At 35.7% G+C, this 72,089-nt stretch overlaps 1 protein-coding gene across 1 annotated transcript; it reads right to left on the bottom strand.

Moving 5' to 3' along the window:
* Nucleotides 1–4,129: 4,129 nt before the first annotated feature.
* Nucleotides 4,130–55,221, bottom strand: CB3H14orf39 (chromosome B3 C14orf39 homolog). Its single transcript, XM_030320342.1, has 17 exons — nt 55,161–55,221; nt 55,010–55,066; nt 52,311–52,437; nt 47,892–47,981; nt 39,136–39,323; nt 39,008–39,050; nt 36,903–37,023; nt 35,886–35,977; nt 33,074–33,204; nt 32,296–32,372; nt 26,359–26,444; nt 25,993–26,051; nt 20,021–20,082; nt 18,496–18,674; nt 16,685–16,820; nt 10,612–10,669; nt 4,130–4,492 (listed from the first exon to the last, which is right to left on the bottom strand). The coding sequence occupies exons 1-17, from the start codon at nt 55,207–55,209 to the stop codon at nt 4,293–4,295; spliced, it is 1,755 nt and encodes a 584-aa protein (XP_030176202.1). The 5' UTR covers nt 55,210–55,221; the 3' UTR covers nt 4,130–4,292.
* Nucleotides 55,222–72,089: the final 16,868 nt, after the last annotated feature.

A 72,089-nucleotide genomic window follows, 5' to 3' on the forward strand; every position in this document is an offset into this window, starting at 1 on the left:
GTCCAACTTGGGCTCAGGTCATGATCGGGTCATGACAGAGGGCTCAATCCCACAAACCATGAGATCATGACCTGAGCCGAATCAACAGTCAGAGGCTTAACTGACAGAGCCACCCAGGTGCCCTGAGAACATTTTAAATATTTATGCAAGTTTTGTATACTGCCTATCATTCCCACCTGGTAGGCCTTAACAAGTATTTCTTAATTATTATTAGGTTAGGCACATCTTTACTTTTGAGATCTTTTTATTTTTATACCCATTAAGTACAGAAGGTAAGAAAGTGAAAGACTAATTCAACAGATGTGGAATATTACTAGTTACAAAAAAACCTCAATGTATAATTCAAATATTTTTATATGATCAGAAGGCATCAATTAATCATAAAGTTGGGCAAAAGAATAAAAATGAGACTAATGAGTAATATTTTAACATATTTTAATGTTTCCCCTTCAAGATGCATTGGAAGACAAAATTATTTCTTCCTTGGCTAGAAAAAACAGGCATAACTTTTGCAAGTGGTCATTTTTCAGACCAATTTGAACCATGGTATAACTGAATTAATATAAAATGCCTTCCTACTGAATACTTGCTTTACCATTGAAAAGACTTTAAAAGTTACTTTAAAATATCTTTTGTCTCAGGGCACATGGGTGGCTCAGTTGGTTGAGCATCTGACTTTGGTTCAGGTCATGATCTCGCAGTTTGTGAGTACAAGCCCGGCATCGGACTCTGTACTGGCAGCTCGGAGCCTGGAGCCTGCTTCAGATTGTGTTCGTGTGTCTGTCTCTCTGCCCCTCTCCCGCTCACGCTCTCTCTCAAAAATAAATAAAGATTAAAAAAACTTCTGTCCCTATCATTTGATATATGTAGCATATCTTAATAAATTTTTAAAAATCTGAACATTAAATTACCTTATGCTTTGCATGAAAATCTCTATCATCTGTCTCTAAAACAAGTAAGACCACCATTCATCAAGCACTCACCATGAGCTAAGTGCCAGGTCAAACACTTTAATACTCCCAAAGATCCTCTTTAATAGGTAGGGTGATCAACCCCAATTTTAAAATGAGGAAACTGAAGCAAAGAGGAAAAATAACTGGAAGAGTCAAACTTCAGCATCAATCTTTCAATGTTTAAACCCAGACAGTAACACCAGGGCCCACACTCTTTACTATTCAATACTCTATCCATCATCCTTCTGCTGTTACACTCTCTTGTGATTCATCAATCTGGAGCTACAAATACTCATGAAAAAAAATACGTCCTAAAACACACCAAAAAAAAAAAATTATAAGGTGAGCTGATACTTTGGAAAAATTACTTTCTAAAAAGTAGGGTAGTTTAAAGTTCTAAAAAGAATATCATATTCACCTCAAATCAAAAAAAGGTATACTATTAAAGAAATGATGTTTTAAGAGACAAATTCTCAGCAAGATGTTAGTATTAGAATACAAAGTGATGTATTTAGAAGCAGAACTGCTGAGCTGCAAACAACCTGGGTGTGAGTCAGAGAATATTAGGACAGGCCTGTCCACCAGGGATGTAGATTTGATTGTATGTGACTTGTGTCAGCTTTGGAGAAATCAAGAGCAAACTATAAAAGCAAGCAATGGGAATGTTTCTAAATGAGCCATTCAGCCTCTAAGGCAAGTTATATGGAGCAATTGAAATTCAAAGGGAAAGCATCAACATGCCAGCCAGGTTTATACATTGCTTGTTCATTCATTCCTTCAAAAGATCAGAAAAACTTTATTTAAAAAATTGTAATTTTTGGGGACACCTGGGTGTCTCAGTTGGTTCAACCTATGACTTCAGCTCAGGTCATGATCTCTTGGTTCATGAGTTCCAGCCCTGCATTGGGCTCTCTACTGTCAGCGCAGAGCCCACTTCAGATCTTCAGTCTCCCTCTCTCTCTGCCCCTCATGTGTGTGCACCCGCTCGCACTCTTTTTTTTTAATTATTAAATTTATTGTCAAATTGGTTTCCATACAACACCCAATGCTCATCCCAACAGGTGCCCTCCTCAATGCCCATCACTTAAAGCTTGTGCCCTCCTCAATGCCCATCACTTTCCCCTCCCTCCCACCCCCCGTCAACCCTGTTTATTCTCAGTTTTTAAGAGTCTCTTATGATTGGGCTCCCTCCCTAACTTTTTTTTTCCTTCCCCTCCCCCATGGTCTTCTGTTAAGTTTCTCAGGATCTACATAAGAGTGAAAACATATGGTATCTGTCTTTCTCTGTATGACTTATTTCACTTAGCATAACACTCTCCAGTTCCATCCACGTTGCTACAAGTGGACATATTTCATTCTTTCTCATTGCCACGTAGTATTCCATACAGCACTTTCAACAATAGGCAAATTATGGAAAGAGCCTCAATGTCCATCAACTGATGAATGGATAAAGAAATTGTGGTTTATATACACAATGGAATACTACGTGGCAATGAGAAAGAATGAAATATGGCCTTTTGTAGCAACGTGGATGGAACTGGAGAGTATGATGCTAAGTGAAATAAGCCATACAGAGAAAGACAGATACCATATGGTTTCACTCTTATGTGGATCCTGAGAAACTTAACAGAAACCCATGGGGGAGGGGAAGGAAAAAAAAAAAAAGAGGTTAGAGTGGGAGAGAGCCAAAGCATAAGAGACTCTTAAAAACTGAGAACAAACTGAGGGCTGATGGGGGGTGGGAGGGAGGGGAGGGTGGGTGATGGGTATTGAGGAGGGCACCTTTTGGGATGAGCACTGGGTGTTGTATGGAAACCAATTTGACAATAAATTTCATATATTGAAAAAATATATATAAATAAATAAATATCAAAACCTTTAAAAAAATAAATGTACCACTGACCTATTATCATACTTTAAATAAATAAATAAATAAATAAATGAATTTTAAAAACACACAGTCCAAAGTTTTCTTAAATTCTTTCTGTCATTAGCTAAATCATTTCTCTGACTTCTAAAAGTCTTTGGGAAAGCTTAATTTCATACAATTGTCATGTGTTGTGGACACCCTGAAGAAACAAGAAAGACTCTCACTCCAAATATGCTTTGTATATTGAGACTGATGATATCACACACACCCCAGTAGGGTATGAAAAGGTTTATTACTCACATAATGATGTTTTCTGGAGAAAGCAGGCCAGGCCTATCTAGTTCTCTGAAAATGGCTTGAGAGATCAGACACTGACTGTGGGTTTTTAAGGTGGTGCGTGATGGGGCCAAAACAAGAGCTCCTATACATGGTTTGAACTTCCCACTAGTGCCAAAGGTGGGAACCTGGGCTTTCTTACCAGATTGATCAGATATGGGGCAGAAGGGGAAGAAAGTGCGGTAAAGCTTAAAGCTTGTGAGCATTCACACACCAAAATATGGAGTCAGACTTTTTATTACTCAATAACTCTATATAACTAATTTACAAAATACAAAGACATTGAACGTTATGCTTATATAATTTCATCAAATTTTAAATATCTTCATTTATCTATATAATTGACAAGCAAATACTGCATATAAAACATAAAGGTGAGTTTTTTTGTTAGAGACAGAAAACAAAATTTTAAATGTTTTTCAAAAAAGTTTAAGCAAAAATATAACAGTATCATCATTAATACAACAATCTAATTCTCAGAAATTACTCTAGCCCTTCACATTAATTTCTTTCCATTAAAGATATTAGAATAACTGATAAAATTAGAATTTTATTATTTGTTGTATTCAAAAAAATAACAGATTTAATTCACTATCAATAAAATAAATTATGTGAGATTATCACTGATGTACCACACTTTTTTTTGAAGTACCACCACTCTTTATAGTGAAGCACAGTAATTTTAAGAGCATTTTTTAGTAGCTAAGGTACAAAGTATACCTCAGCATTAATTCTGCATAGTTACTGCCATCTTCTGATGGCCTGAAGTTTTCATTCTTATCAAAGCACCTAAATTACTACAAGAATGAAACTTAGGTTCTGGGGAGAAGCAGGTTTAATATTTATAGTAAATATTAATGGAAAAGTATCAAATTCTATTAATTCTGCCTAAATATGGCTTGCAAAATCAAAACCAAAATAATGATAGCAAATGCTGCAAATAAAATAAAATTAGATGACATAGGCTTAATTTCCATCAATATTTAAATATATAATCAAATAATGTAACTATGCTAACCTATTATTGCTTTAACCAAAAAAATAAAGTAGTCTTCATTTTTAAAGTAATAATGTAAATTTATGCCCTAGATGGTTACAGAGCAGTTAAATAATTCAAGAAATTAGTAATTAGTTCAAAAAAAGGTAAATTGCGTTGTATTTTGTGAGGAAGATGAAAAACCTTTTACAGAAGAAGGTGTTGAGTTTTGATCCTGTTCAAATGAAAATGGAAAACTAAAATCATCTTTTCCAGTTCCAAATGTATGAGTTGAAGAGTCTGATGAAAAAGAAAATGTAAAGGCATCTTCTCCTTCTGGTTTCCCAAATAAGTTTCCTGAGGAAGGTAAATATTATAATATCATGCTATTCATGCTATATAATTTGCATAACCTACTAAGTTACAGTATGCTGCAGACAATGAGTAGGGTAACATCTTATTGCTTATTAAGCAGATACTTAACTATATTCCTCCTATGGGCAAAGAGTTGTCCTTTGTACTATGAAAAAACAAATAGATTCAAACTTAAACTCTATTTTCGAGTAATTTGAACACAAGTATAAAAAGGGCCAGTATATATGGTAGAAAAAAGGGTAAAGCACCTCAAATGGAGAGAATACCACAGAGGCACAGAAACAGGCATGCATAAGAAGTATAAGGATAACAGAAATCAATTCAGCTCATCAGGAGAACTAAGAAATAAGTCATTAAAAGGGTATTAATGAAGATGAGCTTGGAAAGACTGCTGAATGTCCAACTACAGAATCTGGACTTTATTTGATATGTAAGAGGAAGCCATTAAAAGTTTTCAAGTGGAGCTATGACAGGATTTGAACTGCTTTATAAGGATTACTAAGGAAAGAATGTGTAGAAAGGTTGAAATAGTAGAGCATTTAGAAGTCAGAATAACAGGAAAGGGATGATGAAAGCTTGGTCTTACAGTCATAGCAAAGGGAATGGAGAAAGAAATGCTGGGTCTGAGAGATAACTGCAGAAGTCAAATTTACTCAACTATTATTGATGAGTTACTACAATGTATTGTTTGTAGTACCGAAGGAAATGGACAGAACAGTGAAATGGACAGAACAGTGAAAAAGCTTCTATAGTTTCGAAAGGAATTTTTGTATATGTGCTGCCGAAGCAAGCACTTCAAAAGGAATTTTTGAAATCAACTTTACATAAATAATTTTAATGACTCTAAGAATTGCCCCTAAGGAAAAATATTGTTTCTCATTCATTATATTATGTAAGACTATAAAAATAAAAATATTTTAAATATCTTAATTAGAATTCTTAATTATTACTAAACAACATAAAATGCACAGTAATCTAAAACCTTATTTGAAGCAAGTCTTTTAAAGCACCTGTATTTCTTCCATAGAGAAACAATTCAATTAGTACATTAAGCAAAATAATTTATTTTGTGGCACTTTGAAGTTTCATATATCTTTAAACATCTCAATTATTTCATTCTAAATAAAGGTGAACCAACCAGAAGTAGAAGAGATAGATGGAGGGATGGTTAGATAGACAGATGGACTGACTGATTACCATATACTTGAGTTCTTCCTCTCTCCATTTTTCCACTGACTTCAGTGTACATCCATAATACTAAAATAAAGTAGCTCTAATATAGCTATAGATTCAGAAAGAACTAAAAGCTTAAATCTGCCTTTGAATAAATGAATTTGATGTTTACATTTAATTTCAGAAGAAAAGAAGTTCATATGAAGTCTTCATAAAACTCCCATGTTCATTATAAATAAAATAGTAGATTACTGTGCAAGGTGCTGTGGACAATTCAAAGGTGAGTAAAACAGAACCCCTGTCCTCAAAGACCTGTGATTAGGAGAGATTTTATATATATTCATAAATAATAACAGAGAGTAGAATATTCAAAAAGTAAATAAAAAAGAAACATTCAGAAAAGTGAAGGAGACGTTTTTTTGGAATGAAAGGCTGAAGACAAAAGGATTTATGGAACTTGGTTTTTAACAGATAGTTAGAAAGAATTAGAAATTGAGGATTTCAGGAAGAAAAAAATGGGTAAGAAAGTACAGGCATATTTGGGATGCAGTGAATTCTTTAGTTTGGCCAAAAGCATACATTATTCTTATAAAAGAAAAGGCTTAAAAGGTATGTTGGAGCAAGGTTAGAAAAACAGGAGCATAATTTGATACTCCATGGGGAGCCACTAAAGATATTAACTAGGGAAAATAATGTGATTTTATATGTAGAAAATCCTAGAGACTCTACCAAAAAAACTGTTAGATCTAATCAATGAATTCAGCAAAGTTGCAGGATACAAAATTAATACACAAAAATCAGTAACATTTCTACACGCTAACAATAATCTGAAAAAGAAATTTTAAAAAATAATCCTCTTTACAATAGAGTAATGCAAATATTGTACAGAATAAAATATTAGGAATAAACTTAACCAAGAATGGTGAAAGATCTCTACTCTGAAAACTACAAGACACTGATGAAAGAAATTATAGAAGATACAAATATACAGAAAAGTACCCTGTGTTCATAGATTGGAAGAATTAATATTGTTAAAATATCAATACCACTGAAAGCCATCTATAGATTCAATGCAATCCCTACCAAGATTCCAATGGCATTTTTTATAGAATTAGAAAAAACCCTCCCCAAATTTATACACAACCACAAAAAACTCCCAAAAGCCAAACAATCCTGCAAAAGAAGAACAAAATGGGAGGCATTATACTTCCTGGTTTCAATTAAACTACAAAGCTAATATTAATCAAAACAATATGGCACTGGCACAAAAACAAGCAGATCAACAGAACAGGGCTTGCATATACAGTCAACTAATATTTGACAAGGGAGTTAAGGACAGAGAAAAGACAGTCTCTTCAATAAATAGTGCTGAGAAAATTGGGATACTAACATGTAAAGAGGATGAAACTAGATCCCTATACCACTCACAAAAATTAACGTGAAATGGATTAAAGACTTAAATGTAAGACCTAAAACCATGAATGTCCTAAAAGAAAACATAGGAACAAAGCTCCTTGCCACTGTCTTGACTTTTTGGGTATGATACCTACAGCATAACCAATAAAATAAAAAACAGACAAGTGTAACTACATCAAATTAAAAAGCTTCTGCACAGCAAAAGAAACAACAAAGTGAAAGTTAAAAGACAACCTATGGAATAGGAAAAATATTTGCAAATCATGTATGTGATAAGGGGGATTAATATCCAAAATACATAAAGACCCCATACAAATCAGTAGCAAAAAAACAAATAATCCAATTAAAAATAGGCAAATGACCTGGATAGACATTTTTCCAAAAGGCCAACAGGTACTATGGTGGCCAACGGGCATATGAAAGGATGCTCAACATCACTAGTCATTAGTGAAATGCAAATCAAAACCACAATGAGAATTCATCTCATACCTGTTAGAATGCTCATCATCAAAAAGACAAGAGATAACAAATACTGGCAAGGATGTACAGAAAAGGGAACACTTGTACACCATTGGTAGGATTGTAAACTGATATAGCCACTACGGAAAACAGTATGGAGGATTCTTAAAAAGTTAAAAATAGAACAACCATATAACCCAGCAATTCTACTCTGGGAATATATCCAAAGGAAATGAAAACATTGACTCAAAAAGATTAGTGTACCTCCATGTTCATAGCAGCATAATTTATAATAGCTAAGACATAGAAACAACTTAAGTGTCCATCAGCTAATGAATGGATAAAACAGTTGTGAGGTGTATATCTATCTATGTATAGATAGATAGACAGATACACACACACACACACACACACACACACACACAATGGAATATTAAGCCATAAAAAAACAAGGACATCTTGCCATTTAAAACAACACTGATGGACCTTAAGGGCATTATACTAATTGAAGTAAGTCAGACAGAGAAAGACAAATGATGTATGATTTCACTTACATGTGGAACTGAAGGAAAGGGAAGGGAAACCCATAGAAAAAAAATTCAGATTTGTGATTACCAGAGGTGGGAGGAGGGGGAGGGGAATTTGGAGGAAGGTGGTCAAAAGATACAAACTTCCAGTTCTAAGATAAGTAAGTACTATGGAAGTAACTAAAACATGATGACTATAGTTAACACTGCTGTATGATATATAGGAAATATATTAAGAGAGTAAATCCTAAGAGTTCTCATCACAAAGAAAAAATTTTTTGCTTTTTCTTTTTATTATATCTATATGGGATGCTGGATACTCACTAAACTTATTACAGTAATAATTTTAAAACGTCTGTAAGTCAAACCATTATGCAGTACATCTTAAATTTGTACAGTGATGTATGTCAATTATATTAACAAACTGGGGGAAAAAAAAGACTAAAAACATAAGGTCCTAAAGTTTAGGAGAAGTCAGGGAGGGAACATAGAAATTTGGTCATCACCTGTATTATAATATTTGAAAGTGCTGAAGTGAATGAGTGTCAAATGAATAAGAATGTCAAAGGAGAGAATATTAACATTCTAATTTTATTAAATAAGGTTTAATTAAAAGAATGTCTACAATTGGTATATTCATTCTGGTCTCATAGCATTAAATGTCATTTATGACAATTTCAAAATTTATGTCTTCACCTTGCTGAATTCCAAATTCATATATACAATTTCTTACTTTACTTTTACTTAGCTATCTAACAGAGGCTTTTCAGTTGATAACACTTCCAAAACTAAACTCCCAGCTCCTGTTGGTCTCTAACATATGGCCTTCCATATTTCAATAAGTGGCAGTTCCATTCTTATTCATCAAAATCTTCTTTGTATCATCCTTATTTCTATCTCTTAATCCTTACGTCCTGTCCATTAGCAAATCCTTACAACTCTACCTTCAGAAAGCTTAATGACCAAATCCAACCTCTTCTCACCACTTCCACTACCACTATCCTTGCCACCATTAATTTTCACCTGTAGTATTTTAATTACTTCCTAATAAATCTCCCTGGTTTCACCCTTGTTTCCATATAGTCCATTCTCCATACAGTAGCCAAATAATGCTCTTAAAACCTATTAAATCATTTCAGTCCTTTGCTCAAAACTTTCCAATAAACTGCTCACCTCATTAGGAAAAAAACCCAAAGTCCTTAATTGTCTTAGGGCCCCATATGGTTTGCTCTCCCTCCAACCTCTCTGATTTAATTTCCTACCAGTTTCTCACGCCTTATTTGATTCCAATCATACCAATTTACCCACTATTCAACACACATACTGAGTATGCTCTCATCTCAAGACCTTTGCACCCTCTGCCTAGAACACTCAACCACATAGCTTGTACCTGGCACCTCCTTCAGGTTTTTGCTCAATGGCTGCCTTTTAGTGATGCCTTCCCTGACTCCCTTGTAACAGAGTAACCAACCGCCCAATCCAAATACTCCCTATTTCCCTTATTCCGTTTACTTTTCTTCATAATACTGATCATCCACAGTAAGTAAAAAGCAAACATCAAGCCTGCATTGATCCAAGCCCACCTGGAAGAATGACCTTGAAGTTGGAATTCTCATAGGTCTATTTTCTTAAAAAATATGGAATTAAAGTAAATGCTGTGTCTTCCTTGTTTAGTGTGAGACTGCACCTGAATTAGGTGAGCTGTGAGTTAGGATGCAGTCCTTGGACCTTATGATTAGAATGATATTAAAAGACTGGTGGGAAACTGAGGTTGCAGATTTTCTGTTATGCACCATGCCTTTTGTCCATAGTAGCTTTACATGTGAGTGATGTGGCAAATGAAACCTTATTATTTGGGCAGCTGGTGGGCCTCTCAATGAGATAAAGACACTGTACATGCTGTTATTTCCTATCCTGTATCTTTCTATAAAGCTAAGTAAATCTAAGATTAAAAGTTGTAACGTGTGAGTCTACCAATATCTACTGTTGTTTAGTGCACTACCTGACATATAATCGTTTGTCTACTTTCAGTTTCTCCCACTAGAACAAAAACCCTATGAGAACTTTGCATTCTTGTCCACTATCCTATCACCAGAGCCAAAGCAGTACTGCATATGAAATATACTATATGTATACACATATATGTTTATATTTATATGTTGAATGAATCCATTAATCATAGGATGAAAGAAGATCCAATAAAAAGTAAGCACCAGAGAGAGAGGATGAAACCCAAAAACTTCAGAAGGATGAGAAGAGTCAACTATATCACATGCTGCAAAGATACTGAGTATGATAATAAATACAAAATACCCATAATGTTTGATAATTGTTAACTCACCAGTAATATTAGAGAATTTGGTAGAGTAGTGACAGAAGAAGCTAAATTACTACAAAAAATGATTAGTGAGTGATGCAGAAGTAATAGAATTTTAAAAGAATAAGCTGAGAAAAATCAGAGACAAACTAAATACAAAGTGGAGAAAGTAACATGTTTTTATATGTAGCAAACTTCAAATCACTTACCAATTTCTTGTTGTGATGAAAGAGGATTTAAATTTCCCGTAGAATAATGTTCATTAAACTGAAAAATAATTTCCATTCAATATTACTCATGAAGTCAGTAGAACAGCAAATATGACATTTGTATTGAATATAAACCCTAATTTTTCTAATAAGCATAATTAGAGTAGACAAAAATGGCAACATTCTTTTTTTTTAATGGCAACATTCTATATAGCGTACTACTGTACTTTATTTTTTTTGTTTTTCTTTTAAATTTTTTTTAACGTTTATTTATATTTGAGACAGAGACAGAGCATGAACGGGGGAGGGGCAGATAGAGAGGGAGACACAGAATCAGAAGCAGGCTCCAGGCTCTGAGCCATCAGCCCAGAGCCCGACGCGGGGCTCGAACTCACGGACCGCGAGATCATGACCTGAGCTGAAGTCGGACGCTTAACCGACTGAGCCACCCAGGTGCCCCGATACTACTGTACTTTAAAAAAGAAATCTATCTTTAAAACCTATCATTTAGCCTAAAAGAAGGCTTATTGATTTCATTCTGGCAATGGATAAAATCTTAAAAGGTGTATATATTGTGCTAAAAATCGTTCCTACTTTGGAATATTAATATAACCTAAAATTTTTTTAATGTTTATTTTTTTTTGAGAGAGAGACAGAGTGTGAGTGGGGGAGGGACAGAGAGAGGGAGACACAGAATCTGAAGCAGGCTCCAGGCTCTGAGCTGTCAGCACAGAGCCCAATGTGGGGGGTCAAACCCACGAACTGTGAGATCATGACCTCAGCTGAAGTCAGATGTTTAACCAACTGAGCCACCCAGGCGCCCTTATATAACCTAAAATTCTAATTAATTTTTGCTTTACTCTGAAGGCCTTTTACAAATCAGGTTCTTGGTATTGTTTTCTTGCCTATAAAAGTAATAGGAAATATGAGGAAATAGGAAATAGGAAATATGAGGATAATAGGAAATATCAAGTTTTGCTGCCAAAAGAGTCTGTTTTCTCTGTAAAAGTTTTTTTTTTTTAAATGGGATCATGACATAGATATGACAACATAGTTTTCTGACCCATTTTTTTCTCTTAATGTTGCATTATGAGCATTTTCCCATGTCATTCTTCTTCCAAAACCAGATTCTTTTCATGGCATTTTAATATTCTTCTATATGGACATACCATACAGTTTTTTTTTAAGTTTTTACTTAAATTCTAGTTAGTTAACATACAGTATAATATAAATTGCAGGTGTACAATTTAGTGATTCAACACTTACATACAACACCTGGTGCTCATCACCCTGCATAATCCCCATCACCTATTTGACTCATCCCCCCATCCATCTCTCCTGTGGTAACTAACAGTTTGTTCTCTATAGTTAAGCGTCTGTTTCTTGGTTTGCAATCATTCTTTCAATTTAGACATTTAGGTTACCTCTGTTTTTTTTTTTCTAATACAAATTACACTTGAATAAATACTGTTATGCACAGATTTATATTTTTTGACAATAAGGAAAACTGTTTTTCCTGGAGATTTTATAAGTCACTTGAATTATTTTTCCGTGATTTATTCACCTAAAGAACTTGTATATATCTTATTAATCTCTATAAGCTCTTCATATATTAAAGATATTAATCTCTTCTATTATTGCAAATATTGCATATCACATTATCATTTTGCCTTAAAAAAATTTTTTTAACAGGGGCACATGGGTGGCTCAGTTGGTTGAGTGTCCGACTTCTGATTTCAACTCAGCTCATGATCCCAGGATTGGGGGATCAAGCCCCACATTGGGCTCAGCACTGAGTGTGGAGCTTCCTTAAGCTTTTCTCTCTCTCTCTCTCTCTCTCTCTCTCTCTCTCTCTCTCTCTCTCCGTCCCTCTCCCCCATGCTTCCTCTCTCTTAAAAATTAAAAGAAATTAAAATATAACAATTTTATATGGAACCAAACCCTTCTATTTTCTTTTGGCTCATCTTCCACTGTTTTAATGCTCAGAGAATCCTTCCTCTTCTTAAGATCTGATGAATATTTAAAGTTCCAAGACTTTTAGCCCATACCACTGATCAATTTATCAATCCTTGTACCATTACCACACTTTGCTTGCTCTAGGTTTCCCTTCACCAGTCTTATTTTCCACAATATTATCTTATTATTAATGTCTGTAAATCTATAATACTATTTCATTCATAAAATGTATAAATTGTCTTATCTTTTTATCAGTCTAATGATGACTTTATAAACTCTCAATTTTTTTTCAAGGAACCAACCAATTGGCTTTGTCAATTTTCTCTATTGCTTGTTTTCTATTTCATTAATGTCTCTTATCCCCCTTATTTTGCCATTCTATTTACTTTGGGCTTATTTTGTTCTTCCTTTTCTAGATTTTCAAGGTGAAAACTTACATCACTGATTTTAGACCTTTCTTCTTTTCCATTAATTGAATTATTTAAATATAAACTAAATTATTTAAAGCTATGGTTTTGTTCTGGTTTGGGCAACATCCTACAATTTTGATACACTGAATTTTTCGTAATCATTTCAAAATCTTTTCTAATTTCTCTCATGATTTCTTCTTTGGCCTACGACCTAATTATTCAGGTTTTTCCTTCTACCTTATTATTGATTTCTAATTTAATTATATTGTGAGCAGACAATGTACTCTGTATGATTTCAGTCCTTTTAAATTATTAAGACTCATTTTATGGTTCAGAACATGGTCTTGGTGAATGTACCATTAGCACTTGAAAAGAATATAGAGGCACACCTCAGAAATATTATGAGTTTAGTTCCAGACCATCACAAAAATGTATCACAATAAAGCAAGCCGAAAGAATTTTTTGGTTTCCCAATGCATATAAAAGTTGTGTTTACACTATACTGTAATCTAGTAAGTGTGCAATAACATTATGTCTAAAAAAAGCACATAAATTTTAAAATACCATACTTTATTGCTAAAAAAATGCTAACCTTCATCTGAGCTTTCAGTGAGTTGTAATTACTGATCATAGACCACCATAACAAATAATAATGAAAAAGTTTGAAATATTGTCAGAATTACCAAAATGTGACACAGAGAAAAAAGTGAGCAAATGCTGTTGGAAAAATGATGCTAGCAGACTTGCCTGACACAGGGTTACCACAAACCTTTACAAGAAAGCAGTATCTGCAAAGTACAATAAAACAAGGTATGCCTGCATAAGCTGCAGTTGCTGGATGTGTTGTTCTATAAATGTCAGGTCAAGAGGGTTGATGGTGTTGTTCAGATTTTATAGATCTTTATTGATTATGTTGTCTAATTCAATCAATTGCTTAGAGGGGTTTTTTTATTAAAAATCTCCAACTAAGTTTGTGTTTTTTTCTATTTCTCCATTTAATTAAGTCAATTTTGTTTCTTAATATTTTTTATAGTTAATATACAATGTTATATTAGTTTTGGGTGTACAACTTAGTGAATTGACAAGTTTATACATTTTGCTATGTTCATCACATGTACAGCTATCATCTGTCCCATTACATTGCTATTACAGTAACATTGACTTCCTTATGCTCTGCTTTTGTTTCTGTATTTTGAAGTTGTCATTAGGCACATACACATTTGTCATTGTTGTATCTTCCTAGAGAACTGGCCCTTTTGTCCTTAAGAAATGCCCTTCATGATCTCTAGCAATATTCTCTGTCTTGAAGATTATCTAAAATGATGTAAGTATAGCCGTTGTGACCTTCTCTCACTTAGTTTTTATGATATGTCTTTTTCCATTCATTTACTTTCTTTTTTTTTTTTTTTTAAATCTTTTTAACGTTTATTTGTTTTTTTTTTTCAAATTTTTTTTTCAACGTTTTTATTTATTTTTGGGACAGAGAGAGACAGAGCATGAATTGGGGAGGGGCAGAGAGAGAGGGAGACACAGAATCGGAAACAGGCTCCAGGCTCTGAGCCATCAGCCCAGAGCCCGACGCGGGGCTCGAACTCACGGACCGCGAGATCGTGACCTGGCTGAAGTCGGACGCTTAACCGACTGCGCCACCCAGGCGCCCCACCATTCATTTACTTTCAACCAGTTTTTATCTTTATATTTAAAGTATATTTCCATTACCCATTTATCTCTAATTAAGAGTCTATTTTCTGGTTTCCCTCTCTTTTTTTCCTCTATGTTCATCTGTGGTTTTTTTTTTTAATGTTTATTCGTTTTTGAGAGAGCGTGAGCATGGGAGGACCAGAGAGAGAGAGGAAGACAGAATCCGAAGCAGCCTCCAGGCTCTGAGCTGTCAGCACAGAGCCCAACACAGGGCTCGAACCCATGGACCAGACTGCGAGATCATGACCTGAGCCGAAGTTGGACACCCAACAGACTAAGTCACCCAGGCTCCTCTGTTCATTTGTTTTGTTTCTTAAATTCCACACATGAGTGAAATCATATGGTATTTGTGTTTCTCTGACTGACTTATTTCACTTAGTATGATATGCTCTAGCTCCATTCAGTCATTACAAATGGCAAGATTTTATTCTTTCTGATGACTAATACTCCTGTGTGTGTGTGTGTGTGTGTGTGTGTGTGTGTACACACACCACATCCTCTTTACCCATTCATCAATCGATGGACATTTGGGGTTCCTTCCATAATTTGGCTATTTTGTTTTATTTTTTTAGTTTTCAAAAAAAATGTTTATTTATTTTAAGAGAGAGAGAGAGAGTGTGTGCTTGTGCACACACAAGCAAGGGAGGTGCACACAAAGAGGGAGAAAGAATCCCAAGCAGGTTCTACACTGCCAACGCAGAGCCCATTGTGGGGCTTTGTCCCACAAACCAATAGATCACAACCTAAGCTGAAATCAAGAGTCAGATGCTTAACCAACTGAGCCACCCACGCACCCCAATTTGGCTATTGTTGATAATGCTGCTATAACATCAGGGTGCATGTATCCCTTCAAATCAGAATTAAAAGTCATGGAATTTTAAATATTCATTAGATCTTAACAAGAGGAAGGATTCTCTGAGCATTAAAACAGTAGAAGATGAGCCAAAATAAAATAGGAAAATTCCTGGATGTAGGGCAGTTCTATTTTTTAAAAAAGAGAGAGCAAGCAGGGGAGGGAAAGACAGAGGGAGACAGAGGATCCAAAGCAAGCTCCATGCTGACAGCAGAGAGCCTGATGCGGGGCTCAAACACACGAACCGTGAGATCATGACCTAAGCCGAAGTCAGACACTTAACTGACTTAACTACTCAGGCACCCCAGGGCAGTTCTACTTTTAACTTTCTGAGGAAACTTCATACAGTTTTCCACAGTGGAAAATAGTCAACTAGTGTCGCATCAGAGTGTAGTCTTAACCACTACACTGTGCTGTCTCTACTGATCAAATAAAGTACATCTTAATTTTCAGTTTCAATTGCCAAATACAGAAATAAGCACTTTACTATCCTATCACTGAATAGTAGAATCACTATCACTATTAGAAGAAAATTACGTCTTCTAAAAATTTAACTGATGATGTTACTATGTACACATATGTAGATAAAAATACCAACTAATAACCTGGAGAATTTTTCACACTGAGAATATGTGAAGTTTGGTTAGTAGACACATGAACTATAAAGCCAAATTTATTTTAAAGTGCCTTTAACTGCAATGTAAATCAACCCTATACTGAGATTCTTTTTTTTATAAATAGATATCAACTGAAGGTACCTGAAATTGAAAACAAAAACATAATGGGAAAACTGTGCTATTCTATCAATACTCAGAATCTTCTAAAAAATTGCCTGTGCTTCGTATTCTGCCCAAGACAGTTTGACAGTAAAGAATTAAAATTACTTGAGGTTATAGTGTACAGTTTTTTATTTTTCTTATTTTCATCTTTTAATGTTTTACTTATTTTTATGAGAGAGAGTGCAAGCAGGGAAGGGCAGAGAGAGAGGGGGACAGAGGATCCGAAGTGGGATCTGTGCTGACAGCAGAGCCTGATGCAGAACTTAAACTGACGAGTCATGAGATCATAACCTGAGCAAAAGTTGGATGCTTAACCGACTGAGCCACCTCCAGTGCAATTTTTTAGAAATAAAACTTTAGCTTCCACCTATTACCTGATCTGATGAGATTTCTGAATCAAATGTAGAATCAAATAGATTCAATCCAGGAGATCTAGAAGTATAATTCATAAGAAAAGAAAATCCAGGGGATTCCTTTTGTGTTTGACCTTCAGGCATTATATTTCTATTTCTGTTACAGAGAAATAAGAAATAATAAAAATGTTAAAAAATATATTACTAAGTATGCAGACTGGTAAACACCATAAGAAATACCATAGAAGTAAGAATTAGCACAGTAGGGAAAGGGAAGGAATAGTTATTGAGGTGACAAACCTCTTGAGAAAAAGATAGTTTGAAGTGAAAAATGTTAAATAAAGTAGAACAATCAAGTACGGGATGATGATAACAATGAAGTTCAACTGAGAATAAACCCTAAACTGCGTTCAGGGTCTATTCTAGGTATTTCCATTGGCATTAACTTACATATTCCTCACAGTATCTCTATGAAATAGATATTACCACCTCCATTTTACAGAAGAAAATTTTGAAGCATAGAAAGGTTAAATGACTTTCTCCAAGAAATGTAAATGCCAACTTAAATTCAGCAATCCAGATTCAAAGTCCAAGCTTTTAACTTTGAGGCTATACTGTCCCCAACACATTGAAAGCCAATTACAAGATTTTAGTCTTAATGAGAAGTCAGTCATTACATACTGTTGCATAAGGAAGTTAAACTAGAAAATGATTTGGGAAAAATAATTAGAGAAGACAGTATACAACACAGTGGTCAAATGCATGAATTCTGGAGGCAGAAATGCCTGGGTTTGAATCACAACTCTATCACTAATGAGTTGTATCACCTGTGATTCTGTTTCCTCTTCCTCTAAGTATAATAGTGTATTTACATCTCATAAAGTTTATAAAATGTTTAGACACAGTTAATGCTATTGTTAAATATAATAGATATCTGAAGACACTTCCATAACTGTCTCCATGACCATCAATGAATCACTTAACTTTACAGATTAGTTTTCTCATCCATAAACAGAGGTTTTAGTATATGGCTGCCATTCTTTTTACAGTTCTCAGATTTGATGATGAGTTCTAGTTTGAACATACTGTGAGTCAACAGCATGACTTTCACATATAAAACGTTTATTAACAATTCAAACTACAGAAGTAGAAAATGGGTGAGAGATTCCTGAAGTGAAATTTGTTTGACATATGTTTTTAAAAAATCTTAAGGTAAAAAAAAAAAAGAATCTTAAGGTTTGTAGTTTTAAAAGGGATTAAACTACACAAAAAGGTTAAATGCAGCACTATTCTCTTGGCTGCAAGCTACAAATCTGTGGTTTCCAAAGTTAAATAATCATGTTAGAGATATTTCTGCCTACCTAGGTTACTTGACAGATGGCAATTCTTGCTTTAGACAACATAAAGGAAAATTACAGCTGGAACATTATTCAGTGATGTCCACAAGCTATACCGTACGTGACAGTTGCTTTTTAGCTTGACATTTAACATTTTTCCATACAGTTTTTATCCTTTGGAAAAATCTAAAATCTATATACTATTGCACTGGGTAAGTACTCAGAATCTATGCCATCTTCATCTAAGTGTTGTAGGAAAAATGGGGAAGAGGTTCTATGGAACAAGAATGGCAGAATGCTAATAATTATTTGAACAGGATAATAGGTACATGGAGGTTCGTTATGCTAGTCTCTCCTTTATGTATTTGAAATATTCCATATAAAAACCTTTTTAAAGTTATAGGTACTAGACATTTTACTATTCCCATCAATTATTTTCATAATATTGGCCCAGTATATAGATTCTTTAATTATAATTATTGATTAAAATCCTACATTTCAAAAGAGGGGGTTTCAGGAAACAATGATTTCTCCAAAGGTTCAGGTGTTTTCACAGCTTCAGGAGTTCTTAAAAATAAAGGAATTTCAGGAGTTCGTGGAAAATTCTCAGTCCTTTCTTCTACTTCATCACTATTATCTTCTATTGGCTTCCCAAAACGTTCTGCGCATATAACCTACAAATTCAAAATAACAGAAAACTATAAAAATGAATGCTATTACATTAACAAACTCACATATATATAAAAGTGTATGAGGTAGAAAACACCATATTAATCTATTATGTTATCATTTCACAGACAAAAGAACTAAAATATTAACTGATGAAAGTGGTATCAAAATATAACTGCAAAATACGGAAAAATAACTATTTTTAATTTTCTAATTTTTCTTTTCTTCCCTGATCCACCTCCCCTAACTCTACCTGAAAAAGGAAAAGATAACCAGAACATACTGAAACTGATGAAGAAAAATGGTTAGGAATGACTTTTTTTAAATTTCCACATCATGCTCTGACTCAAGAATTGTATATGATAGCTCTTTAAAAGGAAAAAGTAATTTAATTCTAAGCAATCTTACTCTCATCAGTTATGTTCTTTATACTTTTTTGCCCTTATAAATTCATTATAGTATTTTCTCTGCAAAGGTTGAGAAATTCAACAGAAATTGACTTTTGTAAGGTAGGAATATGATTTCTCAAATATGTTTGCTATACCAAATATCATTTCAGAAACAATTTGGGTCCCTCTACCAAAAAAATTAAAATGTGCTTTTTATCTGTTTCTTTTTTTTTTTAATTTTTTTTTCAACGTTTATTTTTTTTGGGACAGAGAGAGACAGAGCATGAACGGGGGAGGGGCAGAGAGAGAGGGAGACACAGAATCGGAAACAGGCTCCAGGCTCTGAGCCATCAGCCCAGAGCCTGACGCGGGGCTCGAACTCACGGACCGCAAGACAGTGACCTGGCTGAAGTCGGACGTTTAACCAACTGCGCCACCCAGGTGCCCCTTTATCTGTGTTTCTTGAGCAGTACTCTACTATGTCATTTGCCTTGTTTTAACCCTTAGTACTTAGTAAAGTCAATATACATTGCCTACATCTATCATTAAAGTTGTCCACTATTAAAATATATTTTGAAGAGATTTTTGTGATAACCACTGGTTTTGATTAGCAAATCATTCAATTCTACCAAACAAAATTGTCTTCCTCAGTTGTAATTTAGTTGCAGTGTCAGTATATATATATATATATATATATATATATATATATATATATATAGTCGTATTAATGACAACTCTTTTTTGTATATTTTCATGTCATGTAAACTTTTTGTGGCTTCATTTTTTTAATCTAAAGCTCTTCTAAGGGATAGAAGCGTTAACACCACAGCAACTCAATTACTAACCAAATAACATCTAGACCTCACATAATCTTCATTAAACATAATCAGAAATTAAAGTGGAAACAATACTTTAAATTGGAATATTTTGCTTAGAAATTAGAAACCAAACATTAGACTTACTTGTGAAGTACATTTTAATTCTCTCAATGGTCTTACCGTCCCTTTATCTTCACACTCAGCATCTATTTGTTATGGGAGAAAAAACTGGGTTTTTTTACAATTGCAAATAAAACATACAAACAATAAGAAATTTAACTGTTTTTGACCCACAAAAATAGCAATTTCATATAGTTCTACCTAACACATAGAAATAAGAGAATAAAACCCACATGAACAGTTTAACAGAGAAAATTATAGAGAATACTCATGTCACCACCACCCAGGTAAAGAAATAGATCATGCATACTCCATAAGGCCCCATATTCCTCATATCCTCCTCCTCACAGATAATCATTCTCCTGCCTTGTGTGATAATTATTTCCTGGATTTGTTTTATATAGTTTTATCACCTGAGTAATATAGTCTATTTTTCCTGTTTTAAAGTTATATGATGAAATGGTAATGTATGTGTTGTCTTGCTTTTTTTGTTCCAGAATATGCTTGTGAAATTCATCTGTATTGCTTCTTATACACATAACTTGCTTACTTGTATTGATGTAAAGGATTTCGTTGTATAAGCACAACACAATATATCTACCTATTCTACTAACAAATGGGCATTCAGGGTGTTTCTACTTCAAGACTATTACAAACACCGATGACACATACATTGTTTTGTATATATATACTTGTATGTATGTACTTGTATTTCTCTAAGTATATATGTAGGAGTGGAATTACAAGGTATAGGGTATTTATATCTTCCATTTTACCAAATTTTAAATTTTTCCAAAGTTTAGTTTCCAAACTATTTATCAATATTTTTGTGGCACCTAGCCATCCCAAGTTACCTTAGGAGCCCATTCAGTTTCTAGTTATAATTTAGATATGGTCTCAATACTCATTTATAAATGAGTTTCTCCCAAATAGTTATGAGTTCTTATCGTCCTATATTCTCATCAACACTTAGTATTACCAGACTTTCTGAATTTGCTAATCTGTCGGATGTGTAGTATCTCACTGTGGTTTTATTTTTCAGTTTCCTAATTTGCTAAGCATCTTTTTATATGTTTATTTGAGACAAAAGTTTCTCTATTTGAAGTGCCTATTTGTGTATTTCGCACATATTTCTAATTGGGTTGTCTGTCTTTTTCTTCTTGGTTTGTAGAACTTCTTTACACATTTTTGGAAACCAGTCCTTTGACAGTTTTATGTATTGCAAATATATTCTGTCTTCTTTTTATAACATCTTTTGATGAATGGAAACTCTTAAGTTTAATATAGCCAAATTTATCAGTCTTTGTTTTATTATTGGGCTTTTTAATTATTTAAGAAATTCTTTCCTACCTCTAATATGTTTTTCTATTTGACCAACTGAAAGCTGTATAGTTTTGCCTTTTGCATTTAACAGTCACAACCATGATTTTCACCACAGATTAATTTCCTCAAAAGACAGGCTGGGAGACTGCTGAAAAGAATCTTTTTTTCCCCTAAGATAACTACGTGCCTTTTCGGGTATGAAGCCTTACCATATACGCTCAGTGGTAGCTAGGAATATGACAGATATGTGCATTTCCCCACATATCTGTATTAGGGGTGCATTGTTCCTAGAGATCAACTATTCCTCCCTGTCTAATGCTCTGTCAGCTTGGTATATATACAGGATTATAAACAGGTGGAACAAATCATATGTGAAGATAAGATAGGATTCTTTCTTCCAGAAGAAAGCAGGAAGAAAATCCATCTGCATGGAATCAGCATATTACGTTGGCTGAACCCTATTTTGAGAGTGGGAGAAACAGATTCACATTATGAGACCATTGTGAATGTGCATGCATTTACAGAATTTCTCTACTGCAAAAACGAGCCAGTATTTTTAAGTTTTTATTTGAATTCCAGTTAGTTAACATGCAGTGTAATATTAGTTTAAAGTGTATTTAGTGATTCATCACTTACATACAACACCCGGTGCTCATCACAAGTGCATTCTTTAATCCCCACCTATTTAACCCATCCCTCCACCCCCCTCTCTTCTGGTAACTATCAGTTTGTTCTCTACAGTTAAGAGTCTGTTTCTTAGTTTGCCAGTTTGCCTCTTTTTCCCTCTATGATCGTGTGTCAGTTTCTTAAATTCCATATTGGGGTGAAATCATATGGTATTTGTCTTTCTCTGACTTATTTTGCTTAGTAGGATACACTCTAGCTCCATCCACATTATTGAAAATGGCAAGATTTCATTCTTTTTATGGCTGAGTATATCTATACACCACATCTTCTTTATCCATTCATCAGTTGATGGACACAGGCTGGGCTCTTTCCATAATTTACTTATTGTTGCTAATGTTGCTACAAACATTAAGGGGCATGTATCCCTTTCAGTTAGTATTTTTATATTCTTTGGGTAAATATCTAGTAGTGCAATTGCTGGATTGTAGGGTGGTTCTATTTTTAATTTTATGAGGAAATTCCATACTGTTTTCCAGTGGCTGCACCAGTTTGCATTCCCACCAACAGTGCAGGAGGGTTCCCCTTTTTCCACCTCTTTGCCAACATCTGTTGTTTCCTGTGTTGTTAATTTCAGCCATTCTGACAGGTGTGAGGTGATAGCTCATTGTAGTTTTGATTTGTATTTCCCTGATGATGAGTGATGTTGAGTATCTTTTCATGTTAGACATCTGGATGTCTTCTTTGGAAAAAGTGTTTATTCATGCCTTCTGCCCATGGATTATTTGCTTTCTGGGTGTTGAGTTTCTTAGTTCTTTATAGATTTTAGATACTAACACTTTACCAGATATGTCATTTGTAAATATCTTCTCCCATTCCATAGGTTGCCTTTTACTTTTGTTGTTTCCTTCACTGTGCAGAAGCATTTTATTTTGATGAAGTCTTAACAGTTTATTTTTACTTTTGTCTCCCTTGCCTCAAGTGACATTATCTTGAAAGAAGTTGCTATGACTAATGTCAAAGAGGTTACTGCCTGTGTTCTTCTCTCGGACCTTAACGGCTTCCTGTCTCACATTTAGGTCTTTCATCCATTTTGAATTTACTTTTATGTATGGTGTAAGAAAGTGATCTAGTTTCATTTTTTTGCATGTTGTGTGCAGTTTTCTCGACACCATTTGTTGAAGAGACTTTTTTCCAAATTGGATATTCTTTCCAGCTTTGCCAAAGATTAGGTGACCATATAATTGTGCGTCCATTTCTGGGCTTTCTATTCTGTCTCATTGATCTATGCGTCTGTTTTTGTGCCAATACCATACTGTCTTGACCACTACAGCTTTGTAATATAACTTAAAATCTGGAATTGTGATACTCTGGCTTTGCTTTTCTTTTTCAAGGTTGCTTTGGCTATTCAGGGTCTTTTGTGGTTCCATACAAATTTTAGGATTGTTTGTTCTAGCTCTGTGAAAAATGCTGGTGGTATTCTGATGGGGGTTGCACTTTTATGTGTAGATTGCTTTGGGTAATACAGACATTTTAACAATATTTGTTCTTTCAATTCACGAGCATAGAATGTTTTTCCATTTCTTTGTGTCATTGTGTCACCTTTATTTTATTTCATCAGTGTTTTATAGTTTTCAGAGTATAGATCTTTTTACCTCTTTGGTTAGGTTTATTCCTAGGTATCTTACAGTTTTTGGTGCAATTGTAAATGGAACTGATTCCTTGATTTCTCTTTCTGTTGCTTCATTTTTGGTGTACAGACATGCAACAGATTTCTGCACACGGATTTTGTATCCTACAACTTTACTGAATTTATGTATCAATTCTAGAATTTTTTTTGGTGGAGTCTTTTGGGTTTTCTATATAGAGTATCATGTCATCTGCATATAATGAGACTGACTTCTCCCTTGCTGATTTGGATGTCTTTTATTTCTTTTTATTGGCTGACTGCTGTGTCTAGGATTTCCAATAATACGCTAAATAACGGTGGTGAGACTGGACATCCCTGTCTTGTTCCTGATCATAGAGGAAAAGCTCTTAGTTTTCCCCCATTAAGAATAATAATAGCTGTGGGTTTTTTGTATATGGACTTCACTATGTTGAGGTATATTCCCTCTAAACCTACTTTGTTGAGAGTTTTTAAATCAAGAATGGATGTTGTACTTTGTCAAATGCTTTTCTGCATCTACTGAAACAATCATATGATTCTTATCCTTTTTTATTAAAGTGGCATATCACATTGATTGATTTGCAAATATTGAACCACCCTTACATCCCAGGATTAAATCCCACTTGATCGTGGTGAATGATTCTTTTAATGTACTGTTGGATTCGATTTGCTAGTATCTTGTTGAGAGTTTTTGCATCCATTTCATCAGGGATATTGGCCTGCAGATCTCTTTTTTAGTGGAGTCTTTGGTTTTGGAATCAGGGTAATGTTGGCCTCATAAAATGAGTTTGAAAGTTTTCCTTCCATTTCTATATTTGGCAATAGTTAAAAGAAGAATAGGTATTAACTCTTTAAATGTTTGGTAAAATTCAGGGCAACTGGGTGGCTCAGTTAAGCATCCAGCTCTTGATTTCAGCTCAGGTCATGATCTCACAGTGGGATCAAGCCCCGTGTCAGGCTCTGTGCTGATGATGTGCTCACGCGCGCGTGCGCTCTCTCTCTCTCTCTCCCCCCCCTTACCCCTCCCCCGCTCTTGTGTGTGCACTTGCACTCTCTCTCTCTCTCAAAAATAAAATAAATAGACATTAAAAATAAATAAATGTTTGGTAAAATTCTCCTGTGAAGCCATGTGGCCCTATACTTTAGTTCGTTGATTTTTTTTTTTACTGATTCAACAGAATGAGCCATTTTTGAAACTTCAAAATAAAAGTCAGTAGCCCACATGCTACAGACAAGAAGAAATGAAAACTTTCATACAGCCTAATGAGTGGAATAATTGTTATCCATACTGGATTACCAAAATATGTATATATGTACACATGAGATAAATTATGTTACACATTATATTATACTTTATTTATTTATTTATTTATTTATTTATTTATTTATTTATTTATGTGATACCCTTGAAAATTTCCAACAGCTAGTTGATTCTAGGATAATAAACTCATATACATACATATATTTATACACACACACACACATATATATGCATATATATATATATCTCTCTTGTGACCTTTCTATGGTTTTATTTAAAGAAAATAATCCAAGATAGTAAAAGATTTATGTAAAAGAATATAGTAGCATTATTCATAATAGCAAGAAAACCCAAACTGGAAACAAAAAAAAATTTTGAGAGAGAGAGAAGGGAGAGTGCATGCACACAAGTGCGCACAAGGGAAGGGCAGAGGGAGAGGAGGAGAGAAAATCTTCAGCAGACTTCACGTCCAGCACAAAGCCTGATATATGGCTCAATCTCACAACCATGAGATCATGATCTGAGCAGAAACCAACAGTAGGACACTTAACCAACTGAGTCTGAGTCACCCAAATGCCCCCTAAAATACTTAATATTTTGAGAGAGAATGGCTAAATAATTAAAATAATTAAATATAAAAATAATTCAATATTTTGAGAGAAAAGCTAAATAAATAATAGCATATCCTTACAATGGTATATGATACAGTCATTAAAAATAAAATCTATTTAATGGCATTAAAAAATACCCTCAACAGTATATCAAGTGGAAAGAAAAGGATACAAAATGATATACATAAGCATGTTTCAAATTTGGGGAAAAAAATAAAAGAAAAAGACACACACATACATAGGAAAAAAAATAAGACAGAAATATATACCAGTATGGATGGTGTCAGTTATATCTGGGTGATGGTATCTTTGTTTCTTTTGTATTTTTCTCTGTTTTCCAACTCTTTTACAATGAAATGATATGTTTTATATTTAGTGAAAAAGTGTTTTTAAAACTAGGCATGCATGGTCAGTTAACCAGAGATGCAAACAATCCAAATATTAAATAGTATAAAAACCAGATATAATGTTATTCCCACTTCTTAGGAAAAATATAAACAGCAAATACCTGTATCTCCTTTTTCAAACCATTGATTGCAATTTGATTGTTCCTGTGGGGTTAACAATCTAAAATAAAATAAATAAAATTTAGGTATTATTTGCTCAGTTGATAAATTATTTTAGAAATTAAAACATTTTCCTATTTTTAAATATTTTGTTTTTTAAAGTTTATCTATTTTGAGAGACAGAGAGGAAGGGACAGAAAGAGAGAAAGAGAGAGAATCCCAAGCAGGCTCTGCACTGACAGTGCAGAGCCCACGGCGGGGCTCAATCCCATTACCCCAGGATAATGACCTGAGCCAAGATCAAGAGACAGATGCTTAACCAACTGAGTCACCCAGGCGCCCAGCATTTTCCTATTTTTAAAAGTTACCTGAAATGCATCGTATTTTGTGAATTTTTAATAGCCACGGCATTTGAGCATTTTGAATGTTTACTCACAGTAGAGTCATTAAGTACCTGAACAAAAGAAATGAAGCATTAGAATTGGCTACATAAACAACAAAATTTTTTTTCTTGTCATGGCTACTGAAGGCTCTCCAAGAACATTGTCATCCTCTTCCTCATCATCATTATCAATATGAACAACCACTACAAACATTAAATGAAACCACTATATACAAAATATTAAGTCAAATACTGGGACACAAAGGTTAAAACTCTCAAGGAATTTGATATTTTGGACAAGTATAACAACTATGCTTGGTAGCATTTTGACATTTAAGGTAAACTTAAAATTTTTATCCCATATTTATGATTAATCAAGTCAATCTTACCATTTTCTCAACTGATTTCTGTGTCTATTCTCTGTAACCTCTTAAATTCAACATAAAAAAGCAAAACAGCAGATTAAAGGATTAAAGGCTGAAATTTTATTTTTTATATATGTGTGGAAAAGGTAATATTTCATTTTTAACTTTAACTAAATTTAATATCAATATCTAAGCCACTGCTTTATTTATTTTTGTATTGTCTATTTCAAGTCATTCATTCTCTGTGAGTGACTCATTCTGAAGAGTTTCTGATTTTTATTTGACCCAAAATAAAAATATCTTTAATAGGAAAGTTTATCCCATTTGTTTTTGTTATAACAGCCACTGGTCTTAATTCTGTCATCTTACTGTGCTTTAGATAAGACCTTGTCCTTTAAAGGGCATTTGTCCCTTAAAGAACAAGTGTTGTTACTGCTTTATGTTTTAAACAATACACATGTTTCTATTGGTCTCTTGGTAAAAGTATTTATACAAGTTAAGTAGTTGTTTAGAGTAGATGCTAAGAATTAAAATTGTTGAGTATGTGCATTTTTATGTGTAATAAATACTATGAACCAGTCCTCTGAATTATACCAAATTACATTCCACTATTGACTTCAGTAGATATTATCAAATGTTGTAGTGTACGCAAATCTGATAGGTGAAACCATATATATCATTGGTTTAATATGCCTTTCCCTTTGCCCCCGAGCTCAAGCACCTTATTATGTCTAGTGACACTTCGTCTTTCTTTTTCTGTAAATTGCTTATCTTTTGCCCATTTAAAAAATTAATTTGTATTAGTATTTCTTTGTATGTTATGCATACCAATCTCCTGTCCATTCTGTCATTCTCTTCAACTTTGTTGGTGTCTTTTGTCACACATTAAGTTTTTTATTTTAATGTAGTCCATTGACTAGTTTTTCTTATACCACACTGTTGTAATTACCACATTTTGATAATATTTAAAACTGTTCTGGGATGATGAAAATGTTCTGGAATTAAGACAGTGGTGACAGTTACACTACCTTTTGAATACACTAAAAACCACTAAAATGGGCACTTTAAAATGGTGAATTTTATGATAAACTTTTAAGCATCTAATAGTATGAGTCTCCCTTATGTTGTTTAAAAAGATCTTATATTTTAAATCTTTATTTGAACTCATTTATTAATATGTTAATGTAGTGAATCATATTGATAGACTTTTCCAATGCTATTATTGCATTCCTTGGGAAAACCATGTTTTAGTCATAAGATATTATTCTTTTAATGTTACACTGCCAAATTAGGTTTGCTGATCATTTATTTGGGTTTCTACATGTATGTTCATTCTTGAGACTAATGTACAAATTTTTTTCATTCACTATCTCTGTCCTTGCTCCCTAATAAATTATGTATAATTTGTTGCATAGCTTCCAACTTCTATGCTCTGGAATTGCTTAAATAAAAAGATTGCCCTCAACTGGCAATTTTGCCTCTCAGGGAATATCTAACAATGTCTGGAGGTATTTTAAGTTTATTTATTTATTTTGAGAGAGCGAGAGCAGGGGAGGGGCAGAAAGAGAGAGGGAGAGAGAATCCCAAGCAGACTCTGCACCATCCACGCAGAGTCCCATGTGGGGCTCAATCTCATGAACCGTGAGGTCACGACCTGAGCAGAGATCAAGAGTCAGAAGTTTAACCAACCAAGCCATGGAGGCGCCCCTGAAGATATTCTTCACTGTCTTTTCTTAGGGATGAGGTGCTATTGGCCTCTAGATCACAAGGTGACCCTACAACAAAGAATTATCTGGCCCAAAATGTCTATAGTGTCATGGTTTAGAAACTCAATTTTTTCCTAAAGGTTTGGTAAAATTTACCTGAAAAACTCATTCCCACGTGTTTTGAAAGGGGTGTGTGTGTGTGTGTGTGTGTGTGTGTGTGTGTGTGGCAGAGGGAGAAGGGAGGCACATAAAGAAGAAAAGAAAAAACAGAGAACTGCTTACATTTCAGTTTCACCTACATTTCCATTTCTAGTTAATTGATCTATTCATGCTTTTCTTTTTCAGGCTATTTAATAACTTATATTGTCCTATAAAATTGTCCCCCTCACCTACATTTTCAAATTTACTGATATAAAGTCTTACATAGTATTCTCTTAAGACTTTGAAAAGATTTCTTCCATATATTCAATGATACGTACTCTTCCCTCTCTATTTTATTAAATATAATAAAATTTATTTTATTGATATTTAAAAGTTATTAATTTTTGGCTATACTGATTAACCCAACCTTTTAATTTCATTAATTTCTCTTTTTCTCTTTATTAATTCCTACTTTCTTTGCATTAATTGTTATTTTCCTATTTTGAGTTGAACTTTTCATGCTTGGAATTAAACTTTTCCTACTTAAAGTTCAGCTACTTTTAATCTTTATTTTCTATATTTGTTTTCAAATATAAATTTCTCTCTGAGAAGCAATTTGGCTATATTCCACAGGTTTTGGTTTATAGTATTCTTTTAAATAATTTTTAAGTTTTCTTTTTATTTCTTCTATAACCCCCAAATAATTTGAAAGTGTAAGTTTCCTTTCCCTCTGCTAAGTACTTTTTTTTTGAGAGGAGGGCTATATTTTTGTTTAACTTATATTTTTTATAGGTAGTGGTAAGTGAAGAGAACAACTTTTTAGAATTGATTGAGGTATTCTTTTGGTTCTAGTAAACAGTTAATTTTGGTGAATACTGCAAATATCAGGAAAAGAAAGTATAAAGGGAGCCTAAGAAATGACACTGTATAAATGGTCCTATCATCCCTGATTAGTGAACCTGAGTCACCTACTTTAGAATTTCACTGCAGGTAAGAGAAAAATGTTTATCTTGTTTAAGATGCTGTTATTTCATTTCATTGGTTTTGTATTGTTAAATGTGTAACCAAACTCAACCCTAAACTCAAGATACTACTTTTTTTGAGAAAGCTATCCTTTTTAAAATTATGGATTAAATACTTTCTTGGAATTCCATTAATTTTTATTTTATTTATTTTGAAAATGTATAATTTGGTTTATCGTGGTTCTTATGACTTGGTGAGTTATTCTTTTTAAAAACATGAAATATATCTTTCCCTATTAATGCTTTTTGTCTTGAACTCTGTTTTTTAATTTTTAAATTTTAGTTAACATACACTCCAATACTGGCTTCAGGAGTAGAATTCAGTGATTCATCACTTACATACAATACCCAGTGCTCATCACAAGTGCCCTCTTTAACATCCATCACCCATCTAGCCCATCCCTCACCCACCTCCTTCCATCAACCTTTAGTTTGTTTTCTATCATTAAGAGTCTTTTGTGGTTTGTTTCCCTATTTTATATGGCATTGTAATAACAATGTTTTTGTCCCATTGTTCTACCTTTACCCTTCATTTGTCAAGTTTTTTCAGCTCTTCTATTTTAAAAGTATGTATATGGCTGTACCACTCTAGAAAACAGTATGGAGTTTCCTTAACAAGTTAAAAATAGAACCAGCCTACAATCCAACAACTGCACTACTGGGTATTTACCCAAAGGATATAAAAATACCAATTCAAAGGGATACATGCACCCTGATGTTAGAGCAGCATTATCAACAATAGCCAAATTACGGAAAGAGCCCAAAAGTCCATCGACTGATGAATGTATAAAGAAAATGTGATATATATGTATATGTATATTATATACATGTGTGTGTATTATATATATATGTATATATGTGTGTATTATATACACATATATAATGGAATATTACTCAGCCATCAAAAAGATTGAAATCTTGCCATTTGCAATGATGTGGATGGAGCTAGTATTATTCTAAACAAAATAAATCAGCCAGAGAAAGATAAATCCCATACGATTTCACTCCTAGGTGGAATTTAAGAAAACAGATGAACATAGGGGCAGGAGAGAGGCAAACAAACCATAAAACAGACTCTTAACTACAGAGAACTAACTGAGGGTTGCTGGAAGGGAGGTGGGCAGTGTATGGGCTAGATGGATGATGGGGATTAAGGAGTGCATTTGTCTGATAAGCACTGGGTGTTGTATGGGAGTGAAGAATCACTAAATCCTACACCTGAAACTAATATTACACTGTATGTTAACCATCTGGAATTTAAATAAAACTTGGAAAAAAATATAAGTATATGTCTGTATTTTGTTTATATATCCCATAGAAGCATCTCTGTCACATTTCTGAATACTGATTTGTTCAGAACTATTTATGGCATCTTATTTTCTATTTATAATGTATTCTAGTTATTTTATCTACTCTTCCATCCCTGCCTTTTGTTGGACTGATTAAGTTGTTCCATCATTTTTCTTCTACTGTTTTAAAACTAGTGCATGTCATTTCTCTTATTTTGGTTACTCTTACATGTTTAACATACACGCATAAATTCACATTTTCCCAACAACATATAAGTGAATCAGTATTTGTATCTTCTCTCTACTTCCATCCCCGCCCCCAAGAAAAGAACTTGGGTAAACTTTTGTTTCCCTTATTTATCTTCCTACCTTCATCCCATATTGATCTCATCTGAAATTTTAGTACCAGATTTAAACATTTTTGTAATTAATACATATTTACGATAAGTTTCACTAATTAATTTGGTTACCACTACACCTCTATCTGTATGTATTAATTACAAATTAATGAAAGGCAATTATATTTTCCATTGAGAATTCCCCCCTGGACTATTTTCAGGAAGAATGGGGGAAGACAGAGATGTGCCACACCAGAAGCTAGCTTTCTGGGTGGTATGCTCCTTATTTTTCTTAAGCATCAAGAACCCCCTAGAAGGGCGACTGGGTGACTAAGTTTGTTAAGCATCTGACTCTTGACTTTGTCTCAGGTCATGATCTCATGGTTTCTGAATTCAAATCTGTGTTGGGCTCCGTGTTGATGGTGCAGAGCCTGCTTGGGATTCTCTCTCTCCCTCTCTCTCTCTCTCCACCCCTCCTCTGCATGTGCTCTCTCTCAAAATAAACAAACTTAAGAAAAGAAGAACTCCCTAGAGTTACCATCTATCTCTCTAACCGAAGCTCCTATACTTACTGCTTCCACCTACAGACAGTGATCCATTGCTGATGCCTAGCCAAAGGCAGAGTAGATATGAGTTGAACAGGTGTTAACTAATTAACTCCCACTGAAGTAACCCAACCGATTACCCTATTCATTGTCTCCAGACCTATACCTTCTATAATAGTGTTCTATGCAAGTCCTGGGTCACAATTTCCCCCTTCAATCTAATCCTGTTTTCCTCCTTCAGAAATATCTGGGTTTGACTAGGTACAGGGCTTGGCATTTTTAAATACCTTTTCTATTTTTTTAGAGTAAGTGAGAAGGCTACAGTATATGTTCAGGCTGCCATATTGAAATTCTTTTAAGATTTTTAGACACTGAGGTTGTAGTAATGGCTGATTTAATATATTTATAACACACACACACACACACACACACACCCATGTTCTAAATGAAATACATTCATTATCTCATTTAATGCAAGCAAATATTTAATTTATACTATTAAAAAGGAAATACCTACCTGCATGTTGTTTCCTTTCTGCCTAAAGTCAATACTGGCAAGCTTTGACTGTTTCACAGAACTTTCTTCTTTTTTATCTAGGTTATTAAATTGTACAACTTCAAATGAATTTCAGAGATAGAATCAAATATTATGCCCAAAATTCAACATAAACTTGTAATTAAAAAAATCAAGTTACATGAAGATTGAATTTAAATTATAGAAGTGTGTGGAATTCCTGCAAACCTTTTAATTCCTCACTATATAAACTATCATAACAAGCATGAGTGTAAAATGAAAACCAGCTTACAAAACTACATCTTTATAGTGAGGAACCAAATAAGACTGAGGGAAAAAGAACAGCTAGTGCAGTTAATCTAATACAATGTAGTTAATCTAATCTGCAGATCCACTGAATGAAACACGATTCAAATATCTCAGTGACTAGGTCACAAATATCATTAATACAAGTCAGCTACCCACTTTAATTACATACACTAATAACACAATTCCTCAAATGAAAAATTATTATTCACCCTCCTCTGGCAGCTGTGTGACCCAACCAGAACACTTGTTTTAATATTATGCGGATGATTTCTCTCTCAAAGAGAAAAAAGTTAGGGATAGAAGGCATATTGTTCACTCTCAGAAAGAATCAAAGTTATACTTTTCTGAGTCTATTTGTCTCTAGTATTGTTTGTTCTTGCTTACACCAAATGATAACAAAATTTGCTTCTGCCTTTTCTTCTATGTGTTTACAAAGAAAACTAAGTTTTTAAATAATTAACAGATACTGTACCTACAACTCTTGCCTCTGAAGAATGCATTTTCATTGGTCTGACTTTCTCAGATTCATATGGAAGAAATAATCGACTGTTTTGAGGGGCTTTATTCAATATAAGTACATGTTGTTCATCTTTTTCAAAAATTCTGAAGGGTAAATTACATTAAATATTTAGTAAGTAAAAAATTAACATATTTTAAATCTAGAAGAGACTTATATACTATATAAATTCATTTTGCAGATAGTAAAACTGAGTTTCAGAAAATTTAAAATATCTGCCCAATAAAATTATTTACTGGTGTCACAGCTAAAACACACTTTTCCAGATTAAGTCCAGTGCTCTTCTCAGTATACCACACTCTCATTTTAAAACATAATCAATTTACTCAAGGGATACAGGAGTGCTGATGCATAGGGGCACTTGTACTCCAATGTTTATAGCAGCACTTTCAACAATAGCCAAATTATGGAAAGAGCCTAAATGTCCATCAACTGATGAATGGATAAAGAAATTGTAGTTTATATACACAATGGAATACTACTTGGCAATGAGAAAGAATGAAATATGGCCTTTTGTAGCAACGTGGATGGAACTGGAGAGTGTTATGCTAAGTGAAATAAGTCATACAGACAAAGACAGATACCATATGGTTTCACTCTTATGTGGATCATGAGAAACTTAACAGAAGACCATGGGGGAGGAGAAGGAAAAAAAAAAGTTAGAGGGAGAGAGCCAAACCATAAGAGACTCTTAAAAACTGAGAATAAACTGAGGGTTGATGGGGGGTGGGAGGGAGGGGAAAGTGGGTGATGGGTATTGAGGAGGGCACCTTTTGGGATGAGCACTGGGTGTTGTATGGAAACCAATTTGACAATAAATTTCATATTAAAAAAATACAATATAATAATTTTAGGAGAATTTCTAAACATGTTAAAAAATTTCTAAACAAAACTTTATCCACAAATAACATGCTACAGATTTCAGAGTACTTCAAACTTTAAAAATAATTATTCAGAAACAATTCAGCTACATGAATCCAGAAACCACTAAAGCAATAACACTTTAATGGGTCTTTTTAGTTTTTTACTTAAAATTTTACTTAAGTTTTTTACTCATTGAATTTTTTCTAAAGAAATAATTTTAATTAGTTTTAGTTAAATAATTTAAATGATGTTATTTATAATAACTATGAAATAGATATTGAGTAAAAATGACTAAACAGTTACATAAATTCCTCTCAATATAGAGGATTTTTACAGTACTAAAAAGTCATGAAGTGAAATTCTATACATGTACTTATTTCCTACTCAATTTCTTTGGAGAATTAAAGACAACATTATTTTTTTTTTAATTTTTTTTCAACGTTTTTTTTTTATTTTTTGGGACAGAGAGAGACAGAGCATGAACGGGGGAGGGGCAGAGAGAGAGGGAGACACAGAATCGGAAACAGGCTCCAGGCTCCGAGCCATCAGCCCAGAGCCTGACGCGGGGCTCGAACTCACGGACCGCGAGATCGTAACCTGGTTGAAGTCGGACGCTTAACCGACTGCGCCACCCAGGCGCCCCAAGACATTATTATGTTTGTAAGAAGTGGGAGGGGGGAATCAAGAAAATTAATAGATCCAAGGAAGTGGGATCAGAGAAATTAACTTTGGAGAGGAAATGTGTTGAAACATCAGGACAAGAGTAATGGAGCCTACTAAGGAGATGAATTTAAAAAGAATAAAAAAGCATTTGGGCAAAAAGAGAAAAGGTAGAAATTTTATCAGACACAGCAACAGTAACACATCTATTTTTCTGTCACACAGTAACAGGTAAAATCTAACTTTTTTTTTTTAATGCCTCCCTCACTGATGTCTGCTTTATCACCATAAGGATGAAAAGCAAGGAAACATATGATGCCACAGATTCAGTAGCATTTTGATTCATCTTCACTCTCTGTGGCAAAAGAACGGTCAAGCTGGTGACAGAGTGAAAAAAAGGTAAATACAGGGGTGCCTGGGTGGCTCAGTTGGTTGGGCATCCAGCTCTTGTTTTCAGCTCAGGTCATGATCTCATGGTTCTAGGGACAGAGTCCCATGTTGGGCTCTGCACTGATAACACACAGCCTGCTTGGGATTCTCTCTGTCCTCTCGCCGCCCCTCCCCCACTGGCTCACGCATGCTCAGTTCTCTCTCAGAATAATAAATAAATAACCATTTTTTATGGTTAATAAATAAAAAGTTTTAAATGGTTGTTATGGGGGGGGGGAGAGGGAGGGAGAGAGAGAGAGAGAGCACACAAAAAGAGAGAGGCAGAGAGAGAGGGGGAGACCCAGAATCCAAAGCAGGCTCTAGGCTCTGAGTTGTCAGCACAGAGCCCCACATGGGGCTCGAACTCACACGAACTGGGAGATCATAACCTGAGCTAAAGTCAGACGCTTAACTGAATGAGCCACCAGGCTCCCCTGTAAATAAATAAACATCTTTTAAAAAGTTAAATATAATGCTGCTCCCACTATTATTCCTTTGTTTTACTCCTACTGGTGACCCATCATGGAAACTGGATGAAAGGTAGCTTATAAAACAGCAAATGTGCTGCTGCTACCTTATTTCTCTCTATACATTATCCTTGGCCTTACTAAATAACAAGCATATTTTAATGTTAGTCTACAGTATTTAAGGGTATAAATTACTATTTTTCATAATAAATAAGCAGAAAATAGCCTGCACAAAAATGTATATAGATACTGTGTGAATATTAGTGGCTTGGGATAGAATATGGAATCAAATGTTTAGATGCAGAATAACCATTCACATAAAATCCCATTTTAAGGTTTACCTATACCTTTCTTTCAATTCCTTTCTCTTTTCCTTATTTTTATTTTTTTCTTCCAGAGTTTCTGCAAGATTCTTAGTTTCATGAAGTCTTGCAATCTGCTAAAAAGAAAAATGACAAAGCAGAACAAAGTAAGTACCAAGGAACACATGCTTTATCTTAATAAATATGATTTTTTCTATATAATTACAGGATTTATGTTTTTGTAGTATTAGCTATATTTAGTAAAAGTTGCTAAAACCAGGTCAAAATTAACAATAAATCATACTCCTTTAATTTTTCCTTACAATTTCATTAGCCAACCTAGATTCAATGAACTTCCATCTTCTTTTTTAAAGACTATGATCAGAAGCAAAGCAGACATCAATTCCCCGTAAATAGACCTAGTTATCATACATTTTAAAGGAAGTAGCATCTACTTTGTTCTTACTACTAAAATGACTTTACTGTTATTTGGAACCTAATACCTATGAATGGTAAATGTATCTTCTTTAACACAATTTTCAAAAAATTCAGAAAATTAGCTACTCTATTTTTTTCTCAGAATCTGGAAGTAACTTTGATGGGTTCTCAGTCGATGAAAGCCATTTCAATAGATGACATTAAAAATGTATTCAAGAAATTATGCACCATCAATCTTTAAGTCTAAACTAGTTCTAGCCTAGCTCTATAAAGATTATAGTCATAAATTTTCAAGATTAAGTTCTTAAAACCATTTATTGTCTTGTTTTCTTTGCTGACAACACTGTTGTAGTGAGTGCCTTTAAATTCCTGTTATTAAGCTACATCTTGCTCTTTACTCATCTTTTTTCAGCTGCCAAAGAAAATTAAACCATTCCCTAAAACTTAAAATTAAATATACTTACTACCTAAAACATATTTTTGGATCCAAAGATAATCTGAGGCAAATAAATTATCATAAGCCATTCTCCATATTTAGGCTTTTTGGAAATAGCTCTTCTAAGACTAAATATACCATTACACATATACCTTAAATATATTAGAAATATATTACAAAATATATACCTGGTTTAAATAATTAATTTCTATTTCCACTTCATCTACTTCTTTCTTCAATTCAGATGAACTTTTGGAAAAACTTCTGGCATGTTTAAGAATATTTTGTGTTTTACATCTCACATTAACCCTTTTATATTAAGGAATGATGTTATGCAAGTAAAATTGACATTTATAACATATGTACCATATCAGAAATAGTTAACATTATGTCACATTATTTATAAAATGTTCCATATAAGCAGTAAGCAATATTAATAACAGTGCCTGAAAATAGGTAATGCTAACATGAACATTTGGCAAACTGACAAAGATAACTTGTTGCTTACCTATATTATGTAATGAACTTAAAAACATTTCACCTAAAATATGTTAGAATTTTTTTTCACTTAAATATTTCACATGGGGTTTTTTTGCTTTTGTTTTTTTACCTACGTTCATCAAGTTATTTGGTATAACTAAAAATATGTAATCAATTCAGGTCCAAATTTAACTTCTTGTGTTTCCATTATTTATTTGTTCCAAAATCAATATTTAAAAATCTACCCAATCAATTTCTCTTTTCTTGTTCTGTAAGGTTCATCAGTGCAGCCTGCAGGACTCAGAAAACAGCAAGATCTTCCATCTGGACTTTCTGCTTGAACTGAAGTTACACCAATTTCAAGTAGAGAATTTCTCAGCTGTTAACAGACATCCTGCACAGTTATTAATCACTACAACTTCCTAAGTTACTCTATAATCCATTTAGGGGAATTTAAAAATAAAATAGTGATAGTGAACAAGAACTCCAGAGAAAATCTATTTAAGATGGAATATCTCCTACTCTGCCCTAAAATATATAATTTATATGCTGGAACATAAAATTTCACATGAATATTATTTATGCTATATTGTTATAAAAAGTATCAATTAAATTTTAAATATAGACATTTAAGTCCTAATCTTCAATTCTCCCTACCTTCATCACCTGTTCTTGTTTCTCATATAATCTTGTAACTCATCCCTTCCTACATCCAACCCCCTAATCCCCGCTATACCTCATGCATCAATGAACCTCTGCCTCTTCCCATTGAGAAGTTACAACACAGGCAGCAAATGAACAACTATGCTGTTTACAGTTGTTTATAAGCTAAAACCTAAACATGAAGGCAGCAAGCAGCAAAGGAGTTAAAAGATGATTTAGGATGAAGCAGAATGAAGCAAGGTAGAATGCAGGGATAAAGAAGACTTAGTACAAACAGTGGAGTTATAATCTAATAGGAAAGCATATGAAGGATTGCAGGTTGGAAGAGGATTAAAGTTCTAAGTTCATCATCAGGGAAGATCACCTTGACAAACAGATGAGACTTAGACCAATTAAGAATTACTTAATCATCTAATATAATGCCACTGTATTAGAATTATTTGTTTACGTGTCTGTCTCCCTTACTAAACTGTGAGCTCCCTGCAAGAAAGCTCTGTATCTTCTTGAGGATTGCCTGGCACAAGGTAGTCCCCAATGAATTTCTATAGATGAGTAAATAATTGTGATTACCACCTTCCATTCTAACAAGTAATAACGAATTGATTTAATTGGAATTCTTTCTTTGGTAAGACAGAGCAAGAAGACTTCTTCATTGGTTTGGTTGCTAAGATACACCACTTAAAGCAGTCATCACTTTATTCTCATTAAAACTGCTTGCTTCTGATCACATGTATATAAATATGAAAACTAACCCCAGCTGACCTGTAAAGTAACTTCTCCATTTTTTTTTATTTTTTTTTTAATTTTTTTTTTCAACGTTTATTTATTTTTGGGACAGAGAGAGACAGAGCTTGAACGGGGGAGGGGCAGAGAGAGAGGGAGACACAGAATCGGAAACAGGCTCCAGGCTCTGAGCCATCAGCCCAGAGCCTGACGCGGGGCTCGAACTCACGGACCGCGAGATCATGATCTGGTTGAAGTCAGACGCTTAACCGACTGCGCCACCCAGGCGCCCCACTTCTCCATTTTTTTAATTAAACAAGCAAAAAACTCCAAATCCATGTGATACTTACCAAGGAATCACAATGACAAAATACAGAAAAAAACACTTATCTACAAAAATTCTAGGTAGAAGTACTTTTGTGGATACATATGTAATGTCCATTTAGTAAGTGATGGAAAAGGAGCAGGTACTGAAAAACAAAATCATATTTTAGTCTAATTCATTATTCATTACAAAGATACAATTATTAAACAATATATAAAAAATATTAATACCTAGAAGTTCCATAAAGATAGCTTCATTCATTTTTAGTTGTTCAGTACATGCCAACACTCTATTTTGAATTTCTTCATGTTCTTTTTTCTTCTCATAATATACATGTGAAAGAGGTGTTTCTGAGTATTTTAGTTGATATTGCTTCAAAACATCTTTATACTGACATACATAATCATGATACATTTTTCTGTTAAAATTTTAAAAAATGATGTCAATATAAAAACAGTATATCTAGAAACTTTCTAAGTATCACTTGTTAAAGTCTACTAAACTAAGTATAAATGGCAAGTCAAATACCTACTTATCCGTTTCCCTCAATACTGTCTGCCCTTCAAACTTTCCTTAACTCCATCACACTTTTCAAGTCTTTACTTTCCCACTACCTGAGTTATTCATTCCTTAATCCTCTTCCATTTAACTTTTACTCTCACCATTCCAAAGAAACTACCCTTCACAAGGTCACCAATGATCTAACTGTCCAACTCAGTGATCTCTTTTTTCCTCATCCTAAGACAGTGCAGAACCTTTTTTTTTTTTTAGTTTTTATTTAAATTCTAGTTAGTTAACATACAGTCTAATATTAGTTTCAGGTGTACAATTTAGTGATTCAGCACTTACATACAACACCTGGTGCTCATCACAAGTGCACTCCTTAATCTCCATCACCTATTTAACCCATCCCCCACCCACCTCTCCTCTGGTAAACATTAGTTTGTTCTCTACAGTTAAGAGTCTGTTTCTTATTTGCCTCTTTTTTCTCCCTATGGTCATTTGTTTTGTTTCTTAAATTCCACATAGGAGTGAAATCATATGGCATTTGCTTTTCTCTGACTTACTTTGCTTAGCATGATACTCTCTAGTTTCATCCATGTCATTGCAAATGGCAAGATTTCATTCATTTTTATGCCTAATGTTCCACTGTGTGTGTGTGTGTGTGTGTGTGTGTGTGTGTGTGTGTGTGTGTGTATACCACATCTTCTTTATCCATTCATCAGTCAGTGAACACTTGGGCTGTTTCCATAATTTGGCTATTGTAGGTAATGTTTGCTATAAACATTGGGGTGCATGTATCCCTTCAAATTAGTGTTTTTGTATTCTCTTGGTAAATACCTAGTAGTACAACTGCTGGCTCATAAGACAGTTCTATTTTTAACTTTATGAGGAACCTCCATACCGTTTTCCAGAGTAGCTGCACCAGTTTGCATTTCCACCAACCAGTGCAGGAGCGTTTCCCTTTCTCCACATCCTTGCCAATACCTGTTGTTTCTTGTGTTGTTGGTATTTGGGATTTCATCAAAAGATATTTGAGACTTCATCAAAGTTAAAATTTTTTTTTAATGTTTATTTATTCTTGAGACAGAGACAGAGCGTGAACAGGGGAGGGGCAGAGAGAGAGGGAAACACAGAATCTGAAACAGGCTCCAGGCTCTGAGCTGTCAGCACAGAACCTGACATGGGGCTCAAACCCACGAACTGTGAGATCATGACCTGAGACGAAGTCAGACGCCCAACCGACTGAGCCACCCAGATGCCCCAAGACTTCATCAAAATTAAAACCTTCTTCAGTGAAGGAAACAATCAATAAAACTAAAAGGCAATTTATAGAATGGCAGAAGATATTTACAAATGACATATCTGACAAAGGGTTAGTATCTAAAATATATAAAGAACTTATAAAACTCAACACCCCCAAATGAATGATCCAATTAAAAATTGGCAGAAGACATGAATAAACATTTTTCCAAAGAAGATAAACAGATGGCCAACAGACACAGGAAAAAGTGCTCAACACTCATCATCAGGGAAATGCAAATCAAAACTACAATGAGAACCTGGTTCTTCTGATGACTTCCTGATCTCTATCCTCCCTGAGTTTTCAGTTGTTATTGTCCCCAGTCCATCTACCTCTACAACTATGTGTTCTAAATCCTCAACTCTCTAAGCTAACATTATAAAGGAAGTCATGTTTTATGTGTTAGAACTCTAGGTTCACAATCATTCTTATATACTCCATATCTGTTTTATGAAGGAAATTTCAGCACTGTTTGGAGGAGCTCCTCCAGTCTAAATCAGGTAGAGGTGGATCAGTCATCTATGTAGACACAAGTCTTAAGTGGGACAGTTAATTCTTGCAAAAGGATATTAACTCTTCCTTCTCATTTGACTTTTGCTTGATCTACAATAGGGGTCAGTTACTATGACCTATGGGCCAAATCTAACCTGTCACTTGTTTTTGTATGGCCTGTGAGCTAAGAATAACTTCTGAATTTTAAAATTACTGAAAAACAAAATAATAGTATTTCATGACACATTAAAATTATATGAAATTCAAGCTGTAATGTCCATAAATAAAGTTTTATTAGAACACAGCCATTCATTTTGTATTGTCTAAAGTTGTTCTTGCATCACAACAGTAAGGTGGAGTATCAACAGAGACTTAGTATAACCCACAAAGCCTAAAATATTTACTATCTGGCTCTTTATAAAAAAAAAAGTTTGCTGGGGCGCCTGGGTGGCTCAGTCGGTTGAGCGTCCGACTTCAGCTCAGGTCACGATCTCGCGGTCCGTGGGTTCGAGCCCTGCATCGGGCTCTGGGCTGATGGCTCGGAACCTGGAGCCTGCTTCCGATTCTGTGTCTCCCTCTCTCTCTGACCCTTCCCCGTTCATGCTCTGTCTCTCTCTGTCTCAAAAATAAACTTAAAAAAAAAATTAAAAAAAAAAAGTTTGCTAATCCTAATCTACAACAATGAAAATGTTCAATCCAGGTTTATCATAGGAAATATATTCTTTAGATTCTTTCTACCCAATTCTTAAGTTTCAAGAAAGAACATGCATTGAAAATTTTCTAAAAATACACAGTCCTTATGTTCCTCAAAATTTTGTAAATTTTCTAAATCAAAACATTCTATATGGGGGAAACTTATTTAAAGATACTATGATTATCTCATCTTAACAGATGAGAAAAGAACAGTATTCATAAATGCTTGTATACTGAGAAAAAAAAGTAAGGATAACAGCATTGTACTGATCAGCAGATCTGAATCTCCTCATGTTTTAATTTTTTAATATACTAAATAAACTCTGGGGGCACCTGGGTAGCTCAGTCGGTTAAGCATCTGACTTTGGCTCAGGTCATGATCTCACAGTTTGTGAGTTTGAGCACCATGTCAGGCTCTCTGCTGTCAGCACGGAGCCCACTTCAGATCCTCTGTCCCCCTCTCTTTCTACCCCTCCCCCACTTGTTCTCTATCAAAATAAATTAAAAAAAATATATATATATATATATGTACACTGAACTCTGTCCCCTTTAGCAATATAAAGCAGTTGAGCCCCAAAACTCCTATTCCTCTAAATGCCTATTTGCTAATTAATCCCTCACTTCTTTTTTTTTTTTTTTTTTAGAATTTTTTTTTCAACGTTTATTTATTTTTGGGACAGAGAGAGACAGAGCATGAACGGGGGAGGGGCAGAGAGAGAGGGAGACACAGAATCGGAAACAGGCTCCAGGCTCTGAGCCATCAGCCCAGAGCCTGACGCGGGGCTCGAACTCACGGACTGTGAGATCGTGACCTGGCTGAAGTTGGACGCTTAACCAACTGCGCCACCCAGGCGCCCCAATCCCTCACTTCTTTTTAAAAAAATTTGTTTTTGAGAGACAGAGATAGAGTGCAAGTGGAGGAGGGGTAGAGAGAGAGGAAGACACAGAATCCGAAGCAGGCTCCAGGCTCTGAGCTGTCAGCACAGAGCCCAATGCGGGGCTCGAACTCACAAACTGCAAGATCATGACCTGAGCTGAAGGTCACCTAGGCTGACCACCTAGGCACCCCTAATCCCTCACTTCTTGGGAAAATGGCCCAGGGAAGAGGGAAATACCTATAGAAAACTGAATTGGAGTGGCCAGTTTCAGATGAAATTAGCATTCCACATTTACCCTATTCATGTTGTATATTCATGCCCACTGTTCTTATATACTCCATACAGGGACTTTAGCAGAGACCAGCATAGCAAAATCATGATTCAAGAAGAGCCCTGACTATCTCATCTGCTGACAATACTAGTCTTAATGAATGTCTAGAATGGAAGATTAGGAGAAACAAGAAGCTGGTTCCTCTATTTCCTTCAGCATCCATGATACCAACAAATGGAGTCATTTCCTTTTATAAGCATCTGGTATTGAGTCATCAATTCAATCAACCTATGTGGTTGGTTTAAGAAAGAAATACTTGTTTCCACTATTGAAGTGACTACTCTGGCTACCTAAGAGAAGTCATCCACAACAAACACTATCAGCTAGGTACACTTTTGAACTGCTTTGTTCTAGCCTCTCAAAGAAGCATTTTTAATAATGTTTTATAGCCATGACTTGCATTGAGAGATGTTCTAAGAAGTAATATATATTTTGTTTATTTTGGGGAGGTCACTGAAGATACTACCACACTGTATAATTATCCTTTAATGAGAACTCAGGCGAGAAATTTCTCTCAAATCTCATTACCAGGAAAAACTTCTGCCTATCCTTAACAATTGAACTGTTTTTTAAATGAATACTCTGGGGGCGCCTGGGTGGCGCAGTCGGTTAAGCGTCCGACTTCAGCCAGGTCACGATCTCGCGGTCCGTGAGTTCGAGCCCCGCGTCAGGCTCTGGGCTGATGGCTCAGAGCCTGGAGCCTGTTTCCGATTCTGTGTCTCCCTCTCTCTCTGCCCCTCGCCCGTTCATGCTCTGTCTCTCTCTGTCCCAAAAATAAATAAACGTTGAAAAAAAAATAAAAAAAAAAATAAATTAATACTCTGAATCCCAAAATGATCACATTTCCACAATGCCTGACTATTAGGAATTCCAGAACCTAATCTGTATCTATATTTAACAAATGTACAAGGCCATGTAATATGAATTTCTATTCTAATCAAATGCTTCATCTTCTTACATTATCCTTATATTACTATAGCCTTAATTTTTATATTTAGTTTTCTTTTAACACTATGGCATTATACAAATTATCTCAAATCCTTTTTAGATTGAAGCAGGGTCTAAAAATGACAAAGTAACAGTCTCTTTCACTAATTTCACCCTTTACCTATTCCTTGGATGACTGTATACTCTAGCTTTCTTTCCTTTTTGCTCTATTCATTTCCATGGACAATCTTACCTATTTCCATGATTTCAAATGTCAACAAAGTCCAAATCTATTACTTCAGTTGTTATCTTAAGACCTATCTTTGAATATAAAGGGTATTGCAGTCTATAATTAGTATGTTTTTAATTAAAATATAAAAATTGGAGTGATGTCAGCAAGAGGACAGAATAAAACATCCCTCATGTGTATTGCCCCCTCAAAAATAATAATTACCATATATCCATGGACAAAAGTGCATTTGTGAGAGCTTTGTGATCCAGGTAGGAGACTGTGAAACCCTGGTGTAGTCCAAGACTAAGAAGAGCTATTTTGAGAAGGCAGGCTCACATCCTGGTGGTTAACTCACTCTGGTCCTGACTACAGACCCAGAAATAGTTCTGTACTCCTGAGACCTCAGCTACAGCCCATTTGGCCTTGGGTCTGTTACCAGCACTATACACCAAAGGACTCAGGAGTCATGCCCACCCCTGTGTCAGGAAATAAGCATACATCCCCTGGTCCCAGCTGTGGACCCTGCAGTGGCCCATGAACCAGCTCTAGTCCCTATGGTCGCAGTCTGGGAGCCCCTGGAGGCAAGCTTGCCACACTCATTCAGACTATAGATTCTGGAAGGGCCCCATTAACTGGGCTCGAGCCCATCCCAGCCACAGTCATCAAAGAGTCCTGCTGGCACAGGGATCCAGCAGGAGACACTCCTGTCTGTGCCCCTAAAGATCCTGATACTTGATGGGCCTTATGCTTGGTTCCAACCCCCTCACAGCTACAGTTTATCAGCAGTACTAAGGGTCTAGTTCCCAGTGGGAGACACTCCTGTCTGCACCCAAGGAGATCCTCAAGAGCCATATACTTAGTTCTAGGTCTCTCACAGCCAAAGGCCACCAGCAGACCTGCTAGCCCTGGAGCCCCCCAAATAGGTACTCCTATATGTATCCCTAGAAATTCTAAAAGGGCCCTATACTTGGCTCCAGCCCCTCCTGCTACAGTCAGGGAGTGGTCCAGCTCACCCAGGGACCTGGTGGAAGACAAGCCCTTCTGTCCCTTCATAGCCAGGACTACAGACCTCAATCTTGATTGTGGAAACTGAAACCTCACTAAGGCTCAGTTCCAGTCCTTTCTGGCTACTAAAGTTTAGGGCCAGTCATGACTACCCACAGATCTATCCATTGACTAGCCAGGAGGCCTCCCAGGGACCTATTGGGAGTCATACCAGTCCACACACTTGGTAATAGAAAACAGAAATACCATATGATCCAGTAATTCCACTACTGGGTATTTAGCCCCCAAAAACAAAAATACTAATTCAAAATTATATATGAACCCCTATGTTTATAGCTGAATTATTTACAATAACCAAATATGCAAGCAACCCAAGTGTCCATCTACAGATGAATGGATAAAGAAGTAATATATACGTATGTATGTGTGTGTGTGTGTGTGTGTGAGCGTGCGTGTGTGCACGTGTATGTATGTATATATATATATATATATATATATATATATATATATATATATATACACACACACACACACACATTCAATGGAAAAAATTCAGCCCTGGAGCCCCATGTTGAGCAGAGAGTTTAAAAATAAAAATTAAAAATCCCAACCCTTTAAAAAATTTTTTTAAATGTGGTATATATATATGCAATGGAATTTTTTATTCAGTCATAACAAATAACTGCTGCCATTTATGACACCGTGGAAGGACCTTGAGAGTATTATGCCGAGTGATTAAGAGAAAAACAAATATGATATGATCTTAATTATATGAAAAATCTAAAAAAAGCCAGATCATCAAAACAGAATAGAATGATGGCTGCCAGGGGCCAGGAGATGTTGCCCAAAGGATACAAACTTCCAGTTGTAAGGTAAATAAGTTCTAGGGATTTAACACACAGCATGGTAAATATAACAATACTGTATTATATCCTTAAAAATTGCTAAGAGAGTAAATCTTAAATGTTCTTACTACAAAAAAACCCAGTAGTTATGAGGTGACAGATGTGCTACCTACCTAGCCTTACTGTGGCAGACACTTTAAAACACATAAATGTATCAAGCCATCATGTTTGTACACCTCAAACTTAAACAATGTTATATGTCAATTATATATCAATAAATCCAGAAGAAAAGTAAAAAAAAACAACAAAATAAAGTATAAAAGAGGACATAAAATATAAAAAATGATGAAAATATTTATTAAATATTTCAATATTTATGAAAAAAATATTTATGAAAATATTTCAATTTTTTTAATTAAGTGAAATTAGGGTGCCTGGATGGCTCAGAGTATCTGACTTCAGCTTAGGTCATGATCTCATGATTCCTGAGTTCAAGCCCCGCATCAGGGTCACTGCTGTCAGGGCAGAGCCTGCTTTGGATACTCTGTTCCCTCTCTTTGCCCCTCCCCCACTCATGCTCTGTCTCAAAAATAAACATTTTATAAAAATTAAGTGACACACTGTAGGTTAGCCAATTTGATAATAAATTATATTTAAAAAATAAAAATAAATAAGTAAGTAAATAAATAAATAAATAACTAGCACTGGATTAAAAATCAAGGAAGGTTACATGAAGAAGTGGAATTGTGAAGGCCAAAATATTCCATCAATTTGAATATTTTAAACTTGATCTTTGATGAAGAATTAGATTGATGGAGGGCAGGGGGGAGGGGAAAATAGGTGACCGGCATTGAGGAAGGCACTTGGGATGAGTACTGGGTGTTGTATATAAATGATGAATCATGGGAATCTACTCCCAAAGCCAAGAGCAATCTGTATATTATGTATGTTAGCTAATTTGACAAAAAATTATATTTAAAAAAAACTGACCTTTGAAAAAAAATTAAGTGAAATTATAATGCTATATAATATATTCAAAGTCTTTCAACTTGTTTTATTATATTCACTAATTACATTTAGTACTCAAGACCAGGTTATTTTATACATAATAAAATAAACCCATACAAATATTGGGGTTTCTCCATCAGAATATAATACCCCACTACATTAGCTTTCTGAAAAAGAGAAGTCTCATATCAAATCCCCTTCAAGGTATGCAGGTGCCCTCTGTGCCTATTCAGCAGTTCCCTACTGAAGACTGGAGTGCTTAGCCTGCCACTGAAGACTGATCTGCAGCTCCCACTGCTCAGGCCACTGAATGGATAGGGACAACCACTGAGTGGTCTTAAGCTGCTCTTTTACAGAGGCAAACAAAATGGAAATAAGGTTGATGGAAAACAGTTTCTAAAAAATAAAAATAAATAAAATCCCCTTCAAAAGTCAAAACTCCAAATTTTTCATAAGCTAATTCTATAGCTAACTATTCCCCCAGATGTTTACCTGTAACAATTCAGTTATAAAGACCATTAATTGAAGCACTCTGCTATAACAATTGCTACTGACAAATTGTTTCTACCTAAGGATTCAGTAGAGCTTTATAACGAATAGGTAGACCTCCAATGGTACCGAAAGAGTACAAAGCACTGGATTTACTTTAAAAAAAAAAAAAACAAAAAACCTCTCAACGTACAAAGTTTCTGCATTTTTCAAGTAACGTCTTTGCTACACATATCCTATTAATAAATTATAGAATTGATAAGCTTAAATTAATATACGTACTTGTCTTTTTCACTAGTTTCTTGATAAACAGTAAATTGGTCCTGCATATAGTCTTCATGTTTATGAAAAACATCACATGTTGGCTTCCAGCTATAGAAAAAAAAATTGTAATTAGCATCTCAGAATGACAAATTGTAAGAGATAATAAAAATGAATTTAACCATTTAAAGATAATGAATATCTTCCTGGAGAAAACAAGTTTATAACAAGAAAATATTCCCACCTCTCATCACCACCACTACCACCACTCAGACAATCATACATACACTCAAATATCAACATTGATCAATTTTTATGTAAAACCCATTGTGGAACCATGACTAAGGTAGAAGCAAATGTTACGTGGTTGGACTGTGTATTGCTATGGCATTTCTAGAATATACTCTGCAACACTCCAACATCAGGCTTTCCTTCTATTTCTCATATCTTGGCTAAGAAATTCTTTGGGAATAAGGATTCAAAGAATTATAAGGGCTAAAGAGAGGCTTTTTCTCCCTTGAAACTTAGAAACTCAGATTGTTATACCCTCCTGAACTAGAAAGAAAGAAACTAGGCCAAAATGAATTATAAAATCAGATAGTAAGAATAAAATGAATAGCTATCTTACACATTTTTTGTTTTAAGACTTGAAAAATGTTATCAATGTGACAAATCTAAAATTTGCATATACCATGACAGCTTCCATTCTAAGTGTTGTTCAACTATTTCCTCCAGCTCTTTTTTCTAATCTTTTAATATTTTTTCAGAGTCAAAAAGTTCACACTGGAAGCACAGAGAAGTATATAAGGAAATAGCTATCATCCATATTCTCAAATACAGAATATCTACTACTACTGTTTTAATAAACTATTTCCAGATTTTGTAAGTACAAAATTTAACATCTTTGAGATTATATTCATATATATGTGTATCCTCCTTTATCACCTTTTAAATTATACACATTTTCCTTGTCACTTAGAATTCATTGTAAAGGTTTTAATAAATACATCATATTCCATAACTTTATCTAACCATTCCCATATTGTTGGCCATTTTTGCTTAATCTAAGTTTTTCCATTGTAAATAGAATTTTTACTTAAATATTTGTCTGAATTTCTAACAATTTCCTTAGAAAACATTCCCAAAAATGGAATTATAAGGTCAAAAGTTATACATACACATATTCTGAGTGTTTTAAAAATTCTGTAAGAAATACATGTTCACTGAAAAGATATTCTCTGTAAGCATGTACATATTGATGTACATATTCCCAGTTTATTTCTAATTTTATGTATATATATATATACAATTACTAAGCTGGGTTCATACTATGAATGTTGTTTTATTGCTTCATTCAGTTTGCAATATACATCTTTTCGTGTCAATAGAAAGTTAACCTCTTTCCATGTCAATAAATATACATTCATAATTTTATTGGCTGCTTACTGTTCATATGCACATACCAAAATCCATTTAACCCATCACCTAATGTTGTACGCTAGAGTTGCTTCCAATGTTTTCCTATCATTAAAAAAGGTTGAAATAAAACACCTTGTTATACATTACATCTTTGAGAGAATGCCTAATTATTTCCTTACGAAAAATTCTCAGAAATGGACACGTTTAATCAAAAGTCGTGTTTATTTATTTTTTAATTTTTTAAGCTTATTTATTTATTTTGAGAGAGTTGAGGAGGGACACAGACAGAGGGGGTGAGACTGAATCCCAATCAGGCTCTGCACGGTCAATGCAGAGCCTGATGCAGGGCTTAAACTCACAAATCAAGAGAACGTGACCTGAGCCAAAGTTGGACACTTAACCCACTGAGCCACCCAGGTACAACAAAAGTCATGTTTATTTTTAAAGCTTTTTAAAAAAATACTGACATATCATCCAAAAGGTTTATACCAGCATACATTACTATAGTGTACAAGGTAAGTGATTTTCTTATTCCCTGGCCAACACAGGATATTATCTTTCTTTAAATTTCTGTAAAACTTAAAAGGCAAAAAGTAGCATTTTATTATTGCTTGAATTTGGATGTCTTAGATTACTAGTAAGATTGGGCATTTATTCACATGTTTCTTAAACATACATTTCTTCATTTTGGTATTTACCTATTCCTATTTATTTTCTTTGCCCATTTTTCTAACAGGGCTTTTGCTTATTAGTTTCCACAAGTACTTTACATTTTTAAAAATAACCATTACTTGACACTTTTCCAACCTTATTCTTTTGCCTTTTATACCATTTGGGGGCATTTTTCATTTTAATTTGTGTGTAGTCACATTTATCCATTGTCTCCTCTGTAGTTTCTACTGTTGGTGACACACTTAGAAAGGTCTTCTACTCTCAAAGATTATACAGTCACTTACAATTCTTCTAGTACTTTCATGAATTCATATTCCACATTTCAATCTCTTAACCAGTATGGTGAAATCATGAATTAGAGGTATATCATGATATTAAGATCTCTACTAACTGTCCTTGGAACCCAGCGAGAGATTAAGCTTGTCTGAAGTACAGTACATCTTGTACTGGTTCTACAACTGGTTCTTAGAACAGCAGATTCTAACGGGAAACTACTTTTCCAGCACCCACTGCATCTAGTTGAAGGAAACCACTGGTAAAACTTCCTACAATAAAACTTAAATCAAAATAAAAGAAAAAGTTCAATAATATATGGTTTTTTGTTGTTGATCAGATTGCCAAAAAATTTAAACAAAAATTTAAGCATAATTTCAGTGTTGGCAAGGGTATGAGGAAGCAAGAACTCTCATATACTGTTGGTGGAAGTATGAATTCATATAATCTTTTTGGAGAGCAGTTCAGCATTATCTATCAAACAGTTAAATGTGCATACTCTTTGATCTAACAACTACATGTCTAGAAGCTCATTCTATAGCAACAGGTCCATTAATATGGAAGGATACCAGTACATGTTGCTCATATTAGGGAAAAACTGGAAACCTAAATGTCTATTAATAGGGGAATGGTTAAATGATATAAGATACATCAATACTATAAAATCCTATGGAGCTGTTAAAGAATTAAATCTATACATAATCATTACATGTATAGCACAATTTACATAACATACTGTTAAATTTAAAAACTATAAGTACAGTATGATCCCATATTATAAAAAGAAAAAGTAGACATACATATATATATATATGTCTATGTAATAATGATATTGAATTTTTATTGAAAAATGCCTGAAAAGATTCTCAGAATGATTAAAAATGATTTCCTTTAAGGAAGAGGACAGGGTTGAGGTGGGAACTGCAGACAGAGTAACTTTTTATTCCACACATTTGTATACTTTTTGAATTTCTATACTAGGTATGTGCTACTTTTATAAAGGGGAAAATTAAAAAAGATTTATTAAAATTCTGAATAACAGGTGGCTCAGTTGATTAAGCACCTGACTCCTTATTTCAGCCAGGTCATGATCTCATGATCATGGAATCAAGCCCCACATTGGGCTCTGCATTGGGTGTGGAGCCTGCTTACAATTCTCTCTGTCCTTCTCCCTCTGCCCCTCCCCTGCCCTCAAAAGAAATAATAAAATAAAATATTTAAAAATTTTTTGAATAACAATATATTTTTAAACAAATAGGATTCTGAAATATAGTAGTTAATACAAAGACAATGGTCTATATTAAGTACAGAAAATTGACACATTTTATTTATTTATAAAAAATTTTTTAACGTTTATTTATTATTGAGAGACAGAGAGAGACACAGCGTAAGCATGGGAGGGACAGAGAGAGGAGGAAACACTGAATCTGAAGCAGGCTCCAGGCTCTGAGCCGTCAGCAGAGAGCCCAACACGGGGCCTGAATTCATGAACTGCGAGATCATAACTTGAGCTGAAGTTGGATGCTTAACCGACTGAGCCACCCAGACACCCTGACACATTTTATTTTTGTAATATATAATAAAGTTCTATTAGTAAGCCTTTGCTTCAAAATGTTTATGTCTTATAGTAAATTTAACCATTAGGATCCAGAACCTGAAGCCATGTTGAAATAATTCTTAACATAGTAAGTACTTTCACTTTGAAAATCAACTTATTTTAGGCTAGATTCTCCTACATAAAAATAAATCTTAAAAATTCAAATACGGAAATTGTTTCAACTTTATCCAATAGGAATTTTATATACTGAGCCTATATTATTCAAAATTCTGCAAACTATTTGGATCTGAATTAGATCTTACAGTGCTTCTATTTTTCTTTTGATCCTCCTATAAGCCCTTTTTACAGAAGCATGTAGCAAAGCAATTTAAGACCTGATTCATTATTTTGCTAATACAAAATACTACTTTAAAGCAACAGTGTCTCCAAGTATAAAAACTATAAATTATAAATAACAGAAACCTTAAATAAAGAATCCAGTCACAATTACTGAAAGTTCATTTCTTTCAAATACTCACTTACTACAGTTGTCTTTGATCTCCTCACTATGTTTACAGTAATGACCAATTTCCTCATCTGTCGTATTTATAGTTTCATGTATCTTACAAATAGCTGCCTTGTTTTCTTTAATATCTTCAAAGCATTCTGAAAAGGAGAAATGTTTATTTTCTTAAGGTAGAAGTCATAAATTCAAAATTAACGAACACAGAGGAAAAAGGGGTATGGCAACTTAGCTAAAAGGAGAGGAGTTAGAGAATGGAGAAGAGAGGTTTGAGATGGGAAGGGCCCTATACTAAAAAGCACAGAACCAGAACCAGGCTTGCTCATAGATCCAGAAGCAAAGGATTTGTGTTTGGACTGAAGAGAAGTACACTTGAAACTAATATGACACTGTATGTTAACTAACTGGAATTTAAATTAAAACTTTAAATTTAAAAAAAAAAGACCCTGTTCCTCATCTTTAACATAAGAAGGCTAGATCAAGTGTTATCTAGAATCAGTGGCATCTTATTGTATGCGTTCATGTAAACATTTAGTCATATGTGATACTAACTTGTTTCGGTTTGGACAAATGTAAACTTTCCCTTCACTGATTCCGTGTCAAAAATTATTAAATACACCTTCAACTCACTTATTACTAGTGAAAAAATACAAGATAAAAATAGAATTTCTTAAACATTAAAATAAATTATTAGCACTCATACTCCGTATTCTTTTTTGTCACAGAAAGGTAACCAAATTCTACCTTTTCAGAAATCAAGAAATTAATGGTTCTATTTTATAATAGCTTTTATGTTGGATCTTAAAATACTGTATGTATGTAATTTGCTTTGCCATTTCACTCATAATATCATTTTTCAGAATTATTCCTGAAAATGTGGCATGCATCAATCCTGACCCCTGACTTCTGGTCATGTCTAAAAAGATTTTTAAAAATTCACTCTTGGGGCGCCTGGGTGGCGCAGTCGGTTAAGCGTCCGACTTCAGCTCAGGTCACGATCTCGCGGTCTGTGAGTTCGAGCCCCGCGTCGGGCTCTGGGCCGATGGCTCAGAGCCTGGAGCCTGTTTCCGATTCTGTGTCTCCCTCTCTCTCTGCCCCTCCCCCGTTCATGCTCTGTCTCTCTCTGTCTCAAAAATAAATAAAACGTTAAAAAAAAAAATGGACAGAAGACATGAAGAGACATTTTTCCAAAGAAGACATACAGATGGCTAATAGACACATGAAAAGATGTTCAACATCACTCATCATCAGGGAAATACAAATCAAAACTACAATGAGCTATCACCTCACACCTGTCAGAATGGCTGAAATTAACAACACAGGAAACAACAGATGTTGGCAAAGAGGTGGAAAAAGGGGAACCCTTCTGCACTGTTGGTGGGAATGCAAACTGGTACAGCCACTCTGGAAAACAGTATGGAGGTTCCTCAAAAAGTTAAAAATGGAACTACCCTACAATCCAGCAATTGCACTACTGGGTATTTACCCAAAGGATTCAAAAATATTGATTCAAAGGGGCTCATGCACATCGATGTTTATAGTAGCACTATCAACAATAGTCAAATTCTGGAAAGACCCCAAATGTCCAACAACTGATGAATAGATAAAGAATATGTGGCATATATATATAACGTAATATTCAGCCACAAAAAAGAATGAAATCTTGCCATTTGCAATGACATGGATGGAGCTAGACAGTATTATGCTGAACAAAATAAGTGAGTCAGAGAAAGACAAATACCATGGGATTTCACTCATATGTGGAATTTAAGACACAAAACGAACACAGGGAAAATAGAGTGGGGGGGGGAACCATAAGACGAATTCTTAACTATAGAGAATAAACTGAGGGTGGCTGGAGGGGAGGAGGCAGGGGGATGGGTTAAATGAGTGATGGGTATTAAGGACTGCACTTGTGATGAGCACTGGGTGTTGTATCTAAGTGATGAATCACTAAATCCTACACCTAAAACTAATACTACACTGTATGTTAACTAACTGGAATTTAAATAAAAACCTGAGGGGTACCTGAGTGGCTCAGTAGGTTATGCGTCCAACTCTGGACTTCTGCTCAGCTCATGAGCCCAAGGTGGGGAGGAAGCCTGGCATCAGGCTCCCCATGCTTAAAATTCTCTGTCTCCCTCTGCTGCTCTCCCCCACTGGCACTCACACTCTCTCTCTCAAATAAAATAGATTAAAAATAAATACAAACTTGAAACTACAAAAAAGAACATAAATTTAAAAATAAAACCAAAAATTTTTCAATAAAATGTTTGAAGTAACTGGTGTTGTCTGAGAAAAAAAAACATATTTTTAACTGCACTGAATTAAGGGGTTATTTCTTAATTTTTATTTTTGAGAGAGAAAGAGTGTTGAGTGGGGGAGGGACAGAGAGAGAGGGAGACACAGAATTCTCCAGGCTCTGAGCTGTCAGCACAGAGGCCCAAGCAGGGCTCACACTCATGAAGTGCAAGATCATGACCTGGGCCAAAGGGGTTATTTCTGCTTAAAGCAAAATTCTTCAACACAGAATAATTAAATGCTGAATACAGAAATTTATTATTGAGAATCTGTAGTTCAAGCAAATAGCATTAGTCACTAGATAGAACTGGCACAAAGGTTATAATGCCAACTGTAAGTTGGCAACTGCATTATTATCTTATATGCCATAAAAAATTTAAAAACTAAATACCTTTATCATACCAAATGACTTACTGTTAATCCGTTGAATCATATCTTCTTTAGTACTTATATCTTGCTCATACTGGAAAACTAAAATAAATAATTTTGTGACTTCACTTCGTTGTTAAATGTTAAATAATAATACAAATAGTTACCCATTTCTTTATTTTCATTTTATACCTACCAAATTCTAGCAAAAGCCTGTCCAAACTGACAAATAGGCTGTCATTCATCTTGGATGCTACACTAAAAAACACAAGAAGGAATTTCTGAAGTCATATGCAAAACAGCATATATTCATTCGGTAGCAAACTTTCTAATCAGACATTATTACAGAAAAATATGGGGTGGGGGGCAAGCACTGGGAAGGGGAGGAACACCTTCAGTCCAGTACTGGGCACTTAATACTTGCTGAATGTCGCTGCACGACTGAAATACCTGGGGGGCGGAGAGAGCCTTCATAATTGTTTATATGTGGTACTGCAATAAGTCATTGAATCTTCTGGAGTCCACAGACACCAAGACTTCCCAAAACGATACGCCTTTGAAAATAACTAGTATCTGAATATGTCCTTTCTTGGCGTGTGTACTACTACGCGTAGCAAGAGTCCTAAACAAAGTCCTTTACCAACAGCAAGGTAAAACCCAGGAAGAGAGCAATTTTACCCTTAGGAATTTACCACCAGGACTCCAAAAAGCGGAGGTTTTCACAGGACTGCCAATTCGCATTACAAAATACGCCTGAGACGGGGCGTCGCTTCACTCCTAACTCGCAGATTCAAGGAGCCACTCTTCCCGCGCGTTTTGAAGCGGGAGGTTGGCTCGGGACCAACACCCTCACAGCCATCGAGCCTCCCCTCACCCGGGGCCACCCCCAACCCCCCAACCCACGCGCCATCAAACCCCCACGCGACCTCTGGTCGAACTCTGGGGACAGGGCCCGCCAGCCCCCCAAATCCCTCAGAGCCGCTCGCCCAGGGAATAACCGCCACATACAGACAGTTCCCTTTCCCGCCCACCTCAAGTTTCCCTCCGGGACCCGAACATCCACGCCCTTCCTTCTCCGGGTCCCACACTTTATTCTGGGTCCGGAGCGCGGGGTACTCGACGCGTACCCGGACACTGAAAAGCCGACGGCAGTCCCGCCTCGGCCCCACCCAGCCCCGCGAGACCCCGCGAAGCCGAGAACGGGAGCCGCAGATCGCGCTGAAGAGCGAGATTAAACTCCCCGCGAGACCAGTGCTGCGGCCATCACCCCTTCCCCTGGGGCGAGGAGAGAACCCAACACCCTAAACCCCCAGGAGTGGTGCTGGAGTTACAAGAGAAGCCCTGAAACAACAGGGAACACGTCAGGAAGACTATTCATTCCTCTTGTAACCTAGCAGTTTAAAAAAGTATTTTGCAGAACAGCAGGAACATCGATATTATCGTAACGTGAAAGTAAAAACCGCTAGAATCAATCATCAAAATATATTTTTGCATTCAGCGTTTTCAAAACTTCTTTAAAAGCAAGTATAAGAGTTCGAATGCATTTTCATTCAACAAACATTTTGAATGACTCATTTGTTTAGTTTCAAATAAAATGAACATTAACGTTTTTTGTCCAAATGCTGTGTTTAGGTAATTTATGCTCTTAGACTTTGTCAGCATATCCAAAGTGAAAAAGAGAGTGGAGTAAAACTAATTTAAGCGAATAAGCCCCCAAACTGCTTTAATTATTGGTATATTTCTGGTAAAGATATTTTTAATACCCAGTGTTCTAAATAATTGTCTCAATTTACCAAAGCCTAAATTCACAGATTATTAAAATGAAAGAGAAATTTTCAGAGCTTTTTTTCGCTTAAATGCCTCAGATTATATGCGCATAACTGATTTTATTATACTGTGATGTAATGTTACTCATTAGTATTAATGATAGTAACCCATCAAAACTAATGTAAGTCTGATGATGGAAGAGATTTAGCAGCTTTATTCTTATACTTGCTTATGATATATTTATTTGCTACCTTTTTAGGAAGGCATAAGAGCATAAATAGGAAGGCTACAGTTATTTAGTCTTGCTTGCTATGATGGTCAAGAAAATTTGATAGGTCAGAAAAGTTGATTGAATTCAACTTAACAGTAGATTTTCTTATGAAAATTTGTGGAAACCTAGAAACACCACCTTACTGACACCTGAAAATCAATTTATTTGCATTTAAATTCACATCTATATATATCCTAATTACTCTCACGAAAATACAACTGAGTTCTACTAAAATCACTACCACAGATCCCATTCCAAAAAATCCCTTCTGGACAGCAATAAAGATGAAGAAGTTCCAGTTACTGGAGACTTTTAAATAACAAATTTTATTCTTCCTTCTATATCCCCCCAATGAAATACTGAACACCATTTGAAAAATTACAGACAGTTGACTCAGGTAAACATTTATCCTAACAAATCATTTTCTGGGAAAGTACTCCTGTAAAAATCTCTCCCCACCTATTATTAGTGTCTTCCCCTTGCTCCAAACATGCAAATCAGAATCTGAGGAAATTCTGTATTTAAACTTGGTCCCCATTCTAATTGTACTGTATTCCTTTCCTTCCTTTTACTGCTAAATCTATCCAATAGAAAGCATGTCTTATATTTACTATTGCTTTCCACTCCTTTCCCTATTGAGTTTTTAAACTCAACAGCTATCCCCATCACATTTAACTGCTTCTCAGATAATCAATAAAATGTTTTTATTCCAAATCTAATGGTCTTTTCTCAGTCTTTCCCCTCCACCTATTTTTTGAACTCTGTTTTATATTTAGTCCTATTAAAATTCTCTGCAACCCCAAATTCCAAGACACTACTCTCTTATAGTTCTCTACCTCTCCTTTTCTTTAACTCTACCCTTCTCTATATTCTTTTCTTTGGATCATTCATGCTCATGTCTTTAGTTATCATTTCTATGCTTAAAACTCCCAAACCTATATTTCCAGTCCTATCCTATTATCTGAGAGTTATATAAATATTTATATTTACATGCTTTTCCATCAGTCTTGGTTCAGTCTGATCCAAATCCAGAGTCATCTCTTCCTTTCCCTCTAATATCCCTGTCTCAGTAGCACAGTAAGTCTCCCCAAAATCAAGACATGGAAAGTTGGTATGTTATACCAACTCATTACTCCCTTCATCTCTTATATTCACAGTCTTTGATGTATCCCTCATATATATCCAATCAACTCTATAAATGATTTTTTAATATGAAATTTATTGTCAAATTGGTTTCCATACAACACCCAGTGTTCATCCCAAAAGGTGCCCTCCTCAATGCCCATCACCCACCCTCCCTTCCCTCCTACCCCCCATCAACCCTCAGTTTATTCTCAGTTTTTAAGAGTCTCTTATGGTTTGGCTCTCTCCCTCTCTAACTTTTTTTTTTCCTTCCCCTCCCCCATGGTCTTCTGTTAAGTTTCTCATGATCCACATAAGAGTGAAAACATATGGTATCTGTCTTTCTCTGTATGACTTATTTCACTTAGCATAACACTCTCCAGTTCCATCCACATTGCTACAAATGGCCATATTTCATTCTTTCTCATTGCCAAGTAGTATTCCATTGTGTATATAAATCACAATTTCTTTATCTATTCATCAGTTGATGGACATTTAGGCTCTTTCCATAATTTGGCTATTGTTGAAAGTGCTGCTATAAACATTGGGGTACAAGTGCCCCCTACACATCAGCACTCCTGTATAAATGATTTTTCTAGGCAGGCAGATATGGACTCAACTTCTGGTTCAATCATACTACTGGCAGGTTTCTAACCCAACATTAGTTTCCTCACATGTAGAGTGAAAATCAATAACTTCAACATCTTGGGGTGCATCATTGGCTCAGTCAGTACAGCATGCATCTCTTAATCTCGGAGTCATAAATTTGAGCCCCATGTTGAGTGTAGAGATTATTTTTTTAAGAACTCCAACCCTTGGCTTCTAAGATATAGTATTTACCTGATTTTTCTACTATTTCTAATAACTGATCTCTTCTTCCAGACTCCTCCTCTTCTACTTAATCATTAAATGTTATAAATTCCTTGGGTTCAATCCTAGTCCTGCTCATTCTGTACTCTATATTTTAGTAATTCATCCCTGTACACAGCTTCCACCACAACCACTATAGAGATGAATCACAAATGTATATCTCTAGCCCAGACCTCTAGTATCAATCCACATCCTTAGTGGCAAACAACTGAAGGTGATCCTGGCTGATTTAAGTAAAAACAGAATTTGGTCAAATTATAGTGCCTATCACAAAATCCCCAGAATAGGGGATTTAGACTCAGAGGCAACCTAGCAAGGATCAATGCCCAAACCCATCCCATGTAACTGCAGGCAAAGAAAACACAACCACAAACAAGCACTAAGGACAGCAGTTCACACCACTACCACCAGCACAAGATGCTTCTATTACCTCTACTACCACAACTACCCTACAAACTTGATCTTATTTCAACTGCCACCACTGCCAGAGGGAATTCTTCCTAGGGCACACTTCTTTGTGTCACTTAACTCCCAATTCAAAATTTGGGGTGGGTACATTTGACTTGGAGAAGCCTAGGCCACATGTTCCATCTCTTGTTTCCCTCAGACTGAAGGTAAAAATTCTCCAAACAAAAGTGGATTTAAATTCTAGGAAGTAAAAAAAAAAAAAAAAAAAAAAAAAAACAAAACAAAAAAACAGAAACTTTCTGTGATACCTATCCTCTGAGTTCCAGATGCAAGTATCTTAATTGCCTACATTATAAATCCAAACAACTCATGTTTTTCCCTCCACAAATGCTGGGCCTTTTTCATTATCTCTTCATAAATGTGACCAGCATCAATTTGTACATGCCATGAATCTAGGCATCATCCTTGACAGTCTTCCTCTCATATCATCCCCCATATCTAATCTATCACAAGCCCTACCAATTTTACCTCTTAAATATCTTTTGAATCCATACATTTCTCTCCATCTCAATTGCCACCATTTTAGTCCAGGTTACCATCAATCTCTCACCTGGATTATTATAATAGCTTCTGGACTAGTTTTGCTGCATATCTACCCTGGCCCTCTAGCCCATTCTTCATCTATCCTTTGATGGAGTGATTCTTAAATGCAAATATATTACTCTCTCTTTCTCTGTGTCTGTCGGTCTCTCTGTCTCTGTCACACACACACACACACACACACACACACACACACACACACCCCTTAAAACACTTCCATGGCGGGGCGCCTGGGTGGCGCAGTCGGTTAAGTGTCCGACTTCAGCCAGGTCACGATCTCGCGGTCCGTGAGTTCGAGCCCCGCGCTGGGCTCTGGGCTGATGGCTCAGAGCCTGGAGCTTGTTTCCGATTCTGTGTCTCCCTCTCTCTCTGCCCCTCCCCCGTTCATGCTCTGTCTCTCTCTGTCCCAAAAATAAATAAATGTTGAAAAAAAATTTTTTTTAAATAAAAAAAATAAAAAAAAACACTTCCATGGCAATGACTACCTACTGTTCTAAGGGCAAAATTTTTATCATGGTTTATAAGATCCTTTATGGTCTTGTCCCTATTTATCTCTGCTTCATATTATACCACCCCTATTCTCTTCCCTGCAAACCAGGCTTACGGCCTTCTTTCAGTTCTTAACATGTTTCTTTCCAGACATTGCACTTGCTGGCTGCTCAGCCTGGAATGCTCTATCCTCCATTTAATAAACTCTTAATCCTTCAAATCTCAACTCAAGTATCATAGCCTCAATAATGCTCCTTATAAACCCTCAGAGTTCATGTATTTATCCTTCATAGTCTTTAACATGGTTATAATTCTACATTATTTGTGCAATTATTGTGTAAATATCTATCTCATCCTTTATACTGTAGGCTCATGAGAACAGACCCAACCTTATCTGCCCCACAACCCCCAACACACACAAACACCTTGACAGTCACAATGAATAATTCCAATTCAATTGACACACAATTATAAAGTGTGTCATTTACTGAGGTGTCAACACACCTCATTCTAAGAACAATCTTTACAGGGAAAACACTCATAGAAGAAGTGACGCAATGTGAATCTGCTAACACAAATTTATTTACATGAATGGCAATTAGATTAATGAAAAAAACCAACAAGTTTAAAAGATGGTTTTCAAATATGCATGATGAAATTTACATTTTAATATTAAATTTACATATTAATATCAATTAAAACAAACCCCTTTCCTTTGTTTCCTCATTTGATCCCCTGGCCACATTAGATTTGTACTTTCATCACTTCCTTGAATTACCAAGTCAAAAAAATATGAGTAGTTATTTGACAACTCTGCTCTATTTTCTTGACAATAATCCTAATGCTAGTAGGTTTCCTTCTAAGTGTGTGCAAACCATATTAGGCAAATGCAAACAAACACACAAATAGCCTTTTTTGTTCTTGTAGATCTTATAGGCATCATTTAATGTTAATTTGACCCATTCATTGTTTTATTGTTCACGTATCTTTGATTCTGTTTTTGGTGCAATCCTGTTTCCTTCAAGTATACCTACTTCTAAAGTCCTATTAAGCGGGACCTTAAATTTTAATTTACTTTCCCTATTTTATCATTTGTCACATCACGCTTTAATTTTATTCCTTTTTTTACTCACCATTGTATGCCCAATAGCTAGCCAGTGCCGGACAAAAGATAGACACTGAACAGATACTTAATAAATGAAAGAATGGGAAGTGGTCAAAAATGGTTATAATATTTCACATCTGGATTACTGTAACAGACTGGGGGCAACCTGTTCCTTTGATCTATCCTATATTCTTTCTATTCTATCCTACAACAATACTGACTTTTCTTACATCTGTGTCATTATGGTACCTGCCTAATTTGAAAGAAATTAATGATTAAATTTTACTCTGCTTTAAATTGGAATGTCTGCACTATTTTAGGACTGTCTATAATTTGACCTCAACTTTATTTCCCAACAAAATCTCTCTATTTTTAGCAGCCCAATTCCCTCACTGATCCATGAAGATACTATAATTGTTTAAGCCTCCATGGATTTGTGTTCATTGTTCTGTCAGCTGGAAAATATCTTCTTCTTGACTCAATCTAGATCTATCCATTCTTCAGAGTTCAGGTCCCAACCTCCTCATAAAGCCTGACCTGACTATTATAAATATCCTTTTCTCTGAAGTCTATGGCTATTTCTCTAAAGTCTATGGCATTTTATGTAGTACTTAATTATGCAGTATGCTAAATACTGGGATTATAAAGCTGAAAAAGTTATTGCTCTTAAAAGCCTCACAACTGACAGTGGAGACCGATACTAATGGCTATGAATACTATAATAGAGATATACATATGTGATTGGTATGACAGTGACCTCAGTAACTTTTGTTAAAGTAGTGACCTCAGTAACTTTTAGTTCAGTCAGTCAGCAACTCTATATCAGTCACCATCCCCATAGGAAATAAAATCACCCCAGGGGCACCTGGATGGCTCAGTCAGTGACCGACTCTTGATTTTGGCTCAGGTCATAATCTCGTGGTTCATAAGATTGAGCCCCACATGGGGCTCTGTGCTGACAAGATGGAACCTGCTTGGGATTCTCTCTTCCTCTTTCTCTGTCCCTCCCTGGCACTGGCACACATCCACACACAGGCATAAACATGCACTCACCCTCTCTCTCTCAAAAATAAATTATTAAACAAACAAACATTTAAACAATAACCCCAGATTGGGGCGCCTGCATGACTCAGTCATGTTAAGTGTCTGAATCTTGATTTCAGTTCAGGTCATGATCTCATGGTTCATGGGCTCAAGTCCCCATCAGATTCTGTGCTGACAGCGTGGAGCTTGCTTGGGATTTTCCCTCTCCCTCTCTCTCTGCCCTTCCTCCCCCACCCTCTCTCTCTCTGCCCTTCCTCCCCTCCCCAAAATAAATAAACAAACTTTAAAAGATCATCTCAGATGACTTAAGTGATGGACTTTAATGAAGACACTACTTATACAGGTATGGGCAGAGGACAAAGTGTATGGTGTTTCATTCCTGGTCCTGAAGGTAAATGATGTCTGGAAGCCTAAATTCCAGCAATACGTGCCTGTGCAACACTCCAAAAGGTTATAAGGGGACCAATCCACAGCAAAGACCACAAAAGATCCAAAGAATACCAAATGTATCCCAAAGCTCCCATTTATCTCACCATAAAATCACATTTGCCCCATCCCCCACAGATTAAAAAATGCCATTTTAGAGACAGGAAATCTAAAAGATTTAGTATTTATCTGAAAAAGACTGAGTTAGCAGACACTTGGGTGGCTGAATCAGTTAAGCATCTGACTTTGGCTCAAGTCACCATCTCACTGTTCATGAGTTGGAGCCTGCATCATGCTGTCTGCTGTCTGCTGTCAGCAGAGACCCCGTTTCAGAAGTCACCATCTCCCTCTCTTTGCCCCTCCCCTGCTTGCCTGCATGCTCTCTCTTTCTCTCAAAAATAAGTAAAAAAATTTTTTAAAAGAAAAAGACTGAGTTATCTAAAAGAAACTTTTAAACTAGCCACAACTAAGATATTTCTTAGAAGTTTAAAGTTGTACCCTGCATACCAACCCCACCCCCGCCCCGCTTCTGGTTTCCAGTAGGGTACAAGATCACAAAACAGATTACATCAGTTTTAGAGAAACAGTCTCAGGATATTCAGGAGTCCTTCTTAGACAACAGAGCTCCTCTTTCTTAATAGAAACCAATAACACTATGTATCTAGCTCCCACTAGCTCCTAGTCATCTCAGGAATGGACATGTGACCAGGCCAAGAATGGCCTGGCCAATCACAGCACTCCATCTCTGGGGACAGTCTTTCTTTAAATATATGCAGATTGGTAGAAGGAAAATGTATGTCAAAGCTGATGGACTCCAAAAATCGTCTAAGGCTCAAGCTGCTGATAATCATCTTTCTCACCATATGGAAAAAACCTGCCCTATAATGAAGGCAACACAGACAAAAGCAGAAGCAAGATAGAGAGACGTCAACTACTTCTGGACTTTCAGTTGTATAAGTCAAGAGATTCCCTTTTTGTTCTTTTAAATGCAGAAAAGTGGAGATGATAAAATTTCATGTCACCAAACATGTCATTTGAAAATTGATTGCATTGGGGTGACTGGGTGGCTCAGTCGGTTAAGCGGCTGACTTTGGCTCAGGTCATGATCTCGCGGTCCATGGGTTTGAGCCCCGCATCGGGCTCTGTGCTGACAGCTCAGAGCCTGGAGCCTGTTTCAGATTCTGTGTCTCCCTCTCTCTGACCCTCCCTTGTTCATGCTCTGTCTCTCCCTGTCTCAAAAATAAATAAAACGTTAAAAAAATTTTAAAAAAAGAAAATTGATTGCATCAAATTTCCAAGCATCAAAGTTAATCAAATTTTCTTTGTTTAGTCTCCATCAATTAATTATAATCACGCCATGTTTTAGTTTGTTTCATATTTGATTGATGATTTCTTATACATATTTTGTTTTCCCTGGAGTTTCTCATTGCACTTTCCCCCCACACCTCCATACCCCTGTCCCCATATAGAAAAGCATCATATGTCTTCCTCATTTTATCATTAAATCTCTCAGGCTCCTTACTAATTGTCAAATGCACTAGCATAATTTCTAAGCTCAGAGTAAGCACAAACGCTCTACTTTGAGAGACCTATACCTTCCCAGGCTAATCAATCAATTTCATTACAGACTATTTCTTAGGCTTTGGTCTGAGTTCATTCACAGGAGTAGGAGGCGACAGGACAGGTCAATTACCATGGCCTTGCTCTTGATAATTTTTCAAGCCATAACCTCATTTTCTGCTCCTCTTCCCCCTTCTAGTTATCTATATCTACCAACTCAGTGAGACTCAATGGAAAAACTTCCTCATTCATTTTAAACAATAGTAAACGTTAATTATTGTACAGTGCTGGAATACAATGATGCCTTCAAAACCTATGGGATTGTATAGGACTTAAAACCTTTGCAATAATAACCTCAAACCATGATACTTTTTCAGTTCTCATGATCTGCTTTTCCTATATGAGGAATCTATAAAATCTTATTGAATGACATAAAAGAATATTTGAAAAAATGACAGCCATTCCATGTACCTGAATGGGAATATTCAATGTCGTAAGGATGTGCTTTATCCCAAATTAATCTATTTACGTAATGCAATTTGCTGGAGGAGGTCATTAAGAGGACATGACCATTGGTTGACCTGTGAGCTAGACCCAGGCACTCAAAGGCTCCTCAGCCCCACCCTATCCTTGGGATGCCTACCATTCCCACAATGGGAGTCATTTTCAAGGACATAGCCTTGAGAGAGTAAGGTGTTTTTGAGACAACCTGGACTTAACCTGACTGAAACCAGTTAAGACCTCTATAAACTTTTAAGGTTTGACATGTGGGTGCAGAGATCTACTCATCTTGTGCCACCTAGGTGAGTCTTGTAAGTTCCCTTGTTTATTAAGCCTGCCACCTACCAGTCTGAAGTGGTCTGCCTCTTTGTTTGGTCTCTCCTTGCCCTCTTGAACTAACAGTTGGTGAGCCAGCCAAAAAACCAAAGAAATAGGCCTTGGGAAAGAGGCATCTGCAGGGGAAATTCCAAGTAGGCCATTGACTTCTAAGTGGGGAGGGGTGGCCCATATGTCAGATGCTTGTGGATCCCCACATAAGTACATAGACACCTCAAAAACACAAGCTGATTTCATGCATTTGAGAAATTCTGCACAGCAAACTGCAGGAAACAAGGGAAATAAACAGCTGCCACAGTGAACTGGTTTCTGTTGTGGGTAGTTCAGCTGGCCACTGATGCCTACGGAAAGACTGTAAACTCAAGTTAGAAAGTTGGAAGAAAAACTGAAGTTAGAGAAGGACGTGCAGTTGTCTTTACTCTGCTAGCTTTGGAGCTGGACCAGGTGGGAGAGCAGGATAATAAATTGGAGACTTTAGCATGCCATTTTGCAAAGCAAGGAGAGCACAAACTGCCACAGATTAAGATCCAAGTGCTCTTGACAGAGCCTGATTAGGGCGCCAAAAGGTAGAATTACTGGGAAAGTGAGGAAAGCAAAGGGGAGGATGTTGTGGTTATTGACAATGATACAGACAGAGCGCCCTATGCTGTCTGACCCCTAATAAAAAAATTTAATAGTAATTACCCTAGAATTTTGAAAATAGAAAAATATGCCCCAAAACTCCTAGGAGAAAACTTGCTTTCCTTCTTTGTCCCTTGAGATTGTAAATTTATCATATTTGAAATATAAACAGCCCAACAGATAACTAAAATGCTGCCCACAATTGACTGAGAGGAAGAAAAAGGGGGGAAAGAAGTTCTTGAAAATACAGAGTGCTGTAGAAGCACCCTTGCCCTGAATCTAGTCCACCAAAAGATTACTGGTAAAGGGCAGATACAAACTTTCTCCACAAATATTAATAAAAAGCTTTAGGGGCGCCTGGGTGGCGCAGTTGGTTGGGCGTCCGACTTCAGCCAGGTCACGATCTCGCGGTCCGTGAGTTCGAGCCCCGCGTCGGGCTCTGGGCTGATGGCTCGGAGCCTGGAGCCTGGTTTCCGATTCTGTGTCTCCCTCTCTCTCTGCCCCTCCCCCGTTCATGCTCTGTCTCTCTCTGTCCCAAAAATAAATAAACGTTGAAAAAAAAAATTTAATAAAAAGCTTTAGCCATGTGAGTGGGTAACCTTAACTTACTCTGTCAGTCAGAGACACATTTGGGTTCAACTGTTCTATAAACTAGTGAGTTTTATATTGTTGTACCAACTCATGGATAAAGTTTTGGAATGAAAGCTATAGGGTCTCTGTTTGAATTTGTCTATATGTTTATGTATGTCTGTGGATATATGTTATGTATATGTGATGATTTTCTGCCTCCAGAGGGTATTGCCAAAATTAACCTGTAAAAGAGCTGTATTTAATTGGTTTAAAGAAAAATAAGCTTTAACATTAATTTTGTACTTACATAAAACTGAAACTTAATCTTTCATATGCTAAAAGGACAATGTTTTCTTGGACTATTGATCTATTCTTGATGGAATTGTGAAATGTTTTTATCCTTTAAATAATCTGCTTAGAAAACAAAGATTCTGTGTTTTATCAAAATAATTTCCTATACTTCATGTCGTCTTTATTAGGTCTTTGATTACCTAAGAAAACTTAGTCTTCTCTACTAAAAGAGCTAAGTTAGGGGGGGTGGGAGGGAGGGGAGGGTGGGTGATGGGTATTGAGGAGGGCACCTTTTGGGATGAGCACTGGGTGTTGTATGGAAACCAATTTGTCAATAAATTTCATAAAAAAAAAATAAAAAAATAAAAATAAATTTTCCATAAAAAAAAAAAAAAGAGCTAAGTTAGGGGCGCCTGGGTGGCTCAGTCGGTTAAGCGGCCGACTTCGGCTCAGGTCACGATCTCACAGTCCATGAGTTCGAGCCCTGTGTCGGACTCTGTGCTGACCGCTCAGAGCCTGGAGCCTGTTTCAGATTCTGTGTCTCCCTCTCTCTCTGACCCTCCCCCATTCATGCTCTGTCTCTCTCTGTCTCAAAAATAAATAAACGTTAAAAAATTTAAAAAAAAATAAAAGAGCTAAGTTATTTTTCCACCTATATAACTTTCTGCATTTGTCATTGAAGTCTCTTTTATTTATTGAAGTATAGCTGACACACAATATTAGCTTCAGCTCTACAACACAGTGATTTAAGTCTATATATTATTCTCTCTACCACCTGTCATCATACAATGCTATCAACATACCATTCACGATATTCTCTATGCTCTGTCCCTGGGATTTATTCATTCCATAACTAGAAGCCTGTATCTCCCACTCCCTTTTGCCCATTTTGCCCATCTCCCACCCTACTCCCCTCTGGCAACTAGTTTGTTCTGTGTATTTATCAGTCTGTTTCTTCTTTTGTTTGTTTTTTTAGATTCTACATGTAAATGAAATCATATGATATTTGCCTTTCTTTGCCTGAGTTATTACACTTACATAAGCACCCTACAGGTCTATCCATGTTGTTACAAATAGCAAGATCTTCTTTTTTATGGCTGAGTAATATTCCATTGTGTGTGTGTGTGTGTGTGTGTGTGTGTGTGTGTGTGTGTGGAGAGAGAGAGAGAGAGAGAGAGAGAGACACAAAGCAATCTTCACTTCTTCCATACATTAGAAACATATATATATATCTTCTTTATCCATTCATCTATTTTTTTTAAAAAATTTTTTTTCAACGTTTATTTATTTTTGGGACAGAGAGAGACAGAGCATGAATGGGGGAGGGGCAGAGAGAGAGGGAGACACAGAATCGGAAACAGGCTCCAGGCTCCGAGCCATCAGCCCAAAGCCCGACGCGGGGCTCGAACTCGGACCGCGAGATCGTGACCTGGCTGAAGTCAGACGCCTAACTGACTGCACCACCCAGGCGCCCCTATCCATTCATCTACTGATGGACACTTGAGTTTCTTCCATATCTTGGCTATTGTAAATAATGCTGTTATAAATAGGATGCATATATCTTTTAAATTAGTGTTTTCATTTAATTTGGGTAAATACCCAGTAGTGGAATTACTGAATCATATGGCATTTCTATTTTTAATTTTTTGAGGTATCTCTACATTGTTTTCCACAGTTGTTACACCAATTTACATTCCCACCAACAGAGAGTGCACAAGGGTTCATTTTTCTCCACATCCTTACCAACATTTGTTATGTTTTGTCTTTTTGATACTAACCATTCTGACAGGTATAAGGTGATACCTCATTATGGTTCTGGTTTGCATTTCCCTGGTGATTAGGGATGCTGAGCATCCTTTCACATCTGTTGACCATCTGTATGGCTTATGTATGTATGTATGTATGTATGTATGTATGTATGTATTAAGAGAGAGAGACAGATAAAGAGCATGAGCAATTGGAGGAGGGGCAGAGGGAGAGGGAGAGGGAGAGAAAGAATCCAATGTGGGGCTTTACCTCATGACTTGAGCCAAAATCAAGAGTCAGATGCTTAACTGTCTGAGCCACCCAGGTGCCCCCCTCCATCTGTATGTCTTCTTTAGAAAAATGTCTATTCAGTTGTTCTACCCATTTTTTAATCAGGTGGGTTTTGGGCTTTTTTTAATCTTCAGTTGTATAAGCTCTCCATTATTTTAGATAATAACCCCTTACCAGATATGACATTTACAAATATCTTTTCCCATTCAGTAGGTTGCCTTTTCATTTTGTTGATGCCTTCCTTCATTGTACATAAGCTTTTTATTTTTATGTAGTCCCAACAGTTTATTTTTGCTTTTGCTTCCCTTGCAAGATGAGACATATCTAGAAAAAAATGGTGCCATGGACATGTCAAAGAAATTACTACCTATGTTTTCTTTTATGACTTTTATGGTTTCATGGCTTGCATTTACATCTTTAATTCATTTTGAGTTTATTTTTTTGTGTGTGTATGAAAGTGTCCCAATTCCATTCTTTTGCATGTAGTTGTCCAGTTTTCCCAACACCATTTATTGAAGAGACTTTTTATCCATTGTATACTTTTGTCTCCTTTGTCACAGATTATTTCTTTATCCTGTTCCATTGATCTATGTGTCTATTTTTGTGCCAGTACCACACTGTTTTGATTACTATGGCTTTGTAGTATATCTTGAAACCTGGGGTTGTGATACCTCCAGATTTGTTCTTCTTTCTCAAGATTGCTTTGACTATGTATGGTCTTTTGTAGTTCCATACAAATTTTAGAACTATTTTTTCTAGTTTTGTGAAAAATTCTGTTGGTATTTTGATAGGGAATGTATTGTACCTGTAGATTGTTTTGGGTAGCATGGAAATTTTACCAATATTAATTCTTCTAATTCACGAGCATGGAATAAATTTCAATTTGTTTGCGTTGTCTTTTATTTGTTTCTCTATAGTTTTCAGAGTGTAGGTTTTTCACCTCCTTGGTTAAGTTTATTCCTAAGTATTTGCCTTTGAAGTCTTTAATTGTCACTTTGGTTAAATGGATAACTAAGTATTATATCACAGTGACCTATGATCCTATTTAATCAAGAATTTTTAACTTTTTGATGGGGCACCTGGTGGCTCAGTTGGTTGAGTGTCCGACTCTTGGTTTTGGCTCAGGTCATGATCTCACAGATTTGTGAGTTCAAGCCCCTATGGGGCTCTGCACTAGCAGTATGGAGCCTGCTTGGGATTCTCTTTTTCCCCTCTCTCTCTGCCCCTCCCCCACTTGTGCTGTCTCTGTTTCTCTCAAAATAAATAAATAAGCTTAAAGAAAAAGAATTTTAAACTTTTTCATAGTTTGACAAACTTCCCCCAAATCAAATTTTAAATAAAGTTTTATTGACCTTGAGCTAACTTTGGGATTTTGCAAAGGGGCCCTAGAATATCTCAAAAGATGTGTTCTCTCTCCTTATAAAAAAGAGATATTAGACTAATCAGGATTATTTGTTATGTTAAATTACATGGAAAGCATTGTAAAAAAAAAAAAGAAGTGATGCTATTGCAACTACGTGGATAGAACTAGAAGGTATTATGCTAAGCGAAATTAGTCAGAGAAAGACAACTATCATATGACTTCACTCATATGAGGACTTTAAGACACAGAACAGATGAACACAAGGGAAGGGAAGCAAAAATAATATAAAAACAGAGAGGGGGACAAAACATAAGAGACTCTTAAATATGGAGAATAAACAGAGGGTTACTGGAGGGGTTGTGGGAGGGGGGATGGGCTAAATGGGTAAGGGGCATTAAGGAATCTACTCGTGAAATCATTGTTGCACTATATGCTAACTAATTTGGATGTAAATTTTAAAAATAAATTAAATAAATAAATAGAAGTGATGTTAAACTTTAAGTTATTCCATATAAATACATATTATTAATAGAAGTGTCCATGCAAAAGTGTTTCATCATCAAAGAGATTTACAGGAGACTCTGACAAGTACAGGTTTCTGATAACTAAGATCAATTTACTTTCATATGGGAAGGGTAATAATAGACCTTTCAAGTACCTTCCCAGAGCTACCTGCACAGCCCCACATTATGTTATGAGATGATAGCCTGAGACCCAGCCTTTTTCTTCTTCCTAAAGTGGGCTCATTATATTGAAAATACAATGTTAACATGTATTAAAGCCTTGCTTCTGCTGTAGGATACTCTTCAGACTTTGCTGGAACATCTGTGAGGGAGAGGATGGGCAGTGAACGCACAGAAAATTCCAGGACCAGACACTGCTGTAAAGTTTCTGTGAGTTGTTTGGTCAGGTAAGATGCATGTTATCCCAGAAGCTGTGATTGATGAGGTGCAAACCTATCCAACCCCTAAGAATATGAAAGAGGTGCAAGCTTTTATAGGGATTTTGGGGTTTGAAGGACTTTTATTCCCCACTTGGTACAGAATCTCTGTGTCTTATACCATCTGGTGAAAAAAGGGAACATGTAGGACTGGGTATCAGAACAACAAGCCAGCTTTAAAAAGGCAAAAATACTAGTGAAGCAGATTAAAGTTCTGGGCACCTCCCACACAGACGTACCATTTGAGTGAGATGTGTCTATGACTCCAGAAGGTATAGGTTGGACACTGTGGCAGAGAAAATAGAAGAGAATACCTTTAGGATTTTGGTCCCAGCTCTGGAAGTGGGCAGAAACCCAATATACTCCCCAAAGAACAATAGCTCCTGGCAGTATACACAGTACTCCTCCTGGTAGAGTCTCTCACAAAGGAACAGCATAACATAGTAAGAACTTCCCTTCCTATCAAGCAGTGGATGGAGAATATGGTCAACTGACCCACCTCTGCCATACCTCAAACTCCTACTGTGACTAAGTGGCATGCCTATTTGCTGCAGAAGAGTACCCTGTTTTCCAGCACACTGTCTATAAATGCAGGTGTTCCCAACTCCTGTAAAGTATGTAGATCTGCCAAATGCTCCTGCTCCTATTTTTGTGATGACACCTGCAACCTGTAGAGAGAGTAAGGGAAATTCCCACTGGTATATAGATGCCTGGAAAAAGGAACCAACCAAACCAGCCAATGGGCTGAACTCAGAGAAGTTTGATGTTCAATGTGTGATGTTCGCTGGGCTACAGTCAGAGTCA

This window comes from Lynx canadensis, chromosome B3 (assembly GCF_007474595.2).
Source record: "Lynx canadensis isolate LIC74 chromosome B3, mLynCan4.pri.v2, whole genome shotgun sequence".
NCBI lineage: Eukaryota > Metazoa > Chordata > Mammalia > Carnivora > Felidae > Lynx > Lynx canadensis.

Bases quoted from the DNA above. Each gene is read 5' to 3' on its own strand.
- CB3H14orf39 (XM_030320342.1), bottom strand. From the start codon at position 55,209: ATGAATGACAGCCTATTTGTCAGTTTGGACAGGCTTTTGCTAGAATTT. The intron at 33,205-35,885 runs GTATAGGTAAAC...TTTACCCTTCAG, and splicing joins AGAAAGGAATTGAAAGAAAG to AATTTTTGAAAAAGATGAAC. The intron at 10,670-16,684 runs GTAATAGGTGGA...ATTATTTTTCAG, and splicing joins CAGAAATCTCATCAGATCAG to TTTAATGAACATTATTCTAC.